The 72,089-nt window shown below is 43.0% G+C and overlaps 2 protein-coding genes across 7 annotated transcripts; both read right to left on the bottom strand.

The window, feature by feature from the left end:
- Window positions 1-14,391: 14,391 nt before the first annotated feature.
- On the bottom strand, window positions 14,392-56,663 carry LOC310857916 (homeodomain-interacting protein kinase 3-like). 3 transcript variants are annotated; one of them, XM_083763907.1, is made up of 18 exons: window positions 56,311-56,663; window positions 50,622-51,682; window positions 49,731-49,922; window positions 48,697-48,878; window positions 38,447-38,570; window positions 33,727-33,846; window positions 33,208-33,294; window positions 32,035-32,219; window positions 30,453-30,618; window positions 28,768-28,891; window positions 27,261-27,355; window positions 26,599-26,741; window positions 25,982-26,152; window positions 25,008-25,397; window positions 24,349-24,510; window positions 23,004-23,314; window positions 19,699-19,856; window positions 14,392-19,031 (listed from the first exon to the last, which is right to left on the bottom strand). In XM_083763907.1, exons 2-18 carry the CDS (start codon window positions 51,678-51,680, stop codon window positions 18,435-18,437), a joined length of 4,266 nt encoding a protein of 1,421 aa, XP_083620033.1. In that variant the 5' UTR covers window positions 51,681-51,682; window positions 56,311-56,663; the 3' UTR covers window positions 14,392-18,434. The 3 variants fall into 3 exon arrangements, with proteins under 3 accessions (XP_083620033.1, XP_083620035.1, XP_083620034.1); XM_083763909.1 differs by having other exon boundaries at window positions 14,392-19,025; XM_083763908.1 differs by having other exon boundaries at window positions 26,599-26,738.
- Window positions 56,664-57,273: 610 nt separating this feature from the next.
- On the bottom strand, window positions 57,274-63,539 carry tcp11l1 (t-complex 11, testis-specific-like 1). Of its 4 annotated transcripts, none has more exons than XR_014569104.1 (11): window positions 63,498-63,539; window positions 62,701-62,858; window positions 62,323-62,455; window positions 61,506-61,626; window positions 60,942-61,162; window positions 60,334-60,470; window positions 60,054-60,232; window positions 59,394-59,575; window positions 58,904-59,076; window positions 58,415-58,719; window positions 57,274-58,370 (listed from the first exon to the last, which is right to left on the bottom strand). XR_014569104.1 is itself a non-coding variant. In XM_083762381.1 (10 exons), exons 2-10 carry the CDS (start codon window positions 62,837-62,839, stop codon window positions 58,514-58,516), a joined length of 1,491 nt encoding a protein of 496 aa, XP_083618507.1. In that variant the 5' UTR covers window positions 62,840-62,858; window positions 63,498-63,539; the 3' UTR covers window positions 57,274-58,513. The 4 variants fall into 4 exon arrangements, 2 of the variants coding, with proteins under 2 accessions (XP_083618507.1, XP_083618508.1); XR_014569105.1 differs by having other exon boundaries at window positions 57,274-58,382; window positions 58,426-58,719; XM_083762381.1 differs by having other exon boundaries at window positions 57,274-58,719.
- Between the last annotated feature and the right edge of the window lie 8,550 nt (window positions 63,540-72,089).

Here is a 72,089-nt window from a genome sequence, read left to right as displayed (position 1 = left end):
TAATTAAAGCTTCTGTGCTTCATCGACTATACACAAACGTCTGTGAACAACAGAGGCTGCTGCAGGGTCTGCTGCTTGCTATGCATTTAAATCAAATTCCTTTATAACTTTGCACCATTGAGCCAGCTATTTTTGGCTGGCTCTGACTGGATTGATTATCAAGGAACAAGGAACAAGGCCCATGTTTGTAAATGCACCACTTTTGTAAAATAAATATATTTGATGAATTTGAAATATTAATTGCAATGAGGAAATTAACCCATTCTGAACGGGCACCCATTTTGGTGTTAGCATCATGTTATGCTTTAGCTATTGAAAAATAGCAGATCTACAAGCTCATATCGTGCCACCGAGTGGCGCGATACGAGCTTGTAGGTCTGCTATTTTTGAAAAATCGAAGAGCGACTGACATTTTTAGAATCTGATCTCAGGTCAGAATGGGTTCATCAGACCAGTGTGTGTCCGGCGGAAACCTCGTATGAATCTGATCTCAGGTCAGAATGGGTTAAGATAAAGCCAAGACACTAGATGGAAAAAAAAAAACATTAATTTATCTTCCCTCCTTCCTTAAGTCTGATCAATGGCCAGATGGGGCTACAAAACCGGCCCCAACCATCTGTGAATGTGGAGAAGAGGACCATACGATGCAGCACTTCCTTGTCTGCCCTCTACTACCCAAACCGTGCAGCTTAAAAGATCTCGCAGAGTTCAACAATAATGCAAAAGACTGTGTAAATAAGTGGGAAACTGTCATCTAACCACATGCTTCAAAGACACGAAAAGAAGAAGCAGCAGGCATTTATGACTTGGGGCCATGACTCCTTTTCTTACCTGGTAACTCGTGCATCCGGCAATATCCCCATACGTATTAAATGTATTTTTCCAACGCAAATACTCGTGCAGGAGGCAGACAGGGTGCCCTACACTGAAATATATGACCGGATCAACACACCCAGCATCACAGCGCTCCTCAAAAAACAACTCCGAAAAACACCTCAGATGGGTCGGGCATGTGATCCGTATGCCAGCCCACCGTCTACCCCGACAGATTCTCTATGGCTAGTTTCCAGATGGTCAAACTCAAAGGTCTGCTGAGAGGCGCAAGAAAAAGTGGTACAAAGACCACATTAATACCCTCCTGAAGAAGTGTGACATCAAGAGCTTTTGATTGCCACACCTGGAGCTCTACCTGCCACCAGGGAATCACCTGATCACCTGTCTTCAGGAGAAGCTCACAGAGAGTTGAGTACAGCGGCGTGCACAGAGGCACCAACGTGCCAAAGGTCCACCAACCTCCACTGATACTGTATAGCAGGGGTCCTCAACTAGAAATGCTGAAGGTCCACAAATATCTTTTAAGACCATGGTCCAGTCTCATGCGCACGAAAATAAAATTGCTGTGCCCCTCACCTAGAAACAACCAATTACCAAGGTATACAAACCGGGTTTGTATAGCTCTTTCACTTGACAAAATATTCATTATTCACACCTCCAGCACTGAGAAAACTTTCTTCGTCCTTTTTTTCTTCAAACTTAACTACGTTAGCGGTGGTCTCAAAAACATAAGGAATCAAATTTTGTTTCATTCAACTGAATGTGTGAATGTGAGCCAGTCAGCGCAACATTGTCATCATGACATGCCGGCCCATAATACACACATTAAGAGTGTTAATTGCGTTTCTCGGCATTGATCGAATACAACGGAGAATTCAACTCGCGGTTGCGGTGACTTTTTTTCTTCTCTTTATTCTGTTTTTTTTAATGTTTTGTTGTGGCTTTCGCCTTTATTTTATATTCTTTATGGAGGGATAGACAGTATAGGCTGACAGGAAATGGGGAGAGAGATGGGGGGGTCACTCCCCCATCTCTCTCCCCATTTCCTGTCGGGATCGGGAGTCGAACCCGCGGCACACTGCCAGACTGGATTACCAGCCAAGGGGCCTGGACCGCTGAGCCACTGCCCAGGCCTTTTGTCCAGGGTGCGCAGAGAGGTGTGCCGCGGTCCGGTCGTGGACCGCGGTCCGCCTGTTGAGGACCACTGCTGTATAGCTTCCCCTGCCCCTCCTGTGATAAAGTCTGCGGATCACGCATCGGTCACAGGCGAAAGACACAACCACAATAATCAAATCATAAATCCTATTTGGAGCAACGTCAACAGACTAAGCAAGAAGCAAAGTAAGTGTGTGTGTGTGTGTGTGTGTGTGTGTGTGTGTGTGTGTGTGTCTGTGTCTGTGTCTGTGTCTGTGTGTGTGTGTGTGTGTGTGTGTGTGTGTGTGACTGTGTGTGTGACTGTGTGTGTGTGTGTGTGTGTGTGTGTGTGTGTGTGCGTGTGTGCGTGAGTGTGTCCAGCAAGCTACTACAGGGTAAGAGCAACATTTAGACGGATGTAGGCTGACCAAACTTCTCTCAGTTGATCGTAACATAATGCTTGACGTCGTAGAATCAGTTTCTGCTTACATTTGGAAAACTAATTGGAAATAATTGTAAAATCTGTATATCCTATATCAAAATTGGCTACGGCAATAGCTCGCCGGCTCTCACCTGTTCTTAAGTTTAAAAAAAAACAACATATTAGTGACAGCAATGATAAGTTATTGATTCGTGATTCAGAATAGGCTATCTTCTACTGTCATCCTTTTTGAAGGAGTACAATCTGAATGAATACAAACTGCTGTAGAACACAGCATCAATCAAAATGCATGGTTATGTCACCGAGCACTGAAGCCTCATTACCTTGTGATCCTGTGATAATTAATGCATACAGCTTTAGCTGCAGACGCATGAGCAGACTGGCATGATTAATAAACTGCTGGCCGATGCATACAGCTCATATGAACTCGGTGCCCGTTGGGCACTGGCCTCCTTGGAACGATGCAAGTTGGAAATGCATGCCCCACCCATTTATCATGTCTGTTATTTGTCAGGCATGTCCAAATATGGAGTAGGCCTATATGCAGATGTCAGAACATCATTGTGATGATGCCAGATCCCAGGCACAGCCTTTTCTTTTTTTTATCCCACGATTTTGCAACCCATTTTTTCACCCAGTGTCAATCATCTAATGCAGTGGTCCTCAACAGGCGGACCGCGGTCCACGACCGGACCGCGGCACACCTCTCTGCGGACCCTGGAGAAAAGGCCTGGGCCGTGGCTCAGCGGTCCAGGCACCTTGGCTGGTAATCCAGTCTGGCAGTCTGGCAGTCCGGGTTCGACTCCCGATCCCGACAGGAAATGGGGAGAGAGATGGGGGAGTGACCCCCCATCTCTCTCCCCATTTCCTGTCAGCCTATACTGTCTATCCCTCCATAAAGAATATAAAATAAAGGCGAAAGCCACAACAAAACATTTAAAAAAACAGAATAAACAGAATAAAGAGAAGAAAAAAAGTCACCGCAACCGCGAGTTGAATTCTCAGATGTATTCGATCAATGCCGTGAAACGAAATTAACACTCTTAATGTGTGTATTATGGGCCGGCATGTCATGATGACAATGTTGCGCTGACTGGCTCACATTCACACATTCAGTTGAATGAAACAAAATTGGATTTTTGGTGAAAGTGAAAGAGCTATACAAACCCGGTTTGTATACCTTGGTAATTGGTTTGCGTGCACATGAGACTGGACCATGGTCTTGTTCAAAAAATATTTGTGGACCTTCAGCATTTCTAGTTGAGGACCCCTGATCTAATGTAATCCTGGGCGGGCGCTACACTTCCTCTGCACGTGGAAGGAACACGTTATTTCAGTTCCTTTCACCTCCATCAGGATTACTTTAGGATTTAGGATTACTTCATGTTTTTTTTGTGAGGGTACCTACCTACCCTAGGGGACACGGGGAGAACATGTAAACTCCACACAGAAAGGCGATGTGGAACGCGCGTGTCAATTTTGAAGTCGGTGGGGCGAACGGTAAATGGTGCATTTAAATGGTAAACGGTGCATTTATATAGCGCCTTTATCCAAGGCGCTTTACATAGATTGTGCATCAATTCACCCATTCACACACACATTCATACACCGACGGCGGCGGAAACCATGCAAGGCACCAACCAGCACATCAGGAGCAATTAGGGGTTCAGTGTCTTGCTCAAGGACACTTCCGACACCGACTCTGGGGGAGCCCCGGGTTCGAACAGGCGTTTACCATCCAGCCACTCTACCCCTGAGCCACCGCCACCTCCCCACAGTTCTCGAGCTATGTGGATTACAGACTGCAAGTACATACACACAGAGACGTGGTGCATTTATATTTGGATGTAATGTCGTCAGGCATTCTCAACCAACCAACAACCAACAGCTGCTTATGCCGGGGCTTCATGCACTGCAGCCATCGGGCGTCACGTCAACCGTCACCGCAGGCGATGTTCCCTTTTTAAATCAATGAAGGGTGCTCCACTCCACTGGCGACGTTGCGTTGCGGTCGATGGCTGTAATTTGCCCCGGTACATTTTTTGACACCGCGAGACAGAACGCAACGCGAAGCAACAAAGTCAGCGGAGCTTGGGCGTATTATTCTAGAGCTCTCTAATAGGCTCTATGCACACATACTTCCAGGGCTGCTTTCCTACTTCCGTACTACTTCATATTGTTGTTCCATTTAGTGTACAGTGGTTCTCAAACCTTTTCATTTCAAGGACCCCCATAACTCTGAGTGTACAAATGCCCAAATAGCCATATATGTCAATGGGATTTGCCAGCAGATGTCACTGTTTTCACTGTGTTGCCTGTTTTCATTGTAGCTCAAAAGGCTTCCAAACCCCAAAGAAAACTTCAGACCACAGAAAATCCACTGAATGTTCAAAGTTCAGGTTTTTTGGGTGTAATTGAGGTCATAAAACCTAAAAACAAAAAAAAAATGAATGTCATAAAACCTTTAAATGAATTAACTATAAACAAACATTGTGACAGTATCGGACAATTTGAGCTCTGTTCCCCAGCCAATTTACAAAAGCTTAGGAATTCAGATGGGCGTTAAATTGCTGTACAGTGCACTAAATAAGCATAATTGATCATGTTTGATTGATGAGGGTTGACGGATGATGATCAGCAAACGTTGTACTGTATCAGCCACTACACTCAGGCGAGTACACTTTCCCTTGCCGTCCTCTCTGATCATTAGCCTGATTTATACTTTGTCACGGGCAGCGAAATTAGCCCATCATGCTCACACATGAGCTTGTAGATCTGCTTTTTACATTTTTACATGACACTGTCGTACCAGGGAGTGTAAATTAAAGGATCATTCAGTGATTTGGGTGATTTGGAAAACCCCCCGGTCCGCCCCGGTAACAAGATGGGCACATGCACGCTCTACAGTGGGGGGGACACGCAACAGGCCAACAGCACACACACCAAGGACCGCCCCCGCTCGATCATGATTGGCGGAAAGCCCCTCTCTATCCTGATTGGATGAAGGCTAGGTTTTTTGACCCCCAGGTTAACTGGGGACAGGGAGGAACTCCTTATATGGTCAGCCCACTCTTATAGTAGGGAGGATTATCACAACAAAACAAAAAAGAAGTGATATTTGAATTAAGTGAAATCACTGAATATACCTTTAAGCATTATGCTGCAGTGGCCCAAACTTGAGCCCTGAGGTTCCATTTTTGGTCTCTTTGACTTATAACTATTAAACAGGAATGCATGTGTGATAAGTAAATACAGGTACATTGTTATTGCATTTTGATGACTAAGTGGTAGCGTGCACAGTGGAACTATATTAGGCCAAGCAAAATAATAGATTGGTCTCCGGTTGGCTGTCATTTTTGGGCTGAGTCGGTAGGGAATTTATTTTATTATATATATATTATTTTTTTCGCAGGAAGGATGGGTCGCAAGGAATTTATTTAATTGTATTATTATTTATTTCCCTACGGCAATGATGGATAGGCTTCTTTTTTAATAACTTCAATATTTGCCCGAGTATAGCTAGCTAGTGCTACAGGTTAAAAGACAAAAAAAAACATAGCTAACATTAGCTAGCTAGCTTACATACACTACACAGTAGAGCTCTTCACGGGTCCAAAAAAAGGTTTCCGAAATCCAAAATAAATCTGTGAGATTCCGAGCGACCCGACCCAGCCAGCCAGACATGCATGTGGACAGACAGACAGACAGACAGACAGACAGACAGACAGACAGACAGACAGACAGACAGACAGACAGACAGACAGACAGACAGACAGACAGGCGCGACACTCAATGCACTCCTAAACAGCTCCTACTTTGCCCTCTCCTTTATCCACATGTGGGGGAATGGAATACACAGGAGAGTTGTCATGGTTGCTTTAAACTGTCTTATATTAATTTAGCTTTCACCTCGTTGAGGTCAAGACAACATTGTATGGATCCCAGGCAGGAAAGAAATGCAAATGCCACTCCTTTCCATGCCATCCCCCGAAGGCAGCATTAAGGAGAATTGCTTTTTATCGGAACTCCACTGAACTTGAACGCAGACTTTTGCGTTGAAATAATTTGTTCACATAATTTGCCACATCTCCAGAAGGTGGCACTCCGAGAGAAAAAAAAACGGTGTATGAAATATTTGGCGTTGCATCTACGGATCATTTTTATAGAGGGCATGGCGCATGACATCCTCATCCATACCAGGAAGTTATGTGGGAACGCCTATACTGGGTGGGAAAAACTACTTTCAGCCCATACAGTCCTATCTGATTTCATTAAATAACGTTAAACGGTGTTAAACTCACTTTGCCACTCGATTTGCCACTTGATTTCCTGCCCACTTTATGCTTGCGCATACCCTCTATTCATCACACTCCCTGCTGTGGCAGAGAGACACACGGCACATGGCTGTGCACGCTTCATGTGCACGGTACACGCACAGGACACAGAGAACACTAAATCACACCGCTAACCACACACACCTGCAAGTGCATGCATTGTCTCTCTCGGCACTAAACAGAGAGAGAGAGAGATAAACGCTTGCATTAGACATTGTACATAGAATCTCTGTCGGGTGGAAACCTTATATGTCCAAAACGTTATCAGGATTCAAATTCAAAAGTAGCAGATCTACAAGCTCAAAACTCATCGCCTTGTGCCACGTTTCGAGCTTGCAGATTGGCTACTTTTAATACTTTTGTGTGACACCGCAGCATGTACGATCAAGCAGGGCATTAATTTATGAACAAAAAGACAAAAAGTTAAAACATGGAGTTAAGAGTTTTCAACCCGACAACAACGATATTATAATTGGGGTGTGGCTCCGGACAGAGATTTGCACTCCACTGAGTTGTTCTTCTCTGTAAAGCACTTTGTGGCCAATCTAATCACATTTGATATGATTTTGATCTATTAACCCATTCTGAACGGGCACCCATTTTGGTGTCGGCATCATGTTATGCTTTAGCTATTGAAAAATAGCAGATCTACAAGCTCATATCGCGCCACCGAGTGGCGCGATACGAGCTTGTAGGTCTGCTATTTTTGTAAAAATCGAAGAACGGCTGACATTTTTAGAATCTGATCTCAGGTCAGAATTGGTTAATCAGACCAGTGTGTGTCCAGTGGAAAACCTCGTATGAATCTGATCTCAGGTCAGAATGGGTTAAACACAGTAGCCTACAGAAATGACTATACTGTATATGTTTCTTGCACTGTAGCAGTACAAGGAAAGGTTTATTGCACTACAACCTTTCTAACATTTTGCAGAGCTGTAGTCCCACTGGGGCATTGTCTAGGGGCCAAGCAAAACAATGGAGATATAGAATGGATCAAAACAATGGATAGAATGGATCAAAACAATGGATAGAATGGATCAAAACAATGGGTCTATAGAAGCTGAGGGCAAAGGGTTGAGTCCAGTTTACACTCCACAAACAAGCACACTGTCTGACTAAGTAAGAAGAACTTCAAGGTAACAACAATCACCCAAAAGCCCTGTCATAATTACGGACAAACCATTTCTTTACCTGAATCTGAGAATCTGAATCTATATCCATAAATGAACTGTTTTAGGTGAAAAATGAGCTTCAGCCTATTCCTTTTGATCACCTCCAGTTCCTTTTTTTTGTAACCGTGTGTTAACAAATAAGCTGTTTTGTAACTGTGAAGATGATAAAATAAACTAAACTAAACATAACTCCATCCACCGTGCACACTGTGTCTTTCGTTAAATTGCTTATTTTTGATTGATCTCAAATGAAACATCTCATTTTCATAATGACCAGATCCGCTCCACAGTGCTTTGTCAAAAGCCGTGAAAAGGCGAACTAGCGTATAAGACTCAGCGAGCATGCTCTGGGCTGCTGCGGTGCGCTCTGAATGGAGTTATGTCATTTTTCGCCTGTACCACTTGTCCTTGGATATGATCCGATTACGGTAAGGAAATGGCTAGTCTGGAATTCAGTGTCATCTGTGGTGGGATTTTGCGTGGGTTATTTTATTTACAGTGCGCGACACCGGTGCACAACTACATGTAAATAAACACCAATAACACTAAACATTACGCTATAGTCTTAACATGACACAGGTGCTTATACAATCGCTGACATGCACACACACACACACACACACACACACACACACACACACACACACACACACACACACACACACACACACACACACACACACACACACACACACACACACACACACACACACACACACACACACACACACACACACACACACACACACACAGCTGATCTGTTCCCATGGCAACAGAGCCCAATAGATCTCAGTTATTGACTGACGATGATAATCTCCGTGGACCATTAAAGAAAATACCTACTCAAACACTTCAAACACCTACTCAAACGCATGCATGCACGCACGGACGCACGCATCTAGTGTCTTGGCTTTATCTTCATTTCCTCATTGAATATTTTTTTCAAATTCATAAAATATATTTATTTTACAAGCACGGTGCATTAACAAACATGGAACTTGTTCCAAATGATCATCTGACTCTTGTAACTTGACAAGGCCACCAGTCGGTCTGACAATCAGTCAGTCTGCAAATCAAGCCATCCACTACAATCAGACAGGACAAGACAATCAATGCAGTCAGCCAGCCAGTATATTAATGAACTAGTCAACCAGTTCTCATAAAGATCCATACTATACGTGTAACTGAAACAAACCTGAAAATAGACTTTTTTTCCACAGCAGACATTTTGACTGGTAAAAAAGGGTGAGGGTATTAACCGTTCATTTCTTCCTTGTGCACAGAAACACCTACTATAAATAAAAAACACACCCAGACGGCAGGTCACAAATAACCTTCAGCTGCCTTAACTGCTGTCAAAATGCCTGGTTAACCGTGCATATGGACCCCACAAATAGACCAATATGGCCTGTGTTTCCTTAAGACCATTTTTTGCCCAAACAATCTTGACAATGTTCTGAGGCAAACGTTGGTTTCAATATATCTAACACATTGCAACACTGGGTAGAGATAAGACAGATGGGTCGACTCTACAGAGTAAAAGACTCAGTAGCAGCCCTGCAGGTCGCACCTTGAGAATGTAAAGACTTTGATATATAGGCCCTATAACCGCACTGATGCTAGGCAAGGCTGACACTCCTACAGGCTGAAATGTACCTTAGTTTTGAAATTCAGCTGATAACTTTTCTTGCGACCACCGTGCTCTGACTTATGGTGCGTTTACCCGTTGAAATCACATTGTAAAAAATAAAGGGTAATGGGTCGCAACACCGAGACTGCGTTTTTAGTTTTTATTCATCAGTGTCCACACTGATGAATAAACGTCTGTCTGCTCTGTCATTCCATCATGCAAAAATAAAAACCTAAGAATGCAGTCTTGATGGAATGACAGACCTTTCGGCTATCCAGCCTTCATCAGACGTTTCGGCTATCCAGCCTTCACCACAGACGTCTCGGATATCCAGCCTTCATCAGTGTCCACACTGATGAAGGCTGAATATCCGAAACGTCTGTCATTGAAATTCAGTTCAGATGCTGTATGAACTCAGAACTACAGTACAAGCAAATCTACAAGTTCAAAACGTGCCATATTGCAACGCATTGTGAGCTTGTACAGTAGATCATGCTTTTTGTGGCGAATATTTCTAGGCTTCAAGTGGGTACTAGTAGGCTAAATGATATATGCCTTAGTGTGAAAATGCAAGCAGCAAGCTCTCTTTGGCTCCACTCAGCAATGGACTCTCTTGGGCCAATAAAACATTTAATCCACTGCTGCTATTTTTCTGTGCATGGCTATACAGAGATCATTAATAATTTGTTCATAGCAACTATGAAACGTCTTCTGGTTCTGTAGCTGACCCCAGGGTTGGTTCAACATGGTGTTTGAATGAATCCTTTCACCCATAATATCAAAGGAAGGCTATGGATACAGCTGCCAGGTGAGGCTCTGTCCTCTTATCTATGCCATGGTGGTTTTCAACCTTTTGCATACCAAGGGCCATTATTTATGTATTTTACACGCAATGAATACAAGTAACGTAGTCAGGTTCTTTTTTAAATGACAGGCTGTTAAACCCTAAGTAGCATAGACCAGTCATTTTCAACAGGTCAATAAAAGTAGACCACAACTGGCATGGTCCATTTCAGACCAGCCTACAATGAACAGATGAGCCGCTCTGGATTAAGAGTGTCTGCTAAATGCCAAAATTGTAAATTGCAAAAGGTCTATGCATTGTTGGTAGAGCAGAGCTTGCCTGGCCTAGTCTCGATTCTCGATTCTCATTGTGTTCCCCAAAAACATTAGGGGGGAGTCGGGGGACTCGCTCGATATAATGGCCACCACTTGCACTTGATGATTGGTCCATATTTTTGGCCTTCAGAACACAATGCCCATTACAACTCTTAGGCCTCCTACACACATAAAGAACAACTGTGCTGTGCACTTGTTTGATTGCCCCCCCTCCCCCCATCACACACACAACTGTTTGGTCAAACCACAAGACTTCCATTGGAAAAGCATTGAGGCGGCCATGACACATGGACAGCACAGAGCATGTTCGTCTGATATGTGTGTGCGAAGCCTTACAGGTTGGTCAACACGTCACACAGCACACATCCAGCTTGGTCACATCCACTGGAAAGTACATTTACTTAAAATACCACTTCACCACTATTCAACCTATCTTTGTATAATAGGTCCTCTCTAATAATCATGATAAAATGACACAATTCTTTTCTACTCAGTCTGTGTCTAATAGGAGGGCTGTGGGCAGGTCAGAAACCCGTCCACCAGTGACATCATCGTTAGACAGATTTTCTTTAACAATTTATTTTAGATTTGTATTATCCTGAGAACGATGGCTTCCATTTTCGCATTGCAACTTTTCAGGACTAGAAAGCCTGCCGTTTCTATTAGCTTGTATTCCCCATCGATGATGTCACTGGTGGACGGGTTTCTGAACTGCCCACAGCCCTCCTATATGAGACACAGACTGAGTAGAAAGAAATGGTGCCATTTTATCATGATTATTAGTGAGGACCTATTATATCTGTCTGTACAATTGTACTGTACAATGTTTTGGAATTTGTAGGCCTACTTTACTTGAGTGTTTCAAATTTCCAATACTTATACGACTAATCCACTACATCTCGGATCCAAATTATATACTTTTACTCCACCACACTTATTTGAAAACTTTAGTCACTTATTATTTGAAACATTTGAAAACTTCTGAAATAGTAGCATACTTTTACTTTTGTGCTTATATTTTCATACCAAATTCTTTTGTACTTTTACTAAAGTAAATTTAGATTTCTTTGCTTTACTTGCAACAGATTATTTCCATGTTGCAGTATTGATACATTTGAGTACTTTTTTTTCACCTCCCACCAGTGGCACTGCTTACAGGTTGGTTAACACACAGCACACATATATATATGCAGTATAGCGGTCAGTCACATAATACAGTATGTATATCTTACCAGTGGCAGCCACCGGACACTGCATCAACAGCAGGAGGATACCAGTGGTCAGGAGACACCTGGCCAGCATCGAGTCCATCAGCGCCCGTGTCTTCCTTCCCACGACCACGGTCCCCGCGGCATCATCTCTCCATCCCGTTCTGTTTATCCCTTCCTCGCCAACAGTCCTCCAACAAGCACCCGGGCCGCCGCCGCCGCTGCTGCTGCTGAAGTCGCGCGCACATTTGGAAGCCATTTGGTCAACCAATTAATGAATCCAAGAAACAAATTCATCTAACGCTTTTGTTTGTCGTTGTGCGAACGGCATCTGGTGATGACCATCGACCTGCCCCAGGTGTAGACACGCGACAGTCTCTCCATGAGCCCTATAGCCAAAGGAGGCTCAGAGAGAGAGAGAGAGAGAGAGAGAGAAAGGCAAAAAACCGATGCAGTTTGTGTGTGTGCCCCGCGTGTGCGCGTGTCAAGTCCCCCTAATGCGACTGCAATAAGGCGCTCTCCATTTCCACTTGGTGCTGAAAAGCCGCGTTTGTCAATTACCTTGAACAAAAGCCCCCCCACCCACGCCCCGCCCCCAAAGCGCTGCCTGGAACATCCGCGGGTCGCCCGGTCAGTTTATTCCTGCATCCTCAAACGCCTTTCTGGCGGAAATCTGGGTTTTAAATCATGATATCGCTCTCTCTTGTTATTTACCGTCAACCCCCCCCCCGTTCTATCGTTAGGAGGCAAATATCAAGTCTGTGTGACGCCAGCACTGCCTTGATGTAAATGTTTTATTTAAGCAAAGCAAGTCACAGGAACTAGGCGTCCTCTGGTGGGTGCATATGGCAGAACGGCACGATAGCCTATTTTGAAGCCATTTGGTCAACAGCAAATATAAACAGTATAGGCCTAAATATAAACTCGTAAATAATATGCGCACACCCAGAGAATGTAGGCAGAGTGAATGTAATGACTTTAATACGTTACTCAGTTACAATACTGACGTTTAAATAACTTGTTCTTGTAAGAGCTGTTTTAATTAATGCAATTGAGTTATGGTGAGTGACACACTTGGCAAGCAGGAGTATTGTACGGACTACGGACACGAGCCCTAGCTGAGCTCCGAACACGTGCAGATGCAAACTATAAGGCGCTTACCCTGATGCCCCCAAATGTTAGAGGTGCGATTAAGTCCCTAATTTTCAATAAATTCGTGTTTTAATTCCGTTTGTGGCCGAACGCACCCCCCTGTTTACTTCCTGTTTACTTCCTTGGGTAGAAGTTTTTTAGCAAATCAAACCAAGGTCATTCTCCTGCAAGCTGAAAACAATTAAAAACGATTCAGCTCTCCCTTTATTGCCACCAGATGGCGCAAAGATTCACTTACTCACATCCTCACTGACAGGAGTTATGCAGTCAGGTCCCTATACTATACAAAATTATATTAACTTAGAAAGGCACATATTATGCAACACCATTATGCAAGATTGATTCAAGAAAATATACTAATGGTGATAATTGTGGATAATGTAATGCTGTGGTGGGTAGGTAATACTAGTAGGCCTACTGTGTGAAATGTGAATAGTAATTTGAGGAATCACACAAACCCGACATTACAACCCATTCAGACAGACTTGTGTTTAAATGGATAGGAGAGGCACCAGACGAATTATATCTGAACCGGAGGTTTGGGCCGTCTACAGTTAGGGCCACGTCGCACTGCCGATCCGACCGTCATAGATGTCATACTGTCATAGTAGTAGGCTATATATTGTTTTTCTCAAAGTAGCCGTTGTACCCATCAGATTACCCGTCAGATTATGGGATCTCAATAAAAGACTTATCTAAACAATAAAAAGAAAATGTATATTTTGACACAAATTTGACACCTACATTTGGTATTTAAACAAAGACCCAAAACATCAAATACCCCTCAACATTTCATCTGATCTTAGAATGGTCTTACCTTGAGCACTCTCTTATATTCAGATTCAGAATATGCACCCACGTGCAAAGGAGACAGTGTTATCCCATAGATTGTTGCCTAATATGAACTGCAGGACCTGAAGGAAAACGACTGAACTGTTGTCTGTCTGTTCAAGACTAGTCCTTTCACCACAATGAAGAGATTGTGTCTTACTGGTGCCATCAGAGGTTGTGAACAATGAGGCTAATTGTGATTAGCCCAGTGATTGGAAATGTGTCATAAAATGCATATCATTTCTTATAATGCATAACACTGTAAGATCTACTGTAAACAACTTCATGCTGCAGAGCTGCACTCATTGGCTCTTGGTTAACCCATTCTGGGCGTGAACCCCTTTTGGTGTTTTAACCAAGCATTATATATGTTACACTTTAGATATTGAAAAATAGCAGATCTACAAGCTACGAGCTTGTAGGCCTGCTATTTTTGAAAAACAGTGAAAATGTGGCACAAATCTTTCAGGTGACTTTTTAAATTTCAACATCAGGTCTAAGGTTAATCATCAAAAGTGCACAAACTGCAGTATAGTTGAAGCAAAAGATCATTTTTTTTAATTCAAAGTGAATCTCGACATAGTACACCGTCAATTCATAATTTGACACTCACCAATAAGAGTCACCGAGAAGGAACCCGCTTTGTGTGACAAGTACATGAGGCTTGGTCACATTGAAACTCACTGAGAACTAGAGGGGGCAAACTGATAAGACACACATGAATACATCCAAACGATAATCATTTCCCCAGTCCTCATACTGTTGTATATTGCACAGTGCAGTTGCTACATGTCAAACTAGTGTAGCATTTAAGAAAAAAAATCTAAAAACGAAATCATAAAGCCACACAATCTAGTACACACATTTAAAACAGTAACAGCTTAAATTTAGCAAACACGTCTAGATATTTTTTGTCTAAGTACGTTAAACGTGACGCCAGTAATTATAACTTTGTGGAACAACTTCTACTAAACATGTGTCATAGGAATCGTATAGGAATTCTTAAAACTTTTTTTTCCTCAGCCCAGAACCCAAATTACATACGTATTCTTTCTTGACAATCATTAAACCCATTACATTTTATCATAATGGGAACCTAGCAAAAACAGAATAATTAATGTATTTCCCTACTTTTTTCTTTTGTCATTATTGCGAAAGAGGATTGATTGATTTTGCCGAATGAAGGCACTCATCACCAAGGGAGTACATATTGGAATACTTGAAGGTATTTATAGAATAATTCCCATAAACAAATTCCTATTTTGTGAGGCAGACATGTCTCTGTATAGGTCTGATTCTGGTAACACACTTAAGCAATCAATTAAAAGAGGTCGTGTTATGGTATAGTAAATGTACATTACTGTAACCATATGATATAACTACACATATCTTGTCATGGGTGCTGAGCTGAAAAAAGAACACATGGTAATCAAGAGAGGCTGCACATTACAGAATTAAATTGAACAGATGATTATTTTTCTATTCAAATCAAAATTCTTCAAGTGAAGGCAATCAGTGTGCCACCAAACCCATTCTTATACATTTCTTATAAAGCATCCAGAGCTTAGCAGTGCATGCTCCTGGGCTCCTCTCTTGTATATCCAAATATCAGGGATTGCCAACACAGTAGCATATTAGACAAAATACAGAAAGCACACCCGTGACTTTAACATAGCAAAACGGTTACATCCTGACACAATAGATTAGATGTTGCATGGGGAGGGGGACAACTTTGGACCAAAAGCTTTGTATCTGAGAACTAATAAAGCAATATATGAAATATCTCGACTGAAACACATCTGGGTTAAGCCTCAGTTATACTTTGTTGTGCATCGTATCGCGCACAGAAAATAGCCGATCTACAAGCTCAAAACGTAATGAGCTGGGAGCTTGTAGATTGGCCATTTTCGGTGTGCAACACCGGTGTGCAACCAAGTATGAATCGGGGTTATGGCAATAGCTGCACACAAGTATTAATCAAATAGACACCCCAGTCAAAAAAACAGAGAAGATATCTCAGAGTAGCCAATACAAATGCAATCAAATACGACCATTACGCGTGAAGCCCAAAAGACAAGACATTTAGTTCCAAAAATACATTCACGGTTGTGAGTAAAGCTTTGCATTTGCGTGTATTCGACCATATATTTGAGTACTGTACGGTGTTTCTTGGTGCTTAAAGAGTGTAGTAAATGTTCCCTGACTCATACTTTCTTAGGATTCTGAAGGAAAGCAAGGATCGTTTCAGACGTCAGCTTTGTCTGATAAACAAAATAACTTTGGGGTTGCAAGAGCTGAAATTAAGAGCTGATCCCCTTTTTAGCAAGAACAATGTTCTACAAAGTCCAACCGCTTTGATATCAATATCAATACAAGACACAATCTGTGAACCACTCATTTGAAGAAGGCACTAGTTGTACAGTACAAAGAAGTGTAAATACAGCCAAGAAATTCATCAGAATAAAACTCAGGAAAAAAAGGAAAACATAAAAACACACCAATTACAGAATGCAAGGATGAACCCAACTAAAATTCCATGATAAAATACTGATGCTAAATGCATACACACACAACACACACAAACAAAAATCACACCCATACACACACCAAAAAGCAACAGAATAAAAAACAAACAAAAAGAAAACTTATACTTCCATTACAGCAGGTTTACAATCACTTCAAAACGACAAAGCAAATATACAGAGGCACTAGCATTATAAGAATACTATTCAATATACTCTATGATCAAAATAAACCCACCTCTATTGTATCTAGTCATCAGAACTACAATACAAAATAAAGAACGCAGGGCAGAACAAGATTAGTCCTCTAATTTCACAGCTACGGAAGTGGCAGATAATCAGAACATAGCAGCGTATTATCTATACATTCGACATACAGTTTGCCAAACAAAGCTAAGAAAAATAAAACCTCAACCTTTTTAAAATATAGTTCTCATAATATATTCTGATATCATCTCGATGATAGAAACAACAGTGTTGGGTGGTGAAAGGAGAGGTGGGTTAGAGCCGATGGTTCTGAAATGAATAATGAACAGTCTTTGACTCTTTGGTGCTGATTTCAGTAACATACCAGCCGATACGAGAGGCAATATCATTTGACAGAATACAGAGCTCTATGATACTAGGAATCAAATCCAGTTTTAATCGAACTCTGAGAGAGAGTAAAAGTGCAACCCGTATGCATTTGTTTTACACTCTCAAGAGTTAAATTAACACTTAGGGGTTTTGCTGTGGCATCTACCCTGCAGGAATGTATCAAAACTGACAAAACAGCATGCTTCAACTGTTTTGTCTCAGATATTTGAAAACAATTGCCACTATAGGCTACCTTGAACACTATATAGCCCAGCAACACTGTAAAGATTCTAGGTTAAGGTATTTAAAACACTGAGAAGCAGTTTGAAAATTAAGCGTGAAATAATCTACCTGTTACCTGTATATTTATTTTAATCAATACCACTCCCAAAATGTTAATCTAAAAAGTCAAATGCATTAAGTATAGCCTAAATGAAAACAAAACAAAACACAAAACAAAACACAGCAACCCGGAGGCCATCTAGATTGTATTGCAGTTACAGTAAACAGTGACAATACTGTTATGAATTAAGTACTATAGTGAATAGAAATCGATTATCAAAATATCAAATCACAACATTCTTTATATACATGAAACGCTCTTTCAGTCAAAGCCCTAAACGTGCATCCATTTACCTACGTATGGTAAAATCATTCTCTCGGTTAGAAAGCAAAGTGACGGGTTTACCCTAGCTGAAATTAAAACTAAACCCCACTTCTATTAGCTGAGCCCGTTATATACCTAACGGAAGCCGAAGCCGAAGTGCTCGCAAGCCCGTTTCCATTTAAAATTTAAAATCGAAGAACCATAGACTCCATTGTTAAGGCACTAGAAGATTATCAGCAGCAGTGAGTCTGCCCCCGAAAAAAACATTTTGAGTCTGTTCAATACAAGATGGCTTAACAAAAACAGAGCTGACTGGTTAGCACACGGCACGCTACAAGGCAACAGAGATAAAGGGAAGGAAAGAAGGCCTGATGGGGCTCAGACAAATAAAACCCAGCGGTTAATCATTTCATATTCCAAGCATTACGCAAAACACTAATTAACGGGAGATATGACTTCGAATCTCTCAATCATCATCATTGACTTTAATCACCACTATATCACTATATCACCACTTCCTTTGTAAAGCTTTGTAGATTTCAATCGGCCGACATGATTTCACAAGGAATTCTCCCTTGCACCGACAATCAAACAATACCACGACTGCAGTTGAGGTGACGAAGGTCTTTCACTTTCCCCTCGTCATCGTCCTCACACTGCACACAAAACTTTAAATCACCTCGAGCAACACCTCGGCTCATTTCATTCTCATTTACACATTATCAATTCTCTTATCCCTAATTGCGTCTTCCTCGTTCTCTTCTTCTTTTTGTGGATGTTTTAATTACAGATGTCCATTTCTGCTGCTTCTACCCGCCCAGGTCCCAGCCCGTTTCCCCATCACGTGGTATTGCTGCTGCCCTGTCCTGCTCCTCAGATATACGAGTACTGGTGGTGGTGGTGGTGCTGGTGGTGGCTGAGCTTGGTGGGGCTGAGGGGGAAGCCTGTGTAGGCAGCGGGCGAGGCCATGTAGGAGTGAGGAGGAGGGGGGAAAAGAGGCTTGAACTGATGGGGGTGGTGGTGGTGGGGGTAGCTTGGCTGGTGATGGTGATGCGGGTGTATGGTCGGAGAGGGCAGCAGCCTGTGGGTGTGGGGAACGGGGTGTCCAGGGTGGTGGGGGTGGGAGTTGATGCCCAGAGTCACCTGGTGAACTATAGCTCCCCCTTGGGGATGCGAGAGGCCATAGCCAGGCTGGAGGAGAGGGGGAGGGTGAGGGTGAGAGGAGAGCATGGCGTGGGGGTGGTGGTGGTGGTGGGTAGCGGTAAGGGGGCCGGCCGCTGGGTAGGACAGCAGGGTGTGGGTGGGGAGGCCCTGCGTGTGGGGGGCGGCGGCCGTGTGCGTGGGGCTGCTGTGCGGCAGATGGGTGAAGGTATGCGTGTCCATGGTAGGGGGGATGTAGGCGTGCGGCCGCAGGGGGCCATAGTTGCCGTTCCATTCCTTGCTGCTGTGGTTGGAACCGTAAGGCTGCACCTGAGGGGAAGAGCGCTTCATTAGAGGGCCAGTTTGTTGACTCTAGTTAACAGTTAAAAGGTGTTCTAGCAATACAAATGTTGTTTAATCAATTGTGTGACAATTCATTGTCAAGTTAAATTTGTAATTGTGAATTTGTGACAGCCCTATGTGTAGTCTCGCGTGGCCAGACTGTTGCCTCTAGCAAATTTCTAATTCTCTCTAGCTCTTTCCATGAGTTAACGATAAAGTGGATGTGACGCATCCCCTCACTTGCTGCAGCGGCAAAACAAAAGTCCTACGCTAAGCAAAACAGCGTGTCGATTGTTGAAGATAAGATGGCTAGTTCGTTTCCTGCGTTATTTCGTCTGTCATTAGTCTTGTCGGTGTTAATTCCAGAACACATTCCTGTGTTCGCGCACAAACAACATGAATCGCTCGAATGACTATTATGCTCCCGTCTCGGTTGTGTTGTCAACAGGACTAGAGTTCCATGAGCACCGTGTCGTGATTGGTCGAACATCTTTCCGGTCTGAGCAGCAAGAGGCAGCTTCCGTTACTCGGCTAGCATTCGGAGAATGTGGAACAGTTAGTTGTCTGGCAATGCGAGACTGTATGTGTGACGTCAAACAACTCCCAGATTCTGAGCCTGCAGACATCGGGTAGACAGAAAGTGAACAGAACTGACCTGTCCAAAGGCCAGCGGCTGCTGCTGCTGCTGCAGTGAAGTCATCTTCTGCTGCCGGGGCAGGAGGGGGACGGAGGGGAGGATGGCCACAGAGGAGGGTACATTCCGTCGGCCTACATTGCCGCAGCGCCCTTTGGAGCGGGACCATGAGTCTGAGCCTGTCAGAGGAACAGAGAACAGCCATGCTCATCAGGTGTGGAACATAAGTGACCATACTCACACACTGGCCATCATGCCCTTATGTCCCGGGTTGGGGTTTCCTATCGCCCCCCCCCGGAGGAGTATGACTGCCGTAAGATCAAAATGGCCGCTGTGTAAATATGCTCGACAATACACCGATTTCATCCCACATAACCTGCAGGGATTTAAAACATCCAAACACACAGTCTTCAAACAATAACAACCTGAAGGGAGGAAGAACTCATGCAACACAAGAGGACAGTTCAATCAGATAGGATGATGTACTTTAACAACAACACAGAGTTCTGTTTGAAGACGTACATGAAGAGAACCCCCTGAAAACGTGAAGCTACAAATCACAAAAGATTGGACGGTTGACTTTTATTACGGCGTTAACCTCAAACTTAAGTGATAGTGGTCCTATCCAGTTTGGATAAGGAAGCCAGTGATAAATCAGTGACAGATTGATGCCGCTAAACATTACAATGCTACGTATTAGCATGAGGACGCAGAATTCAATAATAATAATAGGACAGGACCAGTGTCCGGTTCATTTATATAGCAGAACATGTTGACCAGGCAGCAGATGGCAGGATGGGTCTGAGACCTGCGTGCAGGGTCTATCCCTGCCACAAACATATGGTGCCCTTCCTGTCAGATAACTTGCAGAGAGAGCAGATATTTATAGAACCTGACAACTCTCTGACAGACATGGATTACAAGGTCTGTTTCCACCAATGTTAAGATTAAAGCCTGGTAATAGACAAGAGGGAAAAGAAACAATAATAAATGGATACAGATGTTTGGTCTGTGGAGCTCGGAAAAATCTACTGCACATGATTGCGGTGCGTATCGACAAAAAATAGGTCCTTATTCTTTGTGGCATATATTATATATATGAGCACTTTGATAAGTTATTTTCATATAAAGCAATATACTATAGCTTGTATGGAATAACAACACAATCAGCAACATGTAACACAGTGGCCGGTTACATACAAATGATAAAGCGCCAAGAACAACTACATGAGGTACATATTATCAGCTTTCTGGATAACTGGGTAATCCTGTTCTCAGTCATTTTCATGTTTTCTCAGCCAGTGCCTTAAGGGGAGAACAACGGAATGTTTGAGCTACAGTAGTGGTGTGGCAGAATAACAATCGCCTTTTCTTCGCTGCACAATGTAACTTTTACTGCTTGTCAAGAAGGATTAAACCATCTGTCATATAAAATGCACAAGTATCTTTCTTCATAAGGCCGAGCAGCACTGTGGCAAATTGAAGCAGATAGTTAAGTACAGGCTGGGGGAAAACAAGAGGTAGAGATACACAAGAGAACACACCAGATTGTTGGCACTCAGCAAAAAGCAAAACAAAAGAACCTCAGGGGTTTAGTTGATCTTTAGACTCTGATCTATAGTCAAATCCACAGGGCAGTGCCCTGTAAGGCCAGCTGTAGGCAACCAATGCTGCGGTGTCAAGCTGTGCTTAATGTGACACCGCAGCGATGACTGCGCCCAGGACAGCCTGCATGGATTTGTCTATAGGCAGTTAAGTTCTGCACCCCATTTAAAAAAACAAACTCGACGACTGGGGAGAATTGCATGGTGAACTAAACTGAGATCAGTGTCAACAGGCAACTTCTGCCATTTTGGTAAGAACCAGCGGAGACAGTGGCTGTGAACCAAAACGTAAAGAAATGCATCCATTTCCCACGGGACTATATTCAGGATATAAAGAATAAGTTGCATTATCTCCCCCCAGCGATGTCAAGGAAAGGGACAGTTAAATGAGGGTGTTTCAGAAGAAGCTGAAAATCTTTGTCCACCCCTTCCATAAGGTAATCGCTCATTGGACATGATGACCGCGTGGGTGCCGACAGTCATGTGTGGGCGAGGGGGGCGATGTGACTGACGTGACTGCAACCTGATAACCTCCCCCTGCAGCTATCATGGTGACAGGTGAGACAGGCTAATGGTTTTCCGTTTAGTTGTATATGGATTTCTCACACTACCAGAACCAAACTGTATGAATTGGTCTTGTTCTGTGAAACAGAGTTGTTTAAACATACCAGTATTAACTGGTAAAGCTAAACTGGGTTAAGTTTCCAATTAAGTCTTAAGGTTAAAAGGAAAGAGGTATGTATTAGTCATTATTAAACATTGTCTTTAGATAACGCCCAACTCAGTGGCCTTGTGGTTAGAGTGTCCGCCCTGAGACTGGGAGGTTGGGGTTCGACCCTCAGGCGGGTCATACCAATCACTCTAAAAGAAATGGGGCCCAGTGCCTCCCTGCTTGGCACTCAGCATCAAGGGTTGGACTGGGCGACATAGTAGCGTCATGTCCAGGGGGTGTACTTGACTGTACATCATGTCCAGGGGGTGTACTTGTACATCAAGTTGCCTCATGCTACAGAAACAGGAGATAGCCTGCTGCCCTATGGGGCCTCATGGCTCAGAAAGGCTTACTTAGAATAACACTAGTATGTCCTGGTATGGATGCATTTCTAAAGGTATTAGAACATGACCAGCTCGGTGTGCCGGCAGTCATGTTCTAAAATTATCACCTGTTAGAGCCTCTATGACCCACTACGGGGTGGGACGGCCCGCTATGACCCACTACGGGGTGGGGGGGAGCCCCGAACACTCCCACATGACCTGCAAAGCAGAAATGGCCAAAGCACAGGTGACAGTAGACCAGGTAATATATATTATATGTGAAGAAACATTGAATTAAACCCAGTCATCATGACACAAAAAAATCATACGGTATACTCTTTTTGTATGCTATCGATCTATTGACCCATATTATGATTTGGAAAATATTAACCCATTCTGTACGGGAACCCCTTTTGGCGTTAGCATTATGTTATGATTTAGCTATTGAAAAATAGCAGATCTACAAGCTCTTAGCGCGCCACTCGGTGCTTGTAGGTCTGCTATTTTTGAAAAATCGAAGAGCGACTGACGTAGAAGACATTTTTTTTAGAATCTGATCTCAGGTCAGAATGGAAAACTGTCAGGACGTAGAAGACATTTTTTAGAATCTGATCTCAGGTCAGAATGGGTCAATAAAGAAACGTCGAACCAAAAAAAACAAAAAAAGCTAAGCCGCGCGCCACTCACCAGTTCTATGGGCACGGCCCTCCGTTCCCAGGCAGTTGTTGTTGTTCTGCACTCTCATCGGTGGAACCACCATGGTCCGGACTCCGTGGTGGGTGGGTCTACCCCCCTGGACCGCCGTGGCGGGCGCCGCCGCCAGCCTCGCCACCATGGCGGCCAGGGGCGGGCGCTGGTGGTGGTGGTTGTGGTGGTTGTTGTTGCGGTTGCCGTGGTAGCGGTAGGGGCTGCTGCCGCGCGGGGAGGTGGACGTGTCCGAGGTGGGCGAGCCCTCCACCGTGTCGCAGCCGCTCTCGTGGCCGTCGTCCTCGGACATGCTGCGCGTTCGTGGAAAACAACAATAATGGCCCAGTTAAGAACTCCAGCATCCATACTCTAGGGCAGAGGACCCCCAAATGGACACCAATTAGCCCACGGACGCCCATTTGAAAAGATATGCCAGGGACCCCCATAAGAGAAGGTCTTTACAGCTCTAGCAGTGATTCTTAACCACCAGTTTGACATGCATATTAGTCTACCGATGGCATGGACCGCAATCTATATTGTAAAATCAATGTTTATTTAACAAATTATTTAACAAATGGAACCAAATGGACCCGTTACATTTGTACACTCTCAGAGTTACAGACCCATAAGGGTCCACAAGTGCTTTTTGAGGGGGTTCCAGGTGGTCCCCAGCTAAAATCATGTTGGTAAATGAAAGGAATATGTAAAACACGAACACTGATATCAAGCCAGCCAGTGTAACATTATTAAATCAGTGAATAAATTAAAACACCCACACCCACGCAGTGCAGATATTAGCTTATTCTTATTCTGAACTCGCGCCCTAACGTTAATGTTTGCTACCTACCGCAAACATTGCCCTCAGAAACAGCAAGGCAGACTTGGGAGACATAACCCCCCCCATGTTGTGATTCGTGATTTATTTAATTCTCATGTTGAGCTAAAATAAGTTAATTTCATGTTGAGCTAAAAGGTCATAAATATAATTAATTGTTGTGGATTTACTATTGTTCTTTATTTGGAGTAAGAAAAAATACTTTTATTGTGAAGGAGTTAACCAGAAGCCTCACTTCACGTGTGAACTCACAACCTAAAAGGAACGTACATATTGTTCTAGTCGTTTACATTCTTGGTGCAACGAGGCCGACAGAATGCACGTAAAGTATTGAACCAAAGCCACGTTGTTTTTGTATCCACCCGTTTGTATTGTTGAACTGCTGAAGTCAGTAAACTTTGTAATTCATACTTTGGTGTAGTCATGTCAACCTTTTAAAGAACGTTTCAATACACCCCACCCCACCCAACCCAACCGACCACTGCCCAACAACCCCCCGCAGAATGCTACCTGTTGGGCCTCTTGCACGGCGACAGAGAAGGACTGGACTGTGGCGACTCGGAGGCCGAGGAGCCGGTGCTCAGGCTGCTGTCTGGGCTGCTGAGAGAGCACACCCTCTCCATAGACACACTGGTGTTTCTGCACGCCTCACACACACACTCCCCTTTACACCTAGAGAAGAGACACAATGTCAACTATCAATGGAGAGACGCGTGGTTTCTGTACGACACACATTCACGCCTCCAGCCTGAGATGAATGACTTCTATAAAAAGATATGGGCAAACTCACTTCAACAGACAACTGCCACCCCCCCCCCCCCCCCTCCCCTCCCCACCACACAGGTTTGTGGTCAATATCTGTGCATTAATAATTTACCGTTTTGGCTTTTATTGCACATAATAAAGAGGCGCTCTGATAGGAGAGAAAGAAATGTATAGACTCTGAAATGAGTTAGCAGCCAGGTTCATGATGTGCTTAACACTTCAATAGAACCTTCTACTGTGAGATAGTGGGTCTGACATTGCATTATTTCTTTCTATGCCCATCTTGTAGATAAAGCTTTCGTTTTTTGCTCCCGATCCGATCCCGATCCGATCCTTTTTTGCTCCCCCCCGATTTCCAATCACGTGATCGGACCGGGACGACCCTAATCATTGGCGTCACTCACTCTCGCAGCCGGCACCTCAGGCGCTCGTCGTCCTCCACGTCCTCCTCTCCGTCGGTCACCTCACTGCGGATGCTGATCACGCTGGGGGTGGGGCTCGGCGTGTCGCCCATCAGGACCGCCACTTCTCGCTGTTGTTGATGATTGGCCACCTCCAGCTGTCCGTCAGAGGAGGGCGGCGCCGCCGCCACCTCTTTGAAACAGCTCACGTCCTCCTCGGCCTCGTCCTCCTCCTCCTCGTCCGTGTTCGGCACTTCCTGGTTCCTGGTTCCCTGCGGAGGCCACTCCCTCCGCTGGGAGCGGTTTCTTGCCATCGACGCCTGCGCAATGACGTCCGCCATCTTGGGTGTTCGACACATGGACACGTGGACGTTGCTGGCGTGAGAGGAGTTCCTTCAGATAGAAATAACGAATGGTACAATAAACTACATTAAAACAAACGGGTTCAGTATTTCAGTTGTCAAGTCGTATTTGCCTGGTTTCCCCAAGGTCTTGGGAGCTTTAAACCATTGTGCAGATGTTTTAACTTCTCGTTTTCAGGCCTTGCCATATGGGACATGCAAGTTCTGAGTCATTTGTGAAACCCTTTTTTTCAAATATTTCAAAATGTAACAGGAGATTGATATGTTAGCTGGTAGAATGCGCTATTTTTGCAACTTTTGTGACACATAAAAAAAAAAACACAGGGCAAGGTTTCTGCCCGACAGCAACACATCTGTGTCCAAAGAGAAGGCACAAATAGAATAGGAAATACTTCCAGCTCTTCTATTTGTGTCTTCTAATTGTGCTTCTGTTTTGAGACATAGAGTACCTTTTGCACTTACTGCCTTACTCATTTGATACTGGAGAGTACAGTTTACACAGCAGCTTTTAACAGTGGTTTAAACAGCAGTACAGTATAAACAGTTTTCTTCGTTAACTGGACAATTCCCAAAAATATTCCCTGCCATCTGTTCCTTCAAGTTTAAAAGACTCACCTGTTGTGGGCATGCCGTTCCTTAATGTTCCTTTTATTGGCTGGCTGGGGCCACACGACGTGGGCTATGCCAATGTTGATTGGTTGAGGGGCAGACATGGCTGACATGTGATTGGTCAAGAGAGGCTGCTGCATCACAGAGTTGTAGTGGCCACTATGAGGATGCAATTTCCTGCAACAGGCAAAAAAAAAAAGCACCAAACTGAAGAATGTTGTGCTTTGTTTGGATAGAACATTTTTAAACGTCTAATGGCAAATTCTGCAATCTTTCATCATAAAATATGTTTCTGGCAAACAGTGCCCCTACTGATACTAATAGTCATATACTCGTGCTCATGGCCACATACGCACGGACATTGCTGGTTGTAGGAGTCGTTGCACCACTCAAAAATATATGTTTTTTTTTTTAACCAGCCTGTATCCATTCTAGGATTAACACAATACAACGTATTGTGACGGGGGTTGCTTTTTCTTTTAATTCTGGAAAACTTTCCCCTCCATTCCAAATGACAAAAACAAAACAAAAAACCCCTCCATGACCACAGAGAAATTCCACGCCAAGGGGAAAATCCTAAAAGCAGGGGAATTTCCACGATTCCGACGGCCCGGGTGACTCACCCCCAGTCACTGATCCTCTGCGTGTCGTTGGTTAGGGAGGAGGGGGGCGGGGGCGGGGGGTGAGAGGGAGGAGGGCCCACCGCAGTCATCTGTTGCCAGGCTGCGGGGACGAGGAGCTGCTGCCCTCGGCTCGACCAGGCCTGCTAGTACACAACACAGAGGTTAATTACGCAGTCAAACTGTTCATTATGCAAACACTCAAATGGATGAATTAACGCAAAGGATTTAGAGCATTGTTTCCCAACCACTGGTGACCCATTTGTGGGTCCGTACATTTTTTGTTTCCTATACATCCTTATCCCATTCTGACCGGGCACCCATTTTGGTGTCAGCATCATGTTATGCTTTAGCTATTTAAAAATAGCAGATCTACAAGCTCATATCGCGCCACCGAGTGGCGCGATACGAGCTTGTAGGTCTGCTATTTTTGAAAAATCGAAGAGCGACTGACATTTTTAGAATCTGATCTCAGGTCAGAATGGGTTCATCAGACCAGTGTGTGTCCGGCGGAAACCTCGTATGAATCTGATCTCAGGTCAGAATGGGTTAAACATACAATCTACAAGCTCACTGCGCATCATAATGTGTCGCGAGCTTGCCGTGTGGATCTGATATTCATGCGTGAAGCGGTTGTACGAGGATGTTGTTCTGTGTGTTTTTACCTGTGCCATGACTCCAGGCCTCATTGGTAGGGGCTGTATGGGAGGGGCCTGAGTTACCATGGGAACGGAGTACCCTGTTGGCTGATTAAGGTTGCCTAAAAACAGACAAAGAGACAAGAGTGGTCATTTATTCAGCGTCTTCCATTTCTCTGATCAGCAGTAGGAGAGATGCAGCTTTGCGGATAAGGCAAACATGTTCTGCAATGTTTTACCATCTTTTTTATGTTAGAACAAAAAGGTATTCAACTCTAGAAACAACTAGCTATTTGTGGCCGAGATGGATTTGGATTTATAATAACATTAATTAAGAGTATTTTGTGTTCTTTCAGCCTGGTGTGTGTTCCCATTTCGGAAATGTCATTAATAATATCAGCATAAATTCAAAGAAATTCTCCCAAATTCAAATTTACAAGCTCCATAGGACCTGAATGGAAACAAGACCGCAGGACTTTTTTTTGTGTTTGACTGTACTATACATTAGCATTTCTGTCTAATAAAGTATTCATTCATTCATTCACAATGAGTCACATCGAGCTCGGAAACCATCATCTATTTTCTGGATATCGCAGGAGGACAAAGTAAACAGGACATAAGTCAAGTGGTTGAACAAAATTGTACACGTGGCTTTGCCCTCGACGCCCTCAGTACCCTGATTAACCCATTCTGACCTGAGATCAGATTCATATGAGGTTTCCACTGGACACACACTGGTCTGATTAACCCATTCTGACCCGAGATCAGATTCTAGAAATGTCAGTCGCTCTTCGATTTTTCAATAGCTAAAGCATAACATGATGCCGACACCAAAATGGGTGCCCGGTCAGAATGGGTTAAATTATCTAAAAAAAAAAAGTGACAGCCACGTAATACTAGAGGGAGCGAGAACAACGATCTGGTGTCACCCAGTTAACAAACAAACATGGGGAAAGTATCCTTCTACAGCACTGCCACCCAAGTGTGGAATGCCCTGACCCGTTCCCTCAAAAATGCACATCACACTGGCTTCCTTTAAAACAGGCCAATAATATAATCACTTCTACTCCTCTTTACAGGTGATCCCCCCCCCCCCCACCCCTTTTTTTTTTCTTCCACTCTGTAGTTTTATACTTTGTGATTGTGAATGACGATATTGAATTTCATGTTTATGAATTGAATACATATAGGGCCCTTTTAGACTGAAGTGTCTGACGGGCTGTTTTTACATTTCTGTCTAACCCATTCTGAACGGGCACCCATTTTGGTGTCGGCATCATGTTATGCTTTAGCCATTTAAAAATAGCAGATCTACAAGCTCATATCGCGCCACCGAGTGGCGCGATACGAGCTTGTAGGTCTGCTATTTTTTGAAAAATGGAAGAGCGACTGACATTTTTAGAATCTGATCTCAGGTCAGAATGGGTTCATCAGACCAGTGTGTGTCCGGCGGAAACCTCGTATGAATCTGATCTCAGGTCAGAATGGGCTAATAAAGCGTTCAATCAAACAAAGCAGGAAGTGGACTTGATACCTTGCATGCTGGGTGGACAGAGGATGAGGGCGGGTGGGAATGAGTCACTGCAGCCAAACTGACCACTTCCAGTTGACAGAGCCAACCCAGGATGCATCACTGACGGCGCCGACTGAGTCATCGCCTGCATGGGGGAAGAGGGCCGGGGGAACGAGGGAAAAGGGGGAGCAAGTTCATAAAATGAAAGAACATGACAGTAAGAGTGCAGTAAAAAAAAGTGCAGGGCAGTGGTTCCTCCCAACCTTTACTTACTGGATCAGGGAATCAACAGGGCAGCCGCCGCAAGTGGTCAAATGGGTGGGCCACGTGCGTCTTCAGAGCATTTTTTTATTTTAATGATGGTCAATCGACTATGTATACTTTCAGGGTAGGGAGGGGGGGGCCCCCTCTAATTATGTGCATTAATACCGCACAGGCCACAGGTTGGAAATTGTTGGTGTAGGGGGAAAAAAAGTGGTAAGATGACGGAGTCATCACCGTTTGTCAACGCTGTAGAATGGCTGCACACTGCTCCTAATCGTTATAGGATGGGTAAATGCAGAAGACGAATTTTGTGTGTGTGAGTGTGAGTGTATACAAATACAGTGACATCCCAAGGAGTGGGGACTATGCTAGTAATGCTGCTATTCTATTCCACCATGATGCAGCAGTACCACGTTCTTTCCAGAAGATGGCAACCTTGCTTGAACCACAAAAGTTGGCAAAAGTTGCACGTACTAATTACATAAGCCAAGATTAAATAATATAGCCAAGCATATTTATAGATAGCGGTATGTGTCAATACATTCTGTGTACTGGACACGAGGGTGTCCACAGGCCAACATTTAATGACATAATGTCTTCCCAAATGAATTGGGATGGCCTGGAGCAGTGGGGATTTCAAACCATTCTCTCATCAAATGCACTTTATACACTAACACTTTTGTCGCATGCTCTTAAATTGTTGTAAATGTTCTTGAACATACCATCATATATTTTAGCTTCTTTGGTCCATTTTGTATCACAGAGACAAGACAATATCACACTGGGGAGGGTGGGATACAGTATAATGTTTAATTCCCCAGTCCACAAAGAAATGAACCAATTGTCTAAAGTCAGGGGACAAAATGTAATCATATGAACCATAGTGCCACTATTCTGGACATGTTTCTAATAGGCGAACATTCAATTCAATCTCATAACGTGTCACAATAACTGTGAGCTTGCAAATCAGCTCATTTCAGTGAAGACATTTGATGTGGAAGAAACAAGAATTGATGACATCAATTAATTACCAGCTGCTGCCTTATATCCCACGGCTGAGAGGCCGGCTAGAGGACCAAAAAGTGTGTGGTTGCCTAGAAACGAGGCAGCCAATCAGGACGATAGGTTGTCAGTACGGCCAATGAGAAACATAGGTCTCAACTACAGCAAGTGGGCGTGAAAGCGCCGCAGAGAGAATATTGACCAGCTGTGCTTACACAGCAGCTGGTAATAAAAAAAGGACTGAGGGACCTCGGCCCACCACGTTTATAGGCTTCAGTGCCAAACATCCGATCCAGATTACATTAGGGGTGGAAAATAAAATCCATTGATAGATCAATTGCGATGCAGACATGGACGATTATGAATTGATTCACAATTGTCAAAAATCGATCTCCCCACACACACACACACACACACACACACACACACACACACAATACCTGCGAGTGTACCGGCATGGTGCTGTAGCCCAGAGGAAGGGCGGTGGACGTGGGAGGGGCCGGTGGGGGTCTGGAGAACTGCACTGTGTTGTGGTTCACGGCGTCGTACAGGGAGCTGCTGGGTCGGTTGTGGCACATGTCCATGATGTGGAAGCACGACTGCACACTGGAGGAGGAATCGCACATGAACAAAGTGAGCAGCATGTCCATGTCGTGACGCCAGACTAGATATCATCTGGGATGTCGCAGTACTCTGATAAGTGTTACATTGCGATTCGTACTGATCTTATAGATTTCTTATTTTTTGCCCAGGACGTCCCCTTTACACCCGTAGGAGTCCCAGGACGTGTGGAGACGTCTTTAGGTCCCTTAAAGGACAACTTTAGTTTTTTCAACCAAGGTTCATGTTGTAGGTTGTTATTAGAGAAACTAAAAGATGTGTTATTTTTTTTTCATTTGCTGCTTTCTTTCGTTTTAGGGATTTTAGCTGTTTTTGACAGGGGGGCGGGGGCATTCGAGCATGGGGCTAAATATGTATTTTTTTACAACATTTTATAGCGATTTATTTTTTTATTATTTACTATAGTCCTAATAAACCCCTGGAAATTTCATCTGGCCACAAAACATCACGAGATCTACTGAATGTGTCAAACTGACATTGAGCCTACACAGTGTGGCTTCCCCCCAGTAGGCTACCTTCACATTCAGTAGATCCTGTGATTTATTTGTGGTCAGATGTAATTCCCTGGGGTTTATTAGGGCTATAGTAAATAATAAATAAATAAATCTCCATAATATTTTGTAAAAAAATACATATTTAGCACCATGCTCGAATGCCCCCGCCCCCCTGTACAAAACAGCTAAAATCCCTATAACGAAAGAAAGCAGCAAATGGAAAAAATATAACACTCATCTTTTAGTTTCTCTAATAACAACCTACAACATGAACCTTGGTTGAAAAAAACTAAAGTTGTCCTTTAAATGGTATAAAACGCGACAGCTAAAATCTCTCTTTATTTTTACAGCGCCTGTTGCTAGGCAACGCCTTGCTCAGCGCTCCTCCTGGACGCCTAATTCTAGACTACGTCCGTCTCTAACCATGGTAACGCCCCACCTGCCTCTGATTGGCCCCCCTCGGCTCCTACCAATAGTACTACTAGTAAGAAGTATTAGGCACCCACGGGGCGGAAGCTGCAGAGCACATTCTCACCCTCAAATACAAATTCCAAACCTCATGGAGCTAACTCGCTAACATAATGGTCTAATCACTAGACTACGGATCAAGCTGCCCGGATTCGCATCCCGCTACCGCAACTATCTTTCCAACAACCGACTATTTTTTTGGCCAATAAATTAGAGTTTTAGACCACAACGGAGGGGCGCCGTCTCTAGCAAGCCGTGTCGAGCGTTGTGAAGTTCGCTAGAGTCGACTCAGCCTCGTTTGAGTTGCAACCTGATATGGACAGAATAGTAAATTAGATTGGTGAACCAATATTATATACAGCGCTTGCTCCATGTGCTACCCGCCCCTCTATACCAGAAAGCACGCTGGCTGGGCCAGGCCAGTGTGTCTGTGACTTACTGGTTACTGTGTGGGTAGTCCAGCAGGTGAGTCATGGTGAGGAAGGGATGGGCGAGGACGTCGGACGGGACGGTCCTGTCCTCTGCGTCCAGCAGCAGCATGGTCTTTAGCAGAGAGACAAACTCCCTCCTGTCGGCCTTCTCCACCTGCACGTCACCGCTGTCCGGACTCAGCACCAAGTTCACCTGAGAGAGAGAGACATACAGTACATACCAGTGTTGAGTTGGCAGACTAAAACTACGGCGAAAAATGTCGACTGCCTCTTTATCAGACGAAAACTAAAACTAAATAAAGAGCTTGTGGATTGGCCATTTTCAGCATGCAAACAAGCCTAAAATCAGCCGTTACGACGCCATCAAGGCCTGCCAAAATATATTTAAGTCGACTAAACAACTGTAGACTCACACGAAAACATTTAGGTTGACTACAATTTGACGAAAATAAAATGTATTGAAAAGACGAAAATGAAAATGTATTGAAAAGACATCGACTAAAAGAAACTTTGCTGTCAAAATCAACACTAACATAAATACTTTTTTTTCTTTTCTCAGGCCGCCACCTACAACTATGGGCTGTCGCAGTAAAGTGACAACCGAAACAATGGTCACCTCATCACCTAAAACTGGAACATGAAGGCCCATTTAGACCGATTCTAAATAACAATCTATGTTTCTATGTCAGTTTCAAACTATTTCATGTCAAGGACCCCCAGAATTATCTGTATTTGGCTGCGGACCCCCCATCTGAAAATTATGTTGTTCCAGGGACCCCACCCACCCAGAAGCAAAGATTTGAGTTAAAAAGGTTCGCTCTGAATTAATATATATTCAAAGATTTGCGCCACATGTTCACGGTTAAAAAAAAAATAGCACATCTACAAGCTCGTATCGCGCGCACTCAGTGCAACGCTATGAGCTTGTAGATCTGCTATTTTCTTTTTTTAAGTATAACATAATGCTTACAACACCAAAAGGGGTCCCCGTCCTGAATGGGTTAATTATACCATGATACGTAGCAGTCCATGTTCTACTGGCCGTACTGTAGGCTACTCACATGGGCAATGTCCTCCAGACAACTGAAGATGTACTACTGGCCGTACTGTAGGCTACTAACATGGGCAATGTCCTCCAGACAACTGAAGATGTACTACTGGCCGTACTGTAGGCTACTCACATGGGCAATGTCCTCCAGACAACTGAAGATGTACTTTCTGGCCTCTTTGGATTTCAGCCCCGTCTCCTTCTCATGGTCTTCTGTTGACTGCATGGACAGCACAGACGTTCACATTATGTTTTTAGCAAAAAAATTACTATCGAGACATCAATATGGAGATCACGATTATTTAACACGATTACTCTTGGAAAGATCGTGCATCTATAATATTGCACTTGAACAGTGGATTTTCTGGGACTTTTCTCAGTTTTTACTTTATTTTTTACACTTTGTTACAATACTGTGTGTGTGTGTGTGTGGTATGATGGTGGCCTATTATGGCACCAGTTGCATGTTAAATCATACGGAATGAAAATGACAAGGGACTGTGAAATGTAAACAGGCCTAACAGTAGAGGGGTGTGTGTGTGTGTGTGTGTGTGTGTGTGTGTGTGTGTGTGTGTGTGTGTGTGTGTGTGTGTGTGTGTGCGCGCGCGCGTGCGTGCACACTTCCCATGTTGCTGTAATTATGTCCACATACCTTGAGTCTCCAGGAGGCGTAGGGAGAGTCAGACTCCTTGCAGAAGAAGCGAGTGGTCTTTGTTCCCTTGCTGAGCAGCTGCTCTCCAGGCAGACCCTGAGTCTGAGAGATGTAGCGGATCTGACCACATGGACGGGGGAGAGAGGGAGAGAGAAACAATTGGAAAAATGTCCATACATTTTCAAACATTTTTCAAAAAATAGCAGATAAGTGATTTCTTTGTATATTGAAGTTATCTGCCCCCCAGTGCAATTTGTGATTACGAAGCCTAAAAGGCAAACAGAAAAACAAATTGTAACGTTCCAATGTTCAATGCCAAAAAAAAAAAACACGCAATTAAATCATCGCCATTATTTGTGTGACAATGAATCGTCAACTTAAATCTGTAATGGTGACAGCCCTAGCGAGACGAGATGGAGGCAGACGGACAGAATGAGGCGATAAGTGGGGAGGAAAGCTCAAACTGAGTTTTATTTTTTATAGATTTGATTCCCAAGTACATTTCAACGTGCACTGTGGTTGTGGTTCAGATGAACCGACCATAATCAGAGACGACAACATCCCCATTACTATATCGGCATGTTTATGGTTCATTAACCATCTTGCCGTTAAAGGTTGAGGAGAAACCCTCGGGACAAGACAGTAAATGGTTTACATTTGTTTTTTGGATTTTAGCCAAATGGCAGTCTGTAAGCTATAGTGTACACGTGGCTATGCATTGTGCAGGCCTGGCCAGGGTTATATCCGTGCCTGCACTTCAACCTTTAGTACTCTGCCAAGACTGCATACACTGTAAATAAATACCGTACATACTGTATACACACTGGTTCCCAAACAGTAACCATGTGTGAGTCGGACACATTTCTATGGGTCCCGTTATTTTTTTTGTTTTTTAGTCCCAACCCTGCCCTGGCACAAAATATATTCCAGGGCCAGGTAAGGCAGATGTAGCCGGTGTCTTACAGATGTTTTTAATGTGTGTTTACGTGCTTTAACAACGGAGTGCTATTCTACTCTCGTTCTTCTACCAACCTTGAAAAGATAAGGCCTCTATAGGCTCTGCAGAGAATATAGTGAAAACATCACAATAGTATTTTCTTCTTCGCGGAAATTAAATGGGCTACAACATGTGCAATAATATAACAAGACACAAATGGAAATGGAAATTGCTCTATAGCTGTGAGCCCGTCTATGTAACATTGCTGTTTTGGTACTAGACGTTTCTGTGTAGGAGACAGGAACTGAGGATTAGATAGTTTAAGAATGCCCTGGTCTGAGAAATTATTAATGTTGATGCATTTCCTGGGATGTTTTGGGGGGTGATTGGTGAAAACAAAATCACCCCCATGTGAAGTGAGTGGTGAACTCCGTGTGGGGGTCCCCGGAAGTCCCCAGACCCACAGGAACGCGCCCAGGGTGCTGACCCGGTTCCCGGCGAGTCGACCCGCGTCCGAAACGGTTGAGAGATGGGCCAAATGTTAAATTAGTTGTCTGTTGGTTGTGTATTATTTATGTTGTACTGAAAATATGGTGGTGTTAAGGTGCTTGTATTTCAACTATTTGTATGGGCCTCGACCCGAAAAGCCAGTAGAGTATCTGCACGCTGGTTGTGGTGGGCCAGGCTGGGCCAAATTTCACGAAAATGTCTGGGCCGAATTATTGTCTCAGTCCAGCCCTGGAGGGGCCATACTGCAACCACTTGCATAGACTGCAGAAAAGGTGCATCATAAAATATACAAGTCAACTGTTTTATTTGTATAGGTGTGGTCTATGCTCTCAGGGCATGGTGTGTCTCTGGTTATGGGCGCACGTTAGATGGTAGAAAGTTCACCAGTAACCAGAAACCCTACCCGAGAGGGTCGAAAATATGTCCCTTCAGTCAGAACCATTATAATTGCTGCGGGTCTGAAATGGATAGACAGGTTTAATTAAACTTGTTTAATTTAAAGTAATCTATTGGAACACAGCCAATCTCAAGTGCAGTGCAGTGTTCGCTGACTGTTTAACCTACATGGTTTTCTTTAGCGAGGTGATACAAACTAAAAAGCTAAGTTGGAGGTTGGAACGTGCGTGTGTGTTTGTGTGTGCGTTAGGTTGCACACAGGTGGTGAAAAACAACCATGCTGTTTTCGTGCTCATACCCAGACACCCAGCCAGGCACCCAGCCAGGCACACACATGGCTCCATAAGGGAGTGGTTGCACCACTCAATACGGATCATTACAGTTCATCACGGTGCAATACGGATCATTAGAAACCACTGTTTATTAGTCACACAGTGAGGGGGAAATAAATCCTATTTGAATCAAGATGCATCGTGATTCATCGGTAATCGACGTGATGTATCGGTAATCGATTTATAATCGAATCATAGCCCTCTGAATCAGAATCCTAACGTCAGGTACCTACAGATTTCTGCCCCCCATATAAGGAGTTAGATAACATGTGCATTCAGATGGATTCTCAGGATCAGTTCCTGAGAAGCCCTGATGAAGACCGGTATAGGTCGAAACATGTTGGTTTAATAAAGTTTTCCTCCTTTTTAACTATTAAGTGTGCCCGGATCTCTGCTTTTTTGTATAGATTTATTTTTTCCTTGATGTTTTCAGCTGGAGAGCAGATCTCTCTCTGGGAGAAGTCCAACCCCACTAGGCATGGCATACAGTGTCAAGTTAACTGATTTACAGTTAAATTATGACTTGTCTCCACAGAAAGGTTAGGTCTAGGTTGCAGGTTCTGTTTCCCAGCCTAAATACCATGCCGTACTTGCCGTAGTCTAGTTTCATATACTGCTTCACAGCCAAACAAGGCTTAGTTGAGCTTTTTGATCAGGACGACTATAATGACTGGTAGAATGTGGTAGATCCACCCTCTTGATTGCCTCAGGCTCACAAACTCTCACTTCCTCAGTCAGGCCAGTGTCTAGTGAGTGTCTAGTAAAATAAATGCCTGTGTTTGGTAAAAGGTTAGAGTGCAAAACAGGAGTGAGTGATGCAAAGCATCAGTGATTTGTTTTAATACAACTCTGTGTGTGTGTGTGTGGTTTACAGCGCTGAACAAATGCTCAGAAAGGCCAGAGAATACTGGACTAAGAACCTGCTGATGATGCACACTGACCACTCACCATAGTGTGTGTGTGTGTGTGTGTGTGTGTGTGTGTGTGTGTGTGTGAGTGTGTGCGAGAGAGAGAGTGCGTGCGTGCGTGCGTGCGCACACGTGCGTCCGTGCATATTTTTGTGAGCACATGCACATATCTACCATCAGGCTTATGTTTATAAATACATTTTGCTGTGCAGGGTGGAACTGGAGCGAGCCTTGGCATGGTTTAGCGCTCTTTCGGGGGCTCACTGGTTGCACTGTGTGCAACGCACCAGTGTATCCCTCCATGTACAGTATGTACGAGCGTATGTATGTATGGGTGTGTACTGCATGTGTGTTTGTCCTGGCAGGGCCCAGAGACGCATATGTACGAGTCTGTGCTCAACACATTCTCAAACAACCACCGCCTCAGAACGATGACTGTTCAAACTCGCACAGCTACTGTTGTACGCGTCAAATGTGTCACCTCTCTGAAAGTTGATAGGGTTGTTGGGTTTGGGAAAAAGATTACAGAATTTCAATTTCGGATCTTCGGAGCATGGGATAATCTTAACATGGTCTATGAAAGCACTGTTTTCTTTCTTACTTATTCCCACACACACACACACACACTCCCCCTCACTAGGAGGGACTCCATTCACGGTCCCAGGGGTACAGTATGCTTTAGACCGTAGTCTCCTGTGGGAAAATAACTGCACGTCGACGCCAGGAACAATTTCCTGTTTCATTCGGCGCAGATTAGCCTTAGGTTTGATTTTATACAGGATTTGTTGACATACACTGTCCAAAGAGCACCCCGGAGAGCAATAACAACATACACTGTCCATAGAGCACCCCGGAGAGCATTAATGGAGATTTAGCAACATAATCAACTCGCTGCTAACGGTATTGAATTACTCACCGTTATTGCAAATGGGCGAGGTTTGCAGTAGGGGTGGAAAATAAAATTGCGATGCGGACATGGACGATTATAAATTGATTCACAAATTATATATATATATATTATTTTTTTTGTACAGAATTCATTATCGGTTTTCATTATGGATCACTAGAAAGCACTTTGTTTATTAGTCACACAGTGAGGGGGGGCATAAATCATGTATTGGAATCGAGATGCATCGTGCTGCATCGGTAATCGATTTATAATCGAATCGTAGCCCTCTGTATCATCAGGTACATACAGATTTCCGCCACTAGTTGGCAGTGCACCCCACCTCCCCATGTAAGAGTGTTAAAATAAAGCCTTTATCTTACTTAATTTTGAATTGATGAATTCATTTAAATTTGACAATATCTTATGTTCAATTAAATGGATTTAGTCGATTAACCCATTCTAGACGGGAACTCGTTTTGGTGTTTTAACTAAGCCTTATGTTATACTTTAGCTATTGAAAAATAGCAGATCTACAGCTAAACTTTTTAAAAAATAGCAGACCTACAAGCTCATAGCTCGCCACTCGTCTGCCATTTTTTAAAAATCTTAAAAATGCGGCACAAATCTTTGAATATTCTTTCAGAATACTTGTTATTGATTTCGACATCAGGCCTAAATGTGTTCAGTGTTGCACCCCTACAGCGATTGCATGGTCGTCTCTCTCATGGTGTAATGATGTAATGAATACCTGGTCATATTCCAGTGCTCCGGGGTAGAGGGGCCAGCCCAGGAAGAGTTCGGCTATCACACAGCCAAGTGACCACATGTCGATGGCCTCGCAGAAAGGCAGACCCAAGATGATCTCAGGAGCCCTGCACAAAGCAAAGAGGAGAGATGCAAAGACAGATTAATTGAAGCAGCAAATTTTAACACGAAATAAAAGACAGCCACCCATCCAAGGCACAGCAATCATGTGTTCCAGAATAGGACGGCCTGGGTCTAAAAGGCAATGGACAGACCAGGGAGAGAAGGAGAAAGAGACACACACACACACACACACACACACACGTAGCAGGTGAGGTAGGCGAGACAAACAGGAACTACACTATACATATACGTTAAATAAACAACTAATAATTTTGCATGGAAAATTAAGATCTGGCTGCTTGGGGTAAAGAATGTGGACTGGAAACATGTACTCGCATTGTTTTACATTAGTGTTGCGAAGGCTTTCACGTAGAGCTCCATATATGGGGATAACTTATAGTCCCATATATGGAGACAACGTTGACATCCAGCGCCGACATCAGATTAATGTAGAAACCCCAAAGATGGATATACTCAGTGGTGATACCATCGTGACACTAGACTTGCACACATCATAAAAGGCAGATCACAGGCTCTAAACCTCAGATACCAAGCAACGCACGCGGTATCTCCAACGATCCCAAATCCTCAGAATCTACAGCACTTAAGCAAGACACAAGATCCAAGATCAAGAACATGTCAACACATACGAACCAAGGTGTCTGGCTTTACAACCCACTGAACCCAGATACCCTGAATAGCTTCGATTACCTTTGGCACGAGTCGTCTGAGACAGAATATCTGGCAACTCGTAGAGCATTGAAGTAGAGGTTTCTACATCCTGGTTAAGAACACCACTGTAGCGGGTCCTAACTAAATAACCAGCACTGGTTCGAGCTATTTCATAATTAGACTCATATGATGTTAATGCAGCACGATTATTAAAGATGACAGAAGACTGATACTCAAAGAATTAGGTTTTGCATGGTTTAGAATACAATGGGCTATTAGATCTGGGCAAAACTATGTGGGGCTAAGCAACAATTAATGTAAATAGTAACGCATGCTGTGATGACCACGGTGGTTGCCGAGCAATAAGTGGACACGAGAAAGACCATAATATGACAACATATAGTATAGTTTGGGCTGACAAACTGGGCCAGACTTTCGAGTACACGGATACATGCATGCATAGTCAGTCACAAATGCATTCAATAAGTCCATTATTTTACGCATAGGTTCTGTCCTCATGCAGTTGGAAGAAGTTAGCATTTGCCATTTCCTGTGGATCCTCAAAGAGAAGGAAGTGTTGAGTTATGCAATGTAGCTATAAGGGGGGGGGGGGATCTGCTTAAAATATTTTCTTTAATTAAGGAGTTTAGGACATAACCTTGGGTTGTACGCACATGATTTACATAAGTAAAAAGGCTCAATACTGCAATGTAACAAGTAGATGTCTGGAAATTCAAATTTTACTTGGAGTAAAAGTACCAAAGGTATTGGCATCAACATGTATTAAAAAGGGCCAAAAGTAGAAAAGTACTCATTATGCAGAATGTATTTTCAAATGTATAAAAAAAAAAATCTAATTTGCACTTTAGTACAATACTCAAGTAAATCTACTTAGTTACTTTACACCAATGGTTTTAATGAAGTCAAGGTTGTAATCAAATGGGTATTCCCAGCCAGTCACTGAGAAGTGAAAGGCACCCAGCCACCTATAGAGGGAAACATAATCGCTACAGTCAGGATCTCATTCAGGTCTTGACTCTTAACTGAGGACAGGCACAAATTGTTCTCATTCAAAAGCTTATGCAAGGAAAAGATAGAATATATCACATTTCACATCGTCACATTAGGCAGCGCTCAGAAGGAAGGGGGAAAATAAATCACCCTGGTGGGCTGCAAAGAGAAAACATTGACAACACTAGCATAATTATTAAAATATAGGCTGGACTGAGTTGGTAAGAAAATAGATATGTTTTCTAAAGGAAAAACAATCCACTTCACATACTGCACATGCATACCACCCCCCGACTAAAGATTAAGTTATCACACTAAGATCTCACTAACCTCAACTGTGGAAAGTAGTTTACAGACCTCTTCTTTTTTTTTTTTAAAGGAAGAGGAGGTGGGGAGATTTTGTACAAGCTGTACTTTTTCATTTTGGCTTGCGGTGTGTTACTAAATGTTCATGCATTGAGTGAAACTTAAGGGGGAAAAACATTTTTCCCCACACCATGACCTGAGCAGTCATGTTATAGATTTAAAAGATGATATTAGAGAACCTGATAATAGCACAAAAGGTCACTGTTTTACCGTTACTGGTTATGGACCGGTTGCTGTCGGCTGGAAAACTTTAATTTTAAATGGTCCAATCTACAAGCGGACAATGCAGTGCGTTGTGAGCTTAAGAGTATATATATGAATAGAGACGTCACCAGATTTCTCCTCCCATCCACTTGCATCGAGTTGCTCACCCAGCGCATGAGGCGTTCTTTCAGGTTGGAAACGGACCACGGTGCATTCTGGGATTGCTTATGGGCCAGACGCGCTGGGCTGTTGACTATCATTGCATGCGTTCGAAACATAGCGTTCACGTGATGGGGCCCATACGTGAACGTGCGCAAAGCAGTGCTGCAATAACACTTTCGACCACTATTTCTTTTTCACCTCAGGGGTTCCTCTCGGTGACGTCTCTATTATATTTATACTCTAAGGTTGTGAGATGGTAGATCGGTTGTTTTCACTACTTGTGTGTGACACTCTTGCATGATGAAGTACGGCATTCATTTATATAACGAGGTTTCTGCCCGACAGTGACGATAAGTAAGAACAATTCAGGGAAATGGATTCAATCAGAAATGAGTTAAAACCTGTGTTTCTTGAACTTGACTTCCTGTTTTCCATTACACTACCAGAGCTTTATAATGTGGTATTAATTAATATCGACGTAAACCTATTCTAGATTAGAGACAAATAACAGTTTGGGGAGTCAGGGACTGGTTTATTGGTCAATTCAAAACAAAATGCACCTTTTCCGACCAAAAAAAAAGACTTTATTAATGCCATATTGCTCAAAATGCTGGCTAGTCATACAAGCTGCAGCAACTACTCCACCAGTCCAGAAACTGTGCATGATGTGTGTGCATAATCATGCACATGCACAGTTTGCACACACACATTCTGGTGGGTAGGTGGGTTGGTGTGTAGAATAAAACTGCAGTGACTCAAGTAAAATGGATATATATACACCCACACACTAGCGGCGTATGTTAGGGTTTGAGGATGTGAACCAAACAACCTCCTCAACACCTGTAGCCAAAGCAAGCAAAGAACTCTACTCTACACATCACATTGGCTGAATGCACCCAGTTCTGTCTGTGTGCATCTGCAAGAGACCACCGCGAGTTGCACTCTTAGTCAGAAGGCACAATTATAAATAACTGAATTCACACATGTGCACCTTATCTTCAGTGGCTGGAAGCCATACAGTACATAGGCTATTTTTGCAGTCAGTTTGTATTGGTGGTGGGGAGGGGGGCGGGGGGCGCGATACATGGCAAAAAACATTTCCGGGGGTCCCCAGCCAAAAACGTTGAGAACCCCTGCTCTAATCCACTGGTTCACAAACAGACAGAGAGAGTGAGTACAGTATGTATAATTAAAACTTCCTTTTTTTCCAGAATAAAAGGCGCTAGAGTGCCAAGCAGATGAGGCAGATTTTACTCTGAAAAGCCCCATTTCCCCACAAAACCGCAAGGTATAATCTTCCATTACTACTTTGCGCTGTCACATCTCAACTCTCTCTAGAAGTGTGTATATTCCAAATAAGATGATTGGATGATAACAGAACATTAGCGTTTATAACAACCAGTGAGGTATTGGATTGAGGTTGGTCAACAGCAGATGACTGCATAACCGTGAGTCTGAACCGATATTGGAATACGTAGGTGATTTTTTTTGTGTGCATTGTCTGCAAATCTGCATTGTTCACCACTTCACCCTAAATTATGGTCAAACAGTTGTATGACGTGCAATTTTATATATTATCTATCTATTTATCTATTCTAGTGCAAATGTAGTATTTCTTCAGACTTTATAATTATGGATGTTGCATGTAGCAAAGTGAACAGAATCCAGTATAGTATGTTGCATTAAAGCCCAAACCACAGCACGAGTTGCAACTCTTGCAACTGCCATTGGGTTAATGGTAGCAAGTAGTTGCAACTTGCAAGTAGTTGCATGGAGAATCATTGGTGCTGTTTTTGTCTAAGAGTGCACTCGCAGTTGGCCTCTATCCCTGCCTCTTACCCATTAGGCAAGATGTGTTAATTGTCTTCTCCCCGCGCACAATCGTAGCACTAAAGGTTTTCAAAGAGATATACCTGCCAGACGAGTGGGATGCAAAGGCTGAAAGGCATGCATTTACATTCCAATGGGTGATTGAGGGTCGCGCTCTACAGCGACTGCCAATCAGCTGTCCATTAATAGTTCTCAGGTCTTGTTTTTGGCCTCTTTTTTTTCTCATTGTATGGATTTTGGCCAGGCTAGAAATGGATTTGGACAGGCGGACGGACGCCTGCCCTCGCCTTATTGTAGATACGCCTCTGCTCTTACCCTTTAGCCATTCACTTAGTACTGGCTGGAGATCAGTTTGATGCTAAGAAGCAGTGCTGGCAAAAAAATATACTCAAATTGTTCCATTTCCTTGGAGACCGGCTAAACATGGCCCGGGCAACAAGTGAGTTTTGCCGATTGTGTTTATTGATTTTCTTGTTTATTTGGTTTCATAAGCTCAACCTCTTCCAGATAGAAGGGCTGCCCAAGGCCTATTCATTGCATGTCATGCTCTGTTGCATAGTTGCCATGGTAGCCATGACACAGCAACTAGCCTGGGTGAGGTGACTGCTCTGTTCTGCGGGGGTTGGTGACGTACGTAAAAGCACTTCTCACGGGGAAAATGGAGCGCATGGCTATGTGAATAATTCAGATAAGCAGATCAGGTGGAAGGAAAGAGGTCTATTATCTTGGCATGAACGAGAATGAGATCTCGGGCGACTGTTAGACTCTTCCCTTCATCGTGGTGTGATTACTTTGTGACAGAAGTGTTCCTTTACACTCGCAGGTAGGCTGGGCTAGGCTAGTTACTGAACATTAATCTATGCAGGTTTGGCTGTTTGTGAACAGTTCAGAATCACCTACATCAACTACATTTATCTCAAATGTTTAATGACGCGAGGACCAGTTTGTGATGAGCTTTACAACACAATTGGCAATAATATGCTATGATTCTATTTTGGGTTCTCAGGCCTGATTCATACTTAACATGTTGATCTTATAATGATGGGGAACCAAGTGCAAATAAAGGTCTTTGGTTTAAACTTGCCTTGCCTGGTGTTGTGAAATGAAGCATACATAGGTTAAGAAATGCAAATGCTAAACTTGGCCTTGCCTTAGTTGGTGTTGCGAAATGAAGCATACATAGGTTAAGAAATGCAAATGCCTGTGGCCAGGTTTGTACCCTTTTGGGGCTCATTGCACCTGGCCTGCCACCTGTGAGGTCCAGCCGTGGTCATTCGGGAGGCCATGTCTGCCTGAGGGAGCTTTAACCTACTTCTAAAGCCTCATCTCACATAGCCTACATCATGAATAATTTGTGCTACTGTTCACACACCTTTTGAAACAGAGAGTTCACTGTATGGACTATGGACACATGGCTCTCTTGATGTAGCAGACAGTTAACAGTATACATTAGAGCAGTGGTTCCCAAAGTTTCCAGGTACGAGACCCAAAAAGGAGGAGATTAGACGTTTGTCCGGGACCCAAACTAGTGAAAATAGTAGATCTAAAGCGCACAACGCTTCGTGTTGCCAGCTTGTAGATATTTTCAATACTTCTTAACACGATTCGTGCCCAACACGTCTCCACTAAACATACACATGATATGTAAACCGGCTTGTATAACTGTATTATTAGTTTTTGATAAACAAAGACCTGTCTTGGCCTACAATTCCCTGAAGAAGACCTCCTAGGTCAAAACGTTGGATTCTTGTCAATAAATATACAGCATCGTGGCTACGTGTGTGCGGCCTTTTTCTCATTTTTACTGTCTTGGCCTACAACCTTTTTTTTTTTTTTTTTTTAATCACAGAAACATGGAAGCAAACTGTGCACCCCACCCACAAACTCATGGGTTCAAATCAGACTAATGATAGTAGTATCATAGAGGCTATTCAAATGAAGAACAAAAAGCACAGCAAGGGTAGACATCACACTGGGAGGTATAGGTTCATATACTGTAGTAGTTTGGCAAGTCTTTCTGCTGACATATTTCTTCCTCCACACAGGCCAGGCCAGGCCAGATGTTATGCAACAGCAACACCAGAGTACTAGGAGTGGAGACACACAGTTCTATCCCTTCTAATCAACCTCGCTGATAACTCAGTATGGACAGACAGTGACATACTGAGCACACACGCATGTATCGTTGCATCTTCATTGCATAAATGCACTGACACTTACTGTACCTACACATGCAGAGAATTGTCTACGCACACTTGAAATTAAATCTCGCTGGATTATACGTAGGTTACCAAATTGTGTGGCCAGTCAGTCGTTTTTTTTTTTGGCCATTATTGTCGAGATGCATTGCCAAATTTGCCATGTCTCTTTTTTTCTGTACCTGTGGGTAATGTGGGTTCATTATTTTCCATTGTGATGATGGCTTTACTGGCCATTATACCAGAGAGTCATCCTGAGTGACGTTTGCCTTCATTTGCCCTTGATGGTGCTCTTGTTCCGATTGATTATTGACCATTACTTGGAGCAGACTGCCCAAACTGTAAAGCACTTTTGGTACTAAACGTTTTAAAAACTCTTAAAAATGATAAAAAATAAAAAATAATGTATAGAAAATATTTAAAAATATTGTAACAAGCTGTTTTTTGTGAACTTGTTTGTGGTCGTTATTCACAGTACTATTTCACTTCAAAATGTGCTGATTACCGTCACCTGTTGAAGGCCACTCACGGCCGAAACATTGTGTGCAGAATGTCAGTGCTTTGAAGAACAATAAACACTGTTGGAGCTGAAGGCTGTGTGCGGACTTCTCCTTTCCTGTATGCATCTACCTTTTGTCCAGGAACTGGATGTGCGCAAGCCACCCGTTTTATAAACCAGTCAGTCAGTCAGTCCTTCTGCCATAATATTTCTTCGTACACACAGGCCAGGCCAGTGTTATGCAACCTCATCAGACACGAGGAGGAGAGGAGTTCCATTTCTCCTAGTGTTACATGGAACAACGGGTTCCTGGCGGGTTCCTGGAGGCTGGAACAACACAATTTCAGACGGGGGTCGGCGGCCAATTACAATTATGGGGTCCGTGAAATGAAACCACTGACTGAAAACTGTCCTGATTTAGAAGACATTTTGTAGAATCTGGTGTCAGATCACAAAGAACCGCACACAAACAGCTGTGTTTCAACGGTGATGTACTGTACTGTACCAGGAACCAGGAACTTAGGAAGCCACCCTTAGTGGAGTTTGTAACACGAGATGCAGCAGTCCATGTGACAGAGCATCTGTCCAGAGGAAGTGTAAAGTGTGGTAGCACCAACACAAACACACAGGGCACCGAGCGAAGTGATATTTTGGATTTGAATGCGATTTTGGATGTGAATGAAAAAGGCGAGACGGTAAATACAGCGGTTTCTCTCTGTGCAAATTGTGTCTTTGGGCCCATCCCTCTAGCTTAGATCAATTGTGGTCAACGCACTGAGTAGTGCGGCTGTGGCTCAGGAGGTTCGGCGGTTCGAATCCCGGCTCCTCCTGACTACATGTCGAAGTGTCCTTGGGCAAGACACTGTACCCCAAATTGCTCCCGATGTGCTGGTTGGTACCTTGCATGGCAATCGGTGTATGAATGTGTGTGTGTGAATGGGTGAATGCAATGCACAATCTATGTAAAGCACCTTGGATAAAGACGCTATATAAATGCACCATTTACCATTTAGAGAAATTGATACCATTTTTAGATGAACCTTTTTATGTAAATGGTGCAATTTATATAGCGCTTTAATCCAAAGCGCTTTACATAGATTGTAAATTACATTCAACCATTCATACACCGATGGCAGCGGAAACCATACAAGGCACCAACCTGCACATTGGGAGAAATTAGAGGTTCAGTGTCTTGCTCAAGGACACTTTGGCACCAACAACTCTGGGGGAGTCACTGCCGCCCCCAAATGTGGAATGGAACTAAGCAATTCTTTCTGAATGACTTTCAGACAACTACTGAAAATACGTTTAGTGAAATGAGTGAGTGCAAAATGGAAAAGTACAGTCTGTAACAAACATTAGCCAAAGTATCCACCCTTTGCGGCTGCTGAATGGACACATGTCAGCATGCATGCACACATGTGCACACGAGCACGCACACACAGTCCACACACACACACAAAGGAATGTCTGAATTTCTTTTTTTTTCTCCCCTGTGTCTAAATGTGTGCTTTACACGCGACATTCTTCCCCAGTCTTCTATGTCCTCGCTGACCTCCCTGCTATTCAATAGCCAGCTACGTAGCTACCCCCTTTTAAACAACACTATGATCTCAGTCTGGTCGGGTAAACACCCTCACACAGTTAATCGGGTCATCAGCAGAGCAGGGCCCTTTACATTATGCAACATACTGGGGTGCAGCCTTTCCCATGTCTGTCTGAGAGGGGCAGACCTCCCTGCTGGAAAGTAGGCTGACATTCTCTGTAGCAAACAGGCCGTACCCAGAGGGTGGAGAGACCTGGGCTTGGCTTCTATGCAGTAAACCCAAACCAGGAATGTGATTTTTAAACGAGTTGTTCTTAGAGGTAGAATTCCCATCTTAAAGGAATATCACTTTCTAGGTTTGTGAATCTGATGTTATCATGTAAAGACAGGATTGTGTTCATTATTTGGATGTACAATACACCCGCAGACATTAGACCCATGTCATGTTGTGTTGCTCTGATATAGCACATGTAGAAGGCTGAAGGCATGAATTAATTGTGCGAGCTGAAACGTGGGAAGGTGTGCTTCGGCTACCGCCGATTGCACAATGTTTGGGGAGTTAACGAGTTAACAATAGTTCAAATGTTATGGCCGCACTTGCTGCAACTTGTGCTGAAATGATTGGTGGCAAAGAAGGAACATTGTCAGCTTGCTATTCTGTGGTAGAAAAGAAAAGGAAACATGTATAGAGAGCTTCAGAGACATTTGCCTTGAAAAATGACCTCCAGATTCAGCACTTCAGCACGGTTCAACACACAGTGTCAACATGTTACGCCCCAGGGTAGACTAGAGAATGAAGAGGGGGAAGAGTCACCATGCCTGAACGAATGAATGAATGACCTGGGTTAAGCATGGACTACTACTACCACTACTGAAAATAATGAATGAATGAAAACATAATTCATAAATTAACAAATTAAACAAAGCAACAAATTATTATTTGTGTGTCTTATTGTCCGTGACACCTATATGGAGTCTATAGGTGCAACTAGTGACCATGCAGACAGCTGTGTTACATGAGCAACTTCCCCTTCATTTCATTCCAGGCTATGAAACATGCCTTCCTTGTAATAAACATATGCGTTCCTTTACACAGCGTTACATAAGAGGCAGGCAGTTTAGGGTGTGACTTCCTCGACACGGATAACACGTGAACAGCCACACAGCATATTGATTAGTCGAGAGGGGGGTATGGAGAGAGAAATGAGGACGACAAGGTGTGAAACAAGGGTTCCAGGAACCTAACGGTACCTAACCTCACAAACACTATGCCCAACCTTAACCCTGACCTCAAAAACACACCCACCTGGGCAAAAAACGAGTGAAACCCGTGGAACAAGACCCCAGCGAGAGTCTGCAGGTTATTATGTTGCTCTCAGTTCACATTACATAACGGCTAGGAAAAGCCAAAATACATAAAGCCGGGACAAGCCAATGCTAAGCCCTGTGGGAAATACACGCACAGACGTGAGTCCCGCTACTCCCGTCAACCAGCTGTGTGATGTAATATCATAATATGTCTGAATACCAATAACATTTACATTGGGTTCTTCTTGTAAAATGTCTTTTTAAAATCCCAATTAGATTTCAGTACCCAACCACACAGCACACACACACACACACACACACACACACGTCCTCACCTGTAGTATCTGGACTGCAGGTACGTGGAGCAGACGGCTTTGGAAACGTGGCTCGCTGACCCAAAGTCGATGACCTTGACCCTGTACGGCTGTCTGGAGGGGTCCACCAACATGATGTTCTCTGGTTTCAGGTCGGCGTGAATCAAACCCAGAGACTTCAACTTCTTCAAGGCCGTCGCCACCTGCAAGGTTTCACATTTACCACTTTTAAAAATCTATATACTTTACTTGACTGGATGTTGACCTGGGTCCCCCAGGGGTCTATACCAGGCCCCTCCTTTTTTTCATTTAAAACCATACATCTTCACCAAAAATAGCCAATCTACAACGTGTGACATGGCGATCATGCATTTCTTTCACAGAATGTTGACCCACACCAGGGCTAAAGTTGATAAGTAGAAGCCATGAGTTTATTGCTGCATTTCCTCAGCTATGTACGAGGGGACCAGATAGGGTACACGGCATGCATGCAGGCCTGCCTATTAAAGCGTCCCAACAAGTTCACGCATTATTCTTCTCAGGAGCCTGGCTCATAACAGAGAGATTACAGCGTATAGAGCTATATATTTTTGTATTCTTTTACAAAACATATATCACGTAAACCACCTTCAAATATGAGCTTTTATGAAGCTTTTCTGAATCTGAAGTTATGCGTGTAGCCACGTACATTAAAACTCTGACACAGGCTCTTCAGGTTGTCGTTTCTACTTCCAGTGCACACAGCCACACACGTACCATAATGTCAGCCAGCATATCTACTGCCAGTCTGCCCCCATGTCTGACTTTATTTGTATTCACTTTTTCCACCAAAACTCTGCTTGCATGTTTTGTTGAGTTCTAGCAGTTCCAGCTGAATGTAACAAAACACGACATGTGCTTGAAGCGGAACGGTCTCAGTGTCAATGACCCGTCTGTCTGCAGATGTGTGTAGGGGGGCGCGTTTGTGTTTGTGTCTGCACCGCGTGCACGTCTGTGCGCACCGCGTGCACGTGCAAAGTGTTTCCATTTGTGACATCATGACATCCATGTCTTACCTGCTGCAGAACGGGCCTGATGATTTTGAGCGGCAGGGGGCTGAACTTGTTCTGCTTGAGGAAATCGTATAGGTTTTGCTCCAGCATTTCGAACACCAGGCAGGTGTGGCTGCGGTGCTGGAAGCACTCCAGAGCCCGCACCACATTGTGCTCGTCTGCGTTCTCGCCACTGAGCCGGGCCAGGATGCCCACCTGGCCAAACACGACAGAACACAAAGCAGGGAAAACAGGGTTAGAGAGATCATGACAGGAAGGACACAAATGGAATGTTAGGGGTGCAACGGTTAATCGAAATAACAGACTTTTGTATAATCCGTTATTTTTTTTTACAGTAGCAAAAAACACTGAAGCACTGAAAATAGCCGATCTCAAGCTCAAACACGTCACATAGCGAGTTTGTTGATCATCTATTTTTTGCGTGACGTCGCTGTATGACAGTATATAATAATTGATTTAGTTGATTTGACCAATTGTCGATATATTCAAATAAAACATATGCGCTCGTCGATTAATGGAAAGGTAGTCAATATACAGAATAATGCACTTTGTAGATTGATTATTATTTCGACACACTCATTAACCACTTCAGCCCTATATACATTTTGGCCATTTGTAAATCTAGCTTGTAGATCTATTTTTCAAAAGATTTGAAAACTTGAAACGGGACATTCTTCATCTGCATAATGAGTAATTTTATTACATTTTATTTTGATGCCAATCCTTTTGTACTTTACTCAAGTACATTTTGAATTCTACTTCTACATTACAGTATTGATACTTACCAAGTAAAGAATGCAAGTACACAAAACAAAAACACACAAACAAAGAAATCCAAGTACTGTTACCAGCACTGTCCCAGAGGAACACACAAACAAAGACAGCGGTGCTCACCTCTATCTGTCCCTGGCGGGCGTAGGACGGGTGGTTCTTCAGTATCTTAACGGCCACCACCTCGCTGGTGCCCCGCTTCCAGCACTTCACCACCTGGCCGAAGGTCCCGCGCCCCAGGAACTCCAGCACCTCGTAGCTGTTCTTCATGGAGCACAGGACCTCATGCTGGACCAGCTGGTAGTCCCCGTCCGCCGAGCTGCTCCGGGCCAAGGTGGTCCCGGCCACCGCCGCCGCTTCCGACCCCGCCGCCAAGCCACCGTTTTCTGTCCCGGCAGCCGGAGCGTTGCTGCCAGCTCCCGCCTCCATCTCCTGGGCGGGGCCCCCCGCCGCCGCCACGCCCCCTCCCACCCTGGCGTTGTTGTCGCGCGTGTCGTTCCCAGCGCTGCTCTGTTGCAACATGCCGGCGGCGTTGGTGGCGGGGGGAGGTGGAAGTGGGGGTAGAGTAGTGACGTCCTCCACTATCTGCATGGCTCCCCCGCAGTGGTTTCCCCGCTGTAGTTCTTCTGTGCCCTCACCGGACAGCCAGTGGCATCTCTGGGCCGTGCTGTCTGGGAGGTCCACGTCTCCTGCTCTCCTCCTCTGCTCGCGGGCCTCCTCCTCCGCTCCGACGCAGGCCCTCCTCAGGAGCCCGCAGTCCAGGCCACTCCCCGCTCCGCCCGCTGGGGTTCCGCCGCTGTCCCGGCGAAGTCTCACTTCCTGTAGGCCTCGGGTCTGACTAAAAGGGCCCTGGATGTCAGTGTCTGTCGACTCCTCCTTGCTCTGGAACGTTCTCGTCCACAACGACCTCTCCTCCCCCTCCTCCACCTGGACTTCTCTGTAAGGCCTTTGTGATTCGGCCCCAGCTGAGGATGGGATGACGTTGTTGGGATACGCAATGCCGTAGTTGACTCCAATTACGTATGTCTTGGCTGGGGGCCGTTGCTGAAAAGCTCTGCTGGTGGTGGTGGTGTTGCGGTGGGGTCTGTGTGTACGTTTGCTGATATCACTGCTGAAGGTTCCTAAGGCACTTGTTTGGGCTGGGTACAGGTGTGGTGGATAGACCAAAACTTGTGAGGCCATACCTGAAGTGAAAGAGAAGAGAAAAACAAACTTGCTTGGTACAGCTAGTAGTTTTGAAGCATAACCTAACCGTAGTTCCACAAACAGGTTGGTTGCAACAATAAGTGAATGGAGGCTTTCCATTCTGTCAGTTTTTACTCTCTTAACAAACTTTTGTTGCAATGCACAGTTGCACACCAAATATATTTTCGGCTGCGACACGTTATCTTATTGACAATGATGAAATGTGTTTTCGTGGAGAAGATTTATTGCAAACTATTGCACATCCAAACCTGAAGAGGTCAACCTATAACCATAGTCAGCCACTTATATTATTAAAGTGACTTTTCTTGGCCAGACTTTTATTTGGCAAGGATGCATGAATTTACAAACAGTGTCTATTTTATATATGCGACTGTGGTTCAGGAGGTAGAGCAGGTCGAAGTGTCCTTGTGTCAGGGCTGATGTCACGCCTACCTAGTGGTGACGTCATCCCATCCTTTTATAAGGCATTTCGCCAGCACAAGTTCTCTGTCCGATTATCATTTCATAAATAGTCTGTTTGAGAATCTAAACTAAGCCTTGCAACTTAAGCTTCCTTAACTTGCCCATTTAGCCAAAGATATCGCCAAAGACCTAACTCCCAATTATACCGGCGGGTCAGCACTTTCCGCTCCTGTGACGAAGAACCTCTACCACCCTTACACCTTGGGCAAGACACTGAACCCCAAATTGCTCCCGATGTGCTGGTTGGTACCTTGCATGGCTTCCGCCACAATCGGTGTATGAATGTGTGTGTGTGAATGGAATGCACAATCTATGTAAAGCGCCTTGGATAAATGCACTATATAAATGCACCATTTACCATATAGACAACAAGGACCATACTGGTCTAAACACATCAAAGTCACACTACCGAATGTAACTGAATAGACAATGTAAACCTTAACAAACTGCGCCCTAAGTCACAGACATTTGAATTTCATTGGTAAATCAGTCATTTACTCTATCGAGCTTCAGGACACCATCCAAAGCAATTGGACGACAGAAAAGAACAGGGCGGCCAGCTGGAGTTCAATGGAGAAGTGGCACCATGTTCTATTCGGTTCCTCAAGCTTGATACTATTTTAAGCTAGGCTTTTCAAAACGAGCGATACTTTAAAATGTATTCAACCGCAAAGGGTAATGTAACTTTGAAAAAAGTGTAACGGTGAAATTACATTTTGTGTACCTATCTCAAGCGAGTTTCAAATACATCCAAGTTTATTTTTAAACTGTACTGAAATTTATAGAAAACAATGGGTTTTCTCTCGTAGACCAAATTACAGTGCTTTGGAAAATGGTCAGCAATACATGTCAAGTATACAGTGAGTCATCAGTCATCAGTATGGTCCTTTAAAAGCTGTGATGTGCCCATTGTGTAGCTACAGTGGTGATTGTGGTGGTGGCAGTGTTATTTCAGATAGAAAGTGAAAATAATATATAGATCAGAGCAGTTTCTGGGTCAACAAATCTCTCCTTTAGTTAAAAATGCAGAAATGCATTTACAATGCCAAAATAAGTTGGCTTAGTCTGAAGGGTGTGCCAGTGACATCCAGTTTCTATGACCCAATGTGCTTGTTGTTGCCTCATCTAAGTATGACCAAAGCTAAAAGAAACTAAGATTCTGCTTTGACAACATGCTTCCATAGTGAGAGATGTGCGACAAAACTAAATTTAGTTGTCGCCTATATCTGAAGCTAGGGGGCAAATCCTTTATACCCTGAGGGCATTTATTTTTTTCTCTTGCCACTGAGCAAGCTTAGAATCTAAATAAAGCTGTCATAAAGGCCACCAAGGCCAGTACACAGCTGAGCCACAGCCATCGTGTCACCTTTCGCAGAAAGGGAAACAGCCTACAGTAATAAGAGAGGGGGAACCCCATCAGCCATCACATCATTAGTTTGTCCCTGCAAACAAACTACGCTAGTGTCAGATTCACACAAAGTAGAACTGTCGAGCAAGCAGAACCCAGGGGGAACCGCTACAGAAGCTTGATAAGGGACTGGGAGCCATGCAAAAACTCACTGCCATTTTAGTCTCGCACATGCGGAGAAACACTATGATTTCATTTTACCATATTAGCTAGCTAGGCCGTTAGTCAAGTGTGCAGTAAGCACTCAGGTCATAAATTCACCCTGAGACTCAGCAACACGTAACTCGCCACTTTTATCATGTGACCACTGACCACCACTGAGCAGAAGGGTCAAATTTGCTAACCCATACTTAGGCAAATACTACAGTAAGCCAAGAGCTCACAAACAGAACTACACTGCCTCCACTTTTAGTTCTTAACCTACAGTAGGTCTTGCTGCAGTGAGAATAGGCCCTACTTGCGGACAGTTCCTATAGTTCTCACAGATAAAACTTTATTCTCACTCACGTAAACAACACTCAAACAGAAACAGAACAGGAACCCTGCTTTCACACAGCCTACATGAATTCCAAGCCTAAGAGAAAAGTGTTAACTTGGGGATTTGCCAACTTCACAGTCATCTCTGCAGTCTGCACCAAGACAGATTCACTCAGTCCCTCAAAGTTTGTCAACTGATGGCGGAAACAAACCACTGTGAATTTGGCTGAAAATAGTGTGTGAACAACAAGGCAGCCAATTTTTTTTTTTAATCCTCACAGCATACAGTACAATGACAGATTCTCCATCCCATTTAGCAGCCATGTCAGTTGTGAGAACATTTAGGTAATATTTGTTGAACATTAACAAATCAACCACATAAGAGATCTAATCAACTAAGAAGTACATTTTCCTGTTGCCCAATTTTAAAGCAAGTTTTGCCTTAAGGCACTAGGCTGAAGGCTCTAGTATTAGGCACTATAGCATACTTCTAGTTTAACAAATGAATTAAGCATGCATGTGCCCGTTCTCGTGTTATACACCCTGATGCTGGTCGTCTTGTGCAAGCTGCTTTGTTTTAAATAAGAGGTAGTGAGTTGTAGCAGTATTCTTAACTATTATATTTTCATACACACAGGCTCAGACAGGCAGAGGGAGAGGTGTGTCTCTACATCAACATGAAACAAGCCCTGCAATTGCACACTTTGACTTTACCCTCAATGACTGCCTGGCAACTTCTCTTGTTGGTTTGGTATACGTTGCCATTATAGCTCATCATCAATTAAGTATTGTTGAGAGGCAGGTTATCGATTCCATAACCGAGTATTACTGGTAGAGCTGTGTGAATAACTATTAGCAGGTGAAATAAATGTAATATAGCATTTGCATTATTCAACCATCATTGTTAAACAGCACATTATACCGAACAGAAGGTATAAACTGAATCCCTCTATTATGCCAAATTGTTTTGTCTAGTGGAAAGATTACCAGCCCTAAATCTCCACTCATTTGCTAAACCTAGAAAATAGCAGAATGCAGCGTATGTGGACATATAGTTTTAAATCATCGTCCATATTGGCTGGGTAGATTAAATAATTGTGCTTCCTAACAGCAGCTGGCAATGAGTAAGCCAGAGCGACTAATTTGATGACAAACCGTACTGGCATGAGAATAAGCCACTTTACAGCTGGAGATAGGGCTAATCTATGTTTGTCTTTAATGGGCGTCCAAACAGACACACAGACCGTCTGTTGTCTCACAGCCAAGGAAGGTAGCCTGATACTCTGCAAGACTATGAGCCCTGACATATAGAGTGGTTTTCAACCAGTGGTCCGGGGACCCAGTGGTCCCTAGCTAAATTATAGAGAGGTTGTAACCAAATGGATCCTTATAGATCTTTAACTCTTGAGAGTGTAAAATTACACCAAATGAACCTGCTCTCAAGTTAAACTATTGTTAAGCTAATAAGTCTACACCATTACACAATGTAGAATAATTGATCCAACGACTGTTGTCTCCCCTATATGGCGCCGCACCACATCAATACAGGATGTAATTGCGCACAATATCATATACAACGCTAACTAAACATTATTTAATTTTGGGTCCGAGAGGCTAAATCTCATCAAATGGTGGTCAGTGGCTCAAAATAAATGCTGAATAAATAATGGACCTTGATTACCAGAACTTGATATGAAAAAGGTTGAAAACCACTGAGTGTGAGTGTGTGTGTCACTGACTGTTGTAAAAGGCTGACAGCTGTAGGTTGCAATTTGTCGTTGATCAATCAATCATGGCAGACAGCAGCAAACATGGGTGTCGTGTGTGTACGTTTGGGGGAAGGGTACCAGCAACCTATATACACCTGTTGAAACTGCTCTCTGGCACCTACAGTATAACTTCTTCTATGCCTTGTCACACAACAAACAACTCCTCCACAAGACTAATGTCTACACTAAAGCAAAAGTACTAAGTGACAACACACGCAGGCCTACTTATTACCAACTATATCATGTTATTGAAATGTTCACATTAGCTCGTTAGCTTTGCAGAGCTAAATGCGTTGCGGAACAACCACCAGAGAGGAAGCAAAGTTGGGTTAGCTTTAGCGAACGCCACACCAGCAGCTAGCCCGAAGCTATGTGTCATTTGTGGCTTCGCCACAGCGACATACCGTGAAGATTTACAACCAAGTGCACAGGGCAGAAGTCATTGTGGCCATCGGTAACAGTTCGACCAGTTAAATAAGAACATATATACCTTTTAGTAAGAGCAGCAAATGTCTTGGTCCAAAGAAGCGTCAGGGATCCAGACCACAGTCCAGTCCTGCATTGATGCTGCTGCCATCTTGTTCAACGACGAGAGAGTTTTCCTTTCCGCACATACGATACGAATACGTCCAAAATAACACAGAACTGGATGTTCTGCTGGGCAGCAGTGGTCCGCGTCTCCTTCGTGTGTCGTTGGTATCGACAGACTGCGACTCCTGTGATCGTTTAGTAGGAGGAAAAGTGTGTTTGTAAACTTTTTGCGTTGCTAAAAAAAACTATGAACGCCTATAGCTTGTTCCCCCGAGCGCTGCCCGCCGCCGCTGCTGCTGCTGTCGATCTAGCTTGTTGCTTCTCCGCATGTGTGGAATGTGTGTGAGTGACGTGACGTTCGCGCGCGCGCGCGTGCGTGTGTGTGAGAGAGAGGGAGTTTAGAGTTGTTTTTGTCTCCATGTTAAAATAATAATACAATTATATATGTATATATATATATATATATAAATAAATATCTGTATTTTATCTCGCCAAGGGGGGGATACAATAAATTCTGAGCCGATAGAGATGACAGATGAGCTCATCAAATATAAATAGACCCAGTAGGGTTTGACAGGTGTTAAATAAAAAATATTAAGTTTTCTTTTTACCACTGCTTTGGTATCAGATAACAAATGTGATTCTGGCTCCCTCTACTGTCCACCCTATTTTTTGCAGGTATAGCTGGTTTCTTTTTTGTATATCGAGTGTAATAGAATCAATGACATTCAGTCCACTTCTTTGTGAAATTCCTCTCTTTTGTGTGAAAATAAATCGGGATACACCCATGAAATGCAAAGGGGGAATGGTGTAAGAAAAATAAAAATCAGCATTGCTTTTTAAGAGGGAACAGCTTTATTGACAAGTATCCCAAGTGCATGGTTTATCTTTCAAAGACAATGATCAGTGCAGTTTGGCCCCTTTTACACCAAAATAACTTTAGTTCTAGAACTGGTTCCGTTCTAGATTCTTGGAACCCAATATCCAATACAATAATCCAATACTTCAGAAACACTCTGAACAGGTTCTATAGAGGGTATGCGCATGCTTAAAGTGAGTGGCAAATCGAGTGGCAAAGCAACATGCAAAGTGAGTTTAACATTGTTTAACCTTGTTTAATGGAATCAGATAGGACTTTTCTGTTTGGATGCATGGGTTGTCAAGGCTAGAAAGTTGTTTTTTGCCACTCTGTAGGCATTCCTGCGTAACGTCCGGGTTTGATGATGAAGTCACGCGCATACCCTCTAGGAAAGAATAACCAAACTGGTTCAACCCAGATGAAAAAGGGGCCTTTGTGTAGTCAGTCACTGAACGTGTGTTATGAATGGGCTAATTTTACTTTGAGTCACTGAATACATGTCATCATCTATGTATAGTCTGTGATTGACAAGCCATAACCTTTTTAATATAGAACGCCAGTGTAGAGCAAGCATCGACTATCAACATCAAACGCATCGTAAAGAGGTTCTAGTCAAATATAAATAATTACAAACCGTCATTAGCCATCATAAATAAACAATTAACCAAAGAAGTTACAAAAAAAAATACGTTTTGAAGTTGGTCCACAACATCAGTCATTTTGATACCCATTTCTCTATTGCCGTTTTACCGGTTGGTTCCCTTTTTTTTAAACACCACTTACAAGAAACGTCCTCCCAATTTATGTCTAAACAGACTGTAAACTACTGTCTGGTACATTCTTTAGTTTTAAAATGACTTTTATAAATACAATCATTGGTAATACTTATATTACTGTACCCATGTAACACAAGCAAATGCTAGAGAAATGGTGCTAGAGAAAGTGTGCTATCCTGACCTGAGGTCTGAGTTTATTAACCCATTTTGACCTGGGAACGATTAGATAAATGTCTTCTAAATCCTGACACTTTTCTGAAAAAACTCAGTCGTTCTTCGATTTTTTGAGTGGTGCAACCACTCCAAGGAACATTGGGTTAAATGGGTTAAAGAAGCAACACTGAGTGAATGCAACTGAGATGGTTACCAGCGATAGTTTTTTTTCTTTCTCTTTTTCTCATCCTGTTGAATTTGAGAGATGACAAGACTTTCTTTTTACCTCATCCTAATCCTTTCCTATGAGAAAATCCACACCACACTTCCAATCCCTCCATTGTTTCCGTTTCCGTTCAAGTCTCTGTGGTCGGTTAATCCTTTTCCTGCAGTGCGCCCTGGAGAATCCTTTGGTAGTATGGAGAGAAAACCAGCTTGTTGAAGTTGACCAGGCGACTGAAGCGAACGGCCAGCTCCTTCAGCTCCTTGCTGACCGGAGCCAGCCCGCCGGGGAAGGGAGGAGGAGTCTTGTGTTGACTGGACTCCAGGTAGGCCAGGAGGTAACTTTGGGTTCTAGCATCTGTAAGAAGAAGTTGCAGAAAAACAAAATTGCGGTTGTAATTGAGGTATAATCTCAAGACTTCAGAATCAGTAGCCCACATTTTATGTTCAGCTTTAACTAAGATCCTTATGGAAAGGATTGCTGACTAGTGACTACACAATCACGCAGAAAGGAAGTCAGTCATAGGTATCATTGCGATTACCCATTAGCTTGCGGACGGTGTTGTCCGGCTGGGCTGTGGCTGAGATCTGTCCCTTTAGGGTGCTCTGTCGGTCAGTCGAGAATGGAGAGTGGCCGTGCTGGTCTAGCTGCCGACTCAGCTCAACACACAGTCCCTCTCCAATGGTTGCTAAGGCTTCCTCTGCATTAAAAGACCTAGGAACAAACAATATATATCTATTATTTTCATTATGTGACAGCAAGTCTTGGGTATATCGATTTCTGATAAATATGGTATAAGCTACTGTATATGTAGGACAGATGTGGACAAAAAAAATCCTATTATGTTAAACACTTCACAAAAGTGTGAACTCAATCCAACTGCATGTGTTATTAGTGTTATTGTTTATTTAGATGTGTGCCTTTCCCTTCCCATATGGAGTCAATAAGTGTATGCTTCCTAGATGTATTCTATTCTCCTCGCGTGTACAGAGAGTGTATGACTGTTTGGCACTCGGGTCGTGTGTACCCACGGCGTGTGCATGTCCACGAGCATCGCAGCCACAGTGGTTTTCAGGGTGTCCATCAGTCCAGGCAGGCCTGAGATGGCCTCCCCTGTTATGGTGTAGACAATGAGCAGCACAGACGACAACAGCGCCAGCTGCTCTACCTCCCACTGCATCTCCTGAAACCGAACCTGGTCCATGAGCACTGTCTGGGGAGGGGAGGCATTAAGTCACAAATGTATACGTATTGTCACTGTTTTGTTGAGCGGAAACCTTGCATCTACATATTTCATCTTTTTATGTTCAAGAAAAGAAAAGTTCACCCTAGTTAATACAAAAGTTGTGAAAATAGCCAGTCTACAAGCTCACATTGCGATTTATGTTATGACCTTGTTATGTGCTATTTTTGCTATTTTAAACATGGCCTAGCCGCCTATGACGTTACCAAAATAGGGATGCCTGTCTGTCTGTACTGTGGGTTTTATAAAGAAGTAACACTCACAAGCTTGTAACTACATACATTCGTTCCTTTGGAACATAAGATTTCCCCCCCCCCATTTTCTATAAAGGTTTAGGATATACATATCGCCCGAAAGCAACAATATAGAAAGAAGTGGTTAGAGATTAGGAGACACAGGGTAGCATAAAGGAGTCAACATGCAGGGTTGGGTTCAAGTCACTCATTACCTCTGGGAAGGGGTCTGATCCGTGGTCCCACTTCAGCAAGCGCAGATAGGCATTATTATGGACATTGAGGGGGAGCAGAGCCTGAGGGTTGGCTGAGGCTGCACCAACACTGTCAGCATCCACCTCTCTCAAACATCCCACTGTGTCCTGAAGCCACTTTTCAGTGTAGTCTAATGCACCTGAAAAAGCAATAAGAATGTGATCATCATATTCAGAGATAATAAGTCACCATCCTAATGGCTCCTACACTTGATATGGATGACAGTCTCTCCTTACTTACTGGGCTGTTTCTCCAAGAACTCCTGGAACTTGTTCCTCTCAAACTCTGCAGACTGCTGCATCAGGTGGGGTCTAATGCTGTTCAAGTTAAAGTTGGCCATGTCTATCTTCATCAAGTCTAGTACAGAAAATATAGCTCTAAAAGAGAGAGGTATAGATACATAGAAAACGAGACAGTCAAAGAAAGAGATTGGAGACATACAGGAAAAGAGACTTGAGAAGTTGAGATAAACATAATTTATGATGTGGCTGATAAATGTGAAATTAAGAGAGTAAACTCATTATAGAGAGTAGCTCTCTATTGGATTATTTCATTTCTGTAGCCAATGTGTAGATCAAAATAGAATTTCTCCCTGGCCAGGGGAGATGTTAAGCTTTTTGGCTTCAGGCTGAACTACTATGGTACTCTTAAATATAGTGTAAATATCCAATACACAGTAGAGATGTAGTAGAGGGATATGTACATATGGCCCCAAAAGGTTTAGAAACCGGGAAGCTGATTTCTCAGCAGCAAGGACACGTTCACTGTACAGAAAACATACCTACAGTAGAGACATTACTCTGTGCTAAAATAGTCTCTTTATCTTTAGGTTGTCTCCTTCATCTTACTTGAGCAGAGGCACCATTTCAGTGGTCGCCCTCAGCTTCTGAATGTCCCCATCTCTGAGTGGGGCACAGAGGGTGGCCATCAACCCCACAATGAAATGGGCCAGTTGACCGATGTCAAGTGCCTGGTTCTCTGCCTGCTGCTGGATCAGAGGGAGGTCCAGGACCTCTTCAATGCGGGTCCGGAGTCGAGCATGGCCAGGCAGCAACAATGACAACAGAGACTTCATGAGGAGAGAAGAGAGAATGAATGAACACTAAAATAAACTTAGAGAGGAAGAATGGTGGACAGCACAAAGTGAAGGAAGGAAAGTTGAACAAAGAAAATAAATAAGAACGAATGAGCACAGGAAGGGAGGGAGGATAGAGTGATTGTTTTGTATATATATATATATATGGCAGAGCTTTGAAACATCTTAATCACTCTTCAAAAGACAAATGAGTAAAATGATTAAGGATGGAGTGGATGCAGAAACAGGTTAAGAGTATAGGACCGTTTCATTTCCTTTGTCTGAATTTGTTCCTTATATACAGTATGGAGCGTGTGCGTGTGTAAAAAGGCCTGACCTCTTTGATCTCTGCCAACAGCTTGATGGCAGAGATGTATGCTGGTGGATCCTCTCTCAGTTGAGCCTCCAGACAGTCCCAGAATGCTTTGTGCATGATCTCCTTCACCCTCTTCTCCAAACTATGCAAAGGACAAAGGATTGAGGGTCAGTAATTACATACATGTAGAGGTGGTGGCTAAACCAGTTAATGTGTCAGTTATGTCAGTGACCCCCCCAAAATAATCATATTTGAACTGGTGACAGTGGTGAGTGACCCCCACCCTGATAATGTATTAGTTGAGGGATTCAATTTAGTTTGACTCGGTTCCACAGATAAATATTGTGAAAATGGCTTTATTAGTTATGCACACACATTATAATATAACAAAAATGCATATAGTTTTTGAGGGGCGCTACGCTACCCCGAAATTACTATTTTGTAAGTAAATTACTATCCGAAATGATGTCATGTGGCAGCCAAGGTGACAAAATGTCTGACACAGAACTCAATATACTGTATAAAATGGACACAGACAGACGGGTAATAAGGTATACACAACGAGTATTGCATAACCGATTGGGGCATGCACTTTGATTTGCATCGTTTGCTACTTGCATGGTTCCTGTGCAGGCCAGGGGCCCAATAAAGCACATATCTCAGAAATACATTTTAAGAACAGATGCACCCAAAGTCATGGACAGATTTGGATCATGCTTTTGTATGTATTGATTTCCAATAAAACTAGAATATTTTAACTGACTTGGGTCTAATAAATGTATTTGCTCGAATACTGAATGCGTTTCCATCCCCCACATCGCCTCATCGCCACTATCACCTTCCGTCAGGAAATTCTACAGGTGCGACTTGAAAGTCCTTGTTGACTATTATCTCGTGGGCCAAAGTCATGTTGGTGACTCCCTTGGCTGTCTCCATTAGTTCCTCCACTGACACAAACCTGGGAGGGCTTGCTGGAAGGAAAGAGGTCAGAAATAAATACTTAAATGATCATCAATAGTATATGATGAATACACAGTTTCACTCATAAACAATTGTTTCACAATGCTAAACATCGAAACAAGATTTTGCCTAAAGAAATTAGGCCTGGAACAGCCCTATTGACAATATTCTGTAAGAATTGTTGCTTCGTTCAAGGTTCTGCTTTGTTATTACATCTTGTGTACACATATAAGTATTTAATCTAACCCTTGCTTACCTTGAGGACTGTTCCCTCGGTGTGGGCTTGGGGTATTTGCCCGAATTCTCTTCCGCACCATTTCCTCAGCAGCTGGTGTCCTCTCCTTTGGTTCCTCCTTGTCTCCTCTCTCCTCAGGTTGGTCTAAATCCTTTGGCATGGTACAATCAGCAGCAGTGCTAGATTTGAGAAGCATTTGTCCATTACATTTTCTAAATTATTAGCGTGCCTTGAACATTTCTGCTTCCATAATAACTGCTGAATGTCATGATTGGTTCGGGTCCCTCTCGAAAATGAGATTCTGCATCTCAAGGGGCCGTACCTTCAATAAAAATCTGAAATCTGAAATGATTGTACTATACTATAGCCTTGAAAGTTGAAACCAAACGTATGTATGATAAAATACATCTAAGATATCTTGATCCAAGGGACTATCGCACTGTATGTTAATGTATGTTTAGAAGGTCAGACTGATAAAATACATCCATGATAGTTTTGATCTCTTATTGTACCAGTCAGAAACTAGTATTCAATTAAAGCAGCATGTGAGATTGAGAACAATAACTGCCCTGTTAACGATTGTTGTTAACACATAACAGTCATCGATTTGCAGTCTGCAATCCCAATAAGTGCTTTTTGGCATTACACTACTACACAAGTAGTATGTAATCAATATATTGCCCATGTGTCCTATATAATGACTGCGATGCACAGATTTTGGTGTGACAGTGAGTCAGTGACAATGAAGACAGAAACGCCTCATGACATTCTACCATTGTGACAACTGTCAACGTTACATTGTTATTTGTGTTATATACCTTGTCTTAGACTTCGCCGCGAGATGACAATCAGTGAGATATGGATTGATAATGTCACCTTGTCGAAGGATCGTCAGGATCGAGGATTAACGCAGAAGCTATATGAACAATAACAAAGCCACTATGACACAGCTATATTTTGCAATGTTGCGTATTCGTATTAGAATCAATACGTAACGAAAATAAGATACTCATATTCACCAATGTATGTCAACTGCGGGATACCATTTGATCCGGTAAAAGTCTCACCTTCGACAGATGACTAGGCACCTGTAAATGTACGATCCGTTACGTTAGAGAAGATGTTCTGTATTGTAAACCGTGGATGATCGTGCACAGTCAGTCTTCCGGGTCGGGTGGGGCTTTACAGCCTCATACGTATGACGTCAGAGTCGAGCCTCCATTCATTGACATCATTACTACCCCAGTCTGTCAAGTATATGCACCGTCAGCACTCAGACATCATGTTGTATTGTAAACAAAATGATTTACATTCGTGGCTGCAGGTTGGCCCATACAGGCCAGGGCCAATTAAGTGACTGCGAGAACTGAGCCATTGTTGTAAATGTTAATTGTTTTTTGTGTGTGACATTTTTGTGACAGCAATAATGTCACTGAAATGTGAATGTCACACGCACAAACTACTAATTAGGGTCACACACGTTTAACTTTTTCCTCAATAAAGTGGAGATAGTTTGTTCTAAACATATATGAACAACAACGGCGCCCTCTTGAGGTGCCCCAAAAAAAACGAGAATCTCTTTAGCCTGATGCCCACTCTGTATTGCTGCCCAGATGTCTCTATAGTGCCCACTCTTCCTATAAGTGCACTGCCACTGTGCCCATGCCCATGCAGTTTTCCTTTAGTGCCCATGAATGTTTTAGTGCCCACCCTTATTCCTGTTTACTTATACATTATAAACCCTTTTCCTTCTGTACATACATTATCATTTATAAACCTTACCATCATATTGTATTTTTATATATTTTTTCTTCAGTTATTGCTTTTGATGTTCCATTCAATCACAATCACATTATTACTTGCGCAAGCAGAGCGCGCAAGTAATAATTTCGCCCGGTCTTGGTTCACCGTGCCAGCCAACCCGCCATTTGATGTGTATGCAAAAAAAAAACAGCAAATCCGTGCCTGGTTTGCTGGGACCAAAGTAACCACAGTGTACCGCTAATCAACTTACAACTACATACTCTATATAGTATATGTATATGTATACGTATGTCTTATACGTCATCATTTAGAGCTAGTCATACGTATACTATATACATAATCAGTAAAATAAAATAGCAAATTGTGCCTGATCTGCTGGGACCAGAGTACGTGGTGTGTATATGTATGACTAGCTCTCAATGATGACGTAAGAAATATGGTCATTTGTGTAATCTGGTCCCAGCAAACCAGGCACAAATCTGCTGTTTTATTTGCATACACATCAAGTGGCGGGTTGGCTGGCACAGTTTTTTGGCGCAAAGTAACCACAGTATACCGCTAATCAACTTACAACTACATACTCTATATAGTATATGTATAACTGCTCTCAATGATGACGTAAGTAATACAACATTATGTTTCTGGGGTGTATAAAAGTAACGATAGTGTCAAAAAGTTAACCATAAAGCTTAACGTTAGTGTAGTGTGCAAAAACTAAGTATATATCTAAGTATATATAAGTATATATGCAAAAACTAAGTGAAAGTTTTAATCTAGAAAGAGAAGATATATGTACTTTCAGAGGGGACCACTGACCTAAGGGCAGTATATAAAGGCAGAAGATAGTAGAAAAGATAAAGACACACGACTATTTGATCTGGATTGCACAAAAAGGAAACTATCACAAACAGGAGGTTTACCAACTACACTCAGTATAGCAATTGGTGCACAAGTGATGTTGACTACTAATGTAATGGTATCTGATGGATTAGTCAACGGTATCAGAGGATTTGTTGAGTATATTGACTTTCGGAATAATGTATGTTACACAGTTATAGTAATACTCGTTAGATTCCAAGACAAAGATGTTGGTCTTAATGCAAAGTCTAATAGTAACTATAAAAATGACCCAGAAGCAGTTCCAATCTACAGACATGAAGCTATCACTTTCCATGGAGGCAGAAGAACAGGATCAACAAATAGGTTTCAATTCCCGTTGACATTAGCTTGGGGATTAACTATTCATAAGGTTCAAGGTTTAACTATACAAGAAATTGTCGTATCTATGAAGGGCTCACATTTTAACCCGGGACAAGCCTATGTAGCATTCAGTAGAGTGAAAAGGATAAGAGATCTATATATACTTGACTTTAATCCTAAAAAGATCAAAGTGGATAAGAATGTAGAGAGAGAAATGATACGATTACGACAATCACCTCTAGAAAATCCAACTATACAGAAGATAATTCAATTACCATTAAATAATTCATTAAAAATTGGATTGTTGAACGTTAGAGGTTATCTAACACATTTAGAAGATATAAACTCAGATTCCCAACTCGAAATGTTGGATCTAATAGCTTTTACTGAAACACACTTAAAGAAAAATAATATTACTTTTACATTAAGAACAATGAACACGAATTACAATACAATCAGGAATGACAGAGAATATGATATAGGTGGGGGAGTTATGTTTGCTATAAAAGAAGATATTTCCATTGAAATAATTCAAAATGAAATCAGGATATTAGAAAGAGTAGAACACGTATGCATACATGTAAAAGATAAAGATCTATATATCATTCTTATGTACAGATCACCTAAAACAGACCTTTCGAAATTAAACACATTTCTCGAAAACATGGTAAAGTATCTATCATCTCCGACTTCTGCAATTATGATAATAGGAGATTTCAATGAAGACCATTATACTGAGAAAGATAGAAGTATAAAGACCTTCATGTCAAGATTAGGCTTTAAACAATTAAATACAAATCCAAAACAGATTACGGAAGTATTTTAGATCATGTATATTTTAACAAATGTGAAAGTATTATTACAAAAATTGAAGTTAGAGACACATATTACTCTGATCATGATTTAGTATTAATATCACTATAGTCCAAGATGAAATACATTTAAAATAATTGACAATTTACAATAAATAATAAAATAATTATACTGTATAACATATTTTTATTCAGTTTATATACCTTTTTTTCATCACATATCAATGATTTATTTTTCTTTGAAAAACTAAAAAGGGATCTAGAATATTTCTAAATTGATAAAAGTGTATTTCTTATATAGATAGAAACTTGAACCATACTTAATAATACTAGGTGTTTTCATGCATAAAGTAGATGGGTAGCAAATAGTTACACCTAATAATTAGACATTTCAAACGTTCCTTCACAGAGATACTGAGATTCCACAGTTTACAGCAGTCGAAAATACTTGCGCGCTCTGCTTGCGCACTAGTTGGCCATTTATGGCCTACTAGTGTGCAACAAGCAAGTATGCACTCGACAGAGTGCAGTTCTAGTTTCACATAGATCTAGTGCAGACAGTCAAAGCTCTATCAAAGCCGTAAACCCTGCACGTTATTACAAGTGTCAAAAGCAAGGTGGCGGTAGAGTCCGTCTCTACAACACCACCCAATCCTCATACCGACCAAAGAGATGTTTTCCTCCTTTCCTTTGCTTTCCATCGGAACTCTTGGTTCTGAAGTCTGAACGTCTGCCAGGGCACGGCCGTCACACACTCGAGAAGTCCTTAACGCTATGGACCAGAGCTAGGTCACACAACTCGCTAACCCCCCTTTTTTCCCCTCACTGTATATGTTTCTTTTCCCTTTTTGCTTCCTTTATGATGAATTCCTGTTCTGTTCTTTGACTATAGTGTATAGTGTCTATTTGTACGTCTCTAATTGTTTCGATGAATTGAACAAGGTGGACCCTCTTGTAAACAAGTGTAATGCCTAATTGGGTCGTCCACTCACAGAACTTAACAGTCTTTGTATTGAGTTTGTGCTTGAAATGTACTGTAATTCTGCAAACTGTTAACGATATTTCAATCAATCAATCAATCACACTGGACTGCCAGAACAGATTAATGTTTGTGTTAATTCTTATACTGCATCTATGTAGGCCTACTTTGTTTATTTGTGTGTGTGTGTGTGTGTGTGTGTGTGTGTGTGTGTGTGTGTGTGTGTGTGTGTGTGTGCGTGCGCGCGTGTCTGTGTCGTGCGTGTGACTGTGCACACACAATTAAGATGATGCTTCTCAAAGAGGGGTACAGAGACCTTTGAAGGGGTTCCAAATGGACCCTTTACTGATATGTAACTCTGAACGTGTACTGCACATGGATCCAAATCGACTCGCTGCTATCATAGATAGCCTACTTGTAATAAACCACTGACTTAAGCTCAAATACAATGAATGAATTTTGTTTTGTGAAAGTGAGCGAAAATAGCAGAGTGTCTATTTTCAGTAGGCCTATTTGTACCATTATAGCCTACAACAATTAAGGTATAATACAGGGCTAAGTGGTTAATCAGACTAATCAATATCATTGATTTAAAAATATATATTTTGTTGTGTTGAAAACAAAATCATTCTCAAAGTTGTTTATCGTTTCAACATATTGGTTTCAATCTATCTTCGGTAAATCAGCCAGATCTGTGACATGTGCTTGTGTAGGCCGGCTATAATGTTGGGTTGTTGCATTCCGTCGACATTTCATTATGAATGTAACTACTCCTTGACAGGAATGCAGTCTGCATGACTGTTGAGCAGTTCCAGCACCACTTTGTGTGTTCCTGTGTGTGTGTGTGTGTGTGTGTGTGTGTGTGTGTGTGTGTGTGTGTGTGTGTGTGTGTGTGTGTGTGTGTGTGTGTGTACATACGTGTCCTCAGCTTCCAGGGGAATGGGTTGTGCTGAGCCGTACCAGGACCCAAGCATCCAGTATCTTCCCTCCTCAACTGTATTTCCACACAGTAACCCCGCCCCCCCCCTCCTCTCTCTCTTTGTTATCTCTCTCTCTCTTCCTCTGCCTGTTTCTCAATTACACACACGCATATATTCACGCATGCACCCACGCACGCACACACACACACGCACATCTCTCCACCTGTTTTATGCAAAAGGTTTATGACCAGAATGGGAACGTTGCCCGGGGGGGGCCGCTGAAACAATATTAACGATTTACCTTTTCCACTCTTATCTACAGAAAGAAAGCATGACGTTGCGGTTCATTAGAATGACAGAAGCCCAGAGGGGAGCCAAATAAGTCAGCATAAATCAGCTGCAAAAATTGACATCACAACAACTACAATAACTTTCATTGGTTCCGCTCCCCTGTTCATTTTCAAACAACGAGCCCATAGGTCTAGGACACAGTTCTTAGAAGTATCGCTGTTTCCCATTAAACGTCACTGTAACGGTGCATGCTATCTGATGTTTCTCAGCGATTTACAAAGGGCCACGCATTTGTCCAGCTGAGAGAATCCATGTTTTCTATCTGACCCTAAAGTAGAGCGTTTCTGATGTCTGTTTGTGTGACCGTCGTAAGTGGATGGTACTACAGTTACACAGACCAGCCACCTCGCTTCAAAAGGCCTGAGCGGCATGCAGCTGTGACAGAGACGGAGCACCGACACACACACACACACACACACACACACACACACCAGAGTGAAAGAGAAGGAAGGAGGGAGAGGAGAGATATAGGCCCAGTCTGACAGGAGAGACATACTGTTGAGCCAGAACCAGGGGAGTTTCAGGGGATTTCCACCATGGGGAATTGGACACATCATCTGATTTACACTAACACTTTGGCTAAACTTATGATAAAAGCTCACACATGAAACGCCGCTGTCTCGGCTCTCTCTTTATCTATCTCTGGTGCTCTCTGTCTCTGCACGGTAAAATCCTCAGTGTTCATTTGCATCTTGCAGAGTGTGTACAAAATTGTAACCCTTACAGGGCCCTACAGAGTTAAATCATTGCTGAGGGTTTTACAGTGAGCTTTCTCTGTCCAGAAGAACACCCTCTTCACTATGTATGTGAGACGTTAATTTACACTTTAAGAGTGTGTCAAACTGGAACTGGCCGTATTAATATGGGTCCTTTTCTAAGTTAAATTTTCACTCAGGATTTTACTGCCGTAAACGGAATGCTCAATGGGAAAGAATTGGACTTTTTTCACTGAGAGAGAAAGAGCTTTTTACAGAAAAGCAGAAGAGCTGAAGAGCAGAGAATGAAAGATAGCCGAGGAAGAGAGGTGATGGGTTAGAGAGGGAAGGGAAAGTGTGAAAGAGAGTTTGAGAGAAAACACATTCATTTTTTTATCTGGCTTTCAGCTCCTTTTTTTCACAGAGAAGAGAGCCAAGAATGTGATGAGGAATCTGGGAAGATAAAGAGAGTAAAGCCGATGGCACACAGTAAAGTCCTGAGTGTTTGTTTACGAGTAGACCTGTAAGGTCCATTTTGAGTTAAATGAACACTCGTGAATTTTTCTGTGTAGTGTATCTGTGTGCGTGTATGTGTGCACTCTTTTTTACATTCTATGGTTAGACTGCATGCGTTTATGTCAACATTGTAAGTTATTGTAACTTCACTCGTAACCCAAAGAGGCCTTGTTGTACAGGTTAGCAATAGCAATCACGTTGACTACAGCAAGATAATGCAAAATACTGCACTAAATACACTGTATCACAATTTTTAATGTTTTTCAGTGTGCAGAACGAAAGGGAAATACTGAATAATACCTTGAAAATCACACCCGTGTGAAGTAAGTGGTGTAACTCCGTGTGGCTGTCCCTGGGGGGGCCCCAGAACTTCCAGGCCCACAGGAACGCGCCTAGGGTGCCGGCCCGGTTCCAGCGAGCCGCCCCGTGTGACAGAGTTACCGTGTGGTGTGGGGGCCCCCCAAAATAATGCATTGTTGTAGCATGCTGATAAAGACACTGGTCAGTGGTGGTCACTCCATGTGAGTTGCATATCAGTGTCAGGTAAGTTTTCACCCAGGGGGCCCTATTTTGGGCATGATGTTATAAGTGAATATTGTCATAGGTGAAATTCCATAAAAGCATATGAACTATACATTGTGCTTTTGGTGTTTTAACTAAGCATTATGTTATACTATAGAAATAGAAAAATAGCAGATCTACAAGCTCATAGCGTGCACGCTATGAGCTTGTAGGTCTGCTATTTTTGAAAAATCGTGAAAATGCAGCACAAATCTTTGAATATATATTCTTTCAGAAGATATTTTATTTATTTCGATGTCAGGCCTAAACCACTTCATCAATATTCAACCTATCTTCATAGAATTGGTCCTTAATTTATTTTTAAAATAAAATAGCACCATCCCCCCCCCACTCTGTCTCATAGGAGGGCTGTGGGCACACACACACACACACACACACACACACACACACACACACACACACACACACACACACACACACACACACACACACACACACACACACACACACACACACACACACACACACACACACACACACACACACACACACACACACACACACACACACACACACACACACACACACACACACACACACACACACACACACACACACACACACACACACGAGAATGATGGCTTCCATTATAGCATGGTAACATTTCAGGAATAGAAAGCCTGCAGTTTCTATTAGCTTGTGTAACACCCAGGAATCGAACCAAGGTCTCCCACATGGAACGCCAACATCTTATTCACTAAGCCAAAGGCAATATTGCCTTAGATAGCTTGGGGGAGATATTAGACTTTTGAAGCCATCAGGCTGCCGTTGAGGCTGTGAGCCACTCTGCTATACACTCACTACTCCCCTTTTGACCTCCTCCCACGGGGAAACCCGATCCGGGTCACGGCACCAATGTTACACCCCGGAATCGAACCTGGAGATATTAGACTTTTGAGGCCATCCGGCTATAAAGGCTGTGAGCCACTCTGCTACACTTGGATTCCCCATTGATGATGTCACTGGAAGACGGGTTTCTAAACTGCCCACAGCCGTCCTATGAGACACAGACCGAGTAGATTATTATTTTTTGCTATTTTATCATGAACATTAGTAAGGACCAATTATATGACGATAGGTTGAAAAGTGGTGAAGAAGTCACCACCAGTGGTTAAAGAAGACTGATATTGGTTTAAAAAAAAAAAGGTTTCCTGTCGTTATGTGCACACAGACTACATGAGGAGATCGTCTGCCCATTTTCCTTTCCGCTCTCTAAAGATTTGTAAGTGAAAAATATAAAATACAGACGCAAGAGAAACAGAACACAATGTTTAGACGATATCTGAGAATGATCATGTGTGTATGGTCTATCAGTCCGTTTCATACTACAGTATCTATACACACTGCACTATACGTTTTTTTATAAAACTACCATACACATTGCAAAATGACATAGCATATAAGGTACTGTGACATCAGTCATTTACAGTAACTTTGACCGGCTTGCAATCTTTGATGTATCTTTTGTAATGTGGATATTTTTGCTTGTGCGTTTCACTCCCCATCGAGGTTTAACGAATCATCCACGTTGTGCAGTTCCATGATAATGTGGGATATTAATGTAAAAACGCAAGAAAGACCACAGAAGCTC

This window comes from Protomyctophum parallelum (assembly GCF_964188405.1).
Source record: "Protomyctophum parallelum genome assembly, chromosome: 4".
NCBI lineage: Eukaryota > Metazoa > Chordata > Actinopteri > Myctophiformes > Myctophidae > Protomyctophum > Protomyctophum parallelum.
The sequence above is the reverse complement of the archived record's forward strand: the minus strand, read 5'-3'. Positions and strand labels throughout refer to the sequence as shown.

Bases quoted from the DNA above. Each gene is read 5' to 3' on its own strand.
- tcp11l1 (XM_083762381.1), bottom strand. From the start codon at position 62,839: ATGCCAAAGGATTTAGACCAACCTGAGGAGAGAGGAGACAAGGAGGAA. The intron at 61,627-62,322 runs GTGATAGTGGCG...TCCTTTGCATAG, and splicing joins GTAGAATTTCCTGACGGAAG to TTTGGAGAAGAGGGTGAAGG. The intron at 60,233-60,333 runs GTAAGTAAGGAG...TTGCTTTTTCAG, and splicing joins GTTCTTGGAGAAACAGCCCA to GTGCATTAGACTACACTGAA.
- LOC310857916 (XM_083763907.1), bottom strand. From the start codon at position 51,680: ATGGCCTCACAAGTTTTGGTCTATCCACCACACCTGTACCCAGCCCAA. The intron at 30,619-32,034 runs GTAAGTCACAGA...TTCCTCCTCCAG, and splicing joins GACTACCCACACAGTAACCA to TGTGCAGTCGTGCTTCCACA. The intron at 24,511-25,007 runs GTGAGTGACGCC...TCTCTTCTCTAG, and splicing joins CTGAGGTGCCGGCTGCGAGA to GTGTAAAGGGGAGTGTGTGT.